Raw genomic sequence first — 72,089 nt, forward strand, 5'->3', positions numbered from 1 at the left:
ATGAATCTGCATTTACTCTTCTGACATCAAATGTAGCTGGATACAAACCAAACAATGTCCTAACTCAAGACAAGCCTACATATGATATACCTTCCTAAAACACCGTACTACCAATATTAATAAATGCTGTATCTACACTTAAACCTTGTGATTTAAGAATAGTAAGAGCATGTGCTAGATAAACTAGATACTGTTTCTGTCAAACATATACATCTTTCAGAAGTAAAAAACATGCAGTAGATTGTCTAATGTGCTTTGTATTTTCAATCTGATCAAATTTAATGACAAGATATTCTACTTTATTTCTAGTTGGAAAATGAACTAAATCAAAACTTTACCCATAGCACCATTAACCAAACGTTCGTCAACATTTACATTTTGGCACAAAATCACTATACTGTTTTTGCACACACTTAAACATTTTTCCAATCCTGCAGTTGTGAAACAGATTTCTCTAATGAATCCAGTTTTCCTTGTAACTTTTAATTTAGAAATACAGTGACACCCTGGTGTTCCATTTTATCTATTGCTTTCATTTGCACAATTTGTTCTTTCTCCAATTCCAGCAATTCATTATTGACAGATGCACACTCCTCCGGAGTAGGCATTAGACACACAGGGCCCGATTCACAGAACAAACTTAAGACTAAATCCTAAACTTAGTACCAATCTGGTATTCACAGAATGCACCTAGTACTTCTGGTATTCACAGAATGAACTTACTACTTTTGCTATTCACAAAATGAACTTAGGACTTTTGCTATTCACAGAATCCATTTACGACCACTAAACTTACGTCCACACTCGGGCCGGAATTTCCGCACCCGGAGCGGAATTTCCGGGCCCGGAGCGGAAAGCCCGTATACGGGTCGGAAAGTCCGCTTACGAGCCGGAAAGTCCGGCTACGGGCGGAAAGTCCGGCTCCGGGCCGGAAGTTCCGATTACGGGCCGGAAAATCCGGTTTGGTGGCCATTGATCATGTGAGCCAAGGGTGAACCTGTCCAAGTCCCTACCATCCCCCACCATGCATCAGCTGACACACTCCAGCCAATCCTAGCTCGGCAGCACATATAATTGCAGAGCAGACACACACAAACCCTTTCAACATGTCACTGAATGTGTTTGTTGCACTGCCCCTTGCCATGCAGCAAAACCACTTGAGGAGGAGGAGGAGGAGAGCCAGAGCAGAGAGGATCTTCAGACAGAGGATCAACTTATTTGGAATGTCCAGTCAAGATATAAGGGCCAGGTACCGTTTCCCTCCAGAAATCATCTTGGATATGGTATGTGAGTGGGAGCAGGAACTTGACTCCGTGACCTGCTGCTCACATGCAATACCAGCATACCTAAAGATCCTATCAGCGCTCCATTTCTTCGCCACTGGCTCATTCCAAAGGGTCTCCAGTGACCATGTGGGCATATCCCAGGCGAGCCAGTCGCGGTGCCTGCATCAGGTACTGCGATGCATCACTGCAAGATCCCACCACCACATACATATGCCACCGACACTGGCCCTGAGACAAAGGGCAGCACGAGATTTCTTTCGCATTGCACAATTTCCACGTGTGCTGGGTGCAATTGACTGTACCCATGTGGCCCTTCAGCCACCCCGCCACATTGCACACATCTTCTGCAACAGACACCGATGGCATTCCATCAACGTGCAAGCTGTCTGTGATGCCAGAGGGAGGTTCATTGATGTGCATGCGGTGTTCCCCGGCAGTACCCATGACAGCTTCATATTCCGCATGTCACCTCTTGCCCGGCGGATGGCTGCGGAAGAATTTGGCAACATGTGGCTACTGGGTAAGTACCAAGCGTTAGAAAGGAGGAATATGTGTTTTTGAAATGTCTGAATGCCCCCCAAAATTAACCATTGTACTATAAGAATCATAAAGCTAGATACAGGGCCCACCTGACAATGCATGTAATACAGTATAGATCATGTCCTGTGCAAGTCAAAGAGGGAAATCTAACCAACTGCCCTTTCCCCTCTACTCAGGTGACGCTGGGTATGCACTCACCCCACATCTCCTCACCCCTTACAGGCGTGCAGACACTGTACCACAGCGTAGGTACAATAGGGCACACATACGGACTCGAGCCATCATAGAGCGCACTTTTGGTCTGTTGAAGTCGCGATTCAGATGTCTCGACCGTACAGGGGGGGTGCTGCAGTACTCCCCAGAAGTAGTGTGCAAGATCATTTTAGCCTGTTGTGTCTTGCACAACATTCCCTTAACGCATGGCTTACAGATACCGCTGGAACCTCGGCTACCTATGAATCTGGGAAACCGGGCCATGGCACATAACCGAGGTCAGGGCATGCAAGTCCGTGAGCAGCTTGTTGCCACGTTTTTCACATGAGCAACCTGTAGTGGAATGGACTAAATGTGGATTGCTGTCTGTTGCCAATGATGAAACTTGGATATACACGACTGTGTCAATAAATTCCTTCCAAAAAGCGGAAGCTCCGATTACGGAGCGTACGGCCCGTGTGCGGACGCTCCGATTACGGAGCTTATGGCCCGTGTGCGGACCCCCCGCTCCGGAACCGGAAATTGCGCTCACGGGCCGTAAACTCCGAAAATGACCCGGAACACATAATTTCATTCAGGAAATGTTTTACAGGAAGTGGGAGGCAGGAAATACATCACAGGAAATAGTTGGCAGCCATTTTGTGTTCATTCTGAGTCATCCTCTATCACAGACAGATCCTCTGACATCCTGCTGCTCTCATCCTTCTTATTATCCCCATAATGGCTGAGGGTTACGAAGAGAAGGCACCCCCTTTCACTGAAAGTGAGTTGGACATCTTGGCTGAGGGGGTGCTGGCCAAATTTTCTCAGCTATATGGGGACCCTGAACACCAGCTGAGCAATGCAGCCCGGGCCAGGCTGTGGGCCAACATCGCCGAGCACTGCAGTGCAGTGGGAGTCCACACCAGGAGTGCGAGGGCATGCCGCAAGCGCTGGGAGGACCTAAAACGGTGGGCCCGGCACAAGGCTGAGGAGCTGGTGGGCCAGTCTTCCCAGCACCATGTGCATCGTCCTCGCCTATCCCCACTGTACAGGAGGGTCCTGCGATCAGCTTGGCCGACCCTCCATGCTCAGCTGGAGGAGCATGAGCAGCAGGGACATGGTAAGTGCATCATATGCTAAATGTGTCTGGGAGTATGATGTGAGTGAAACAGTGCTGTACCATTGTGTGTCCGATGCCTCCATTGACAGATTCCGTGTCCATGCAGCAGTAACCAAGCTTAAAAAGGCACACTGTGGCATATGGACTGTACAGGGCAGAGTGCATTTTGGGATTTGGAGTCTCGTCATGACAACTGGCTAAATGAGCCATAATTGTGCATTCGTACTGAAATCAGCTCTTCCCGCACCACTACAATTGGCACTAGGAAATCATGTGTGCATTGGATGAGCAATGGTACAGACATTGTCCAGTGTGCGCATGGCAGGCCAAAGGGTATTGGATGCTATGACTTGCATTGCATTTTTAGAGTTTGGGTTCCAATTGTGACAAAACATCATGTGCCATGGAGTCAAGACAGACTTTGACATCCTTGCATCTCTCTTAAGCGCTTCTAAATTTGCAAGGGGTGTCCACTGACAGACGTCTCAGCCTCAGTGGCCTGTTTCACATTTCACTTGTACAGGTAGCTGTCACTAAATTCCCCCAGTGTTCAGCGGTGTACTGCATTACCATATCAGTCACCAAAGCCAATATGTGCCACTGGATTGTCAGCACATGTGTGGGGACAGCCAAAGGCTAGACTCACAATTTAGCTACAGAAATAGGCCAGAGCCTCAGTGCATGTGTGACCCACATTCGCCACTTGTCATGTCCCATACAATGCTACAAAGCAGATGACACTTGTCCAGACCTTCAATAGCTGCGACTCCCTATGAATGGCCATAATCTGAGATTCGGGACTTCATGTTCTCCATTGGTGGACTGCTTTTGGAACCTGCACATGTAGCTGTGGCAGGACACACAGATCACTAGAATGCCAGGTTGAGGGTTGGCCAATACAGTTGTGTAAGCCACACACATCCACGTGAGATGGCCATGTCAGACTCTATCCAGTAAATGACGGTGAACATACACGTAATGTCAGCTCATAGACACTGACAACTATTGAGTGTGATCAGAGGAAAATAAGTCTGACCTTGGCTCCTATGAATGTGTCTCGTCCTGCATGACACAAACATAACATTCGGATTTTGCTTACATTTCAGCAGGCACAGCTGGCGAAACAGAAGGGCAGCAGGACCAGGTCCGGAGCAAGAGGCCACCAGTGGGGCGGTGGCTACACCCTCTTTCCACCAGCGAGGAAGAGGAGGATGAGGAGGGACCCTCAACATCAAGAGGCAAGGGGATTGCGCCCACCCGGACTGACAAGGGACACCCTGATGCTGGTGCCACATCCCGGGTGGAGGCTGCAGACATTGAATCGGGGGGGGGGGTGAACACGGCACCTCGGACCATGAAGTGTTGGAGAGCTACTCTCCTCAGGAATCTTCACCTGTGGTCCCTGAAAAGGTGTCCTCGGGGCAGGCCAACAAACAATCTGGGCCTGCCATCAGCCCCTCCCTACCTCTAGAGTTCCCCATTCCATCCGGGGACCCAGCTGCATCCCCTGCAACCAGTCCCCCTCATCGTAGCCACCAGCTCCCCAACATCATTGGCTCCGGACCTCAGGCACCACATCCCTCCTTTTCCCCCCAGGCCCCTCCCTGTGTTGTTCCTCCTGTGGCTGTGCCAGTGGACTTGATGTGGATGTGTGAGGATCAGCCAGACATGTCCACTTGCATCCAGCTACAAGTGTGTATGGAGGTACGCATGATGCGAGAGGACATGCTCCGAACAATGGCCACCCTCACCACCAGCATCAATTCACTGTCCGCAGCCATCTTGTCTGTTGTCTCCCCAATCCCTTCCCATACCACTGTCAATGTCTCCACCTGTCCGTTGGCCCACACTGTTTCCCCCGTACTCCTCGTGTGGCACGAACCCAAGTGGTGCCTGTTCCTGCACCCGCCAGACGTGTGCCTGCATCGGACTCTGAGGATCTGGACATTGTGGTCCTAGAGGATGACCAGAAGGACACTTAACTTTTGACGTGAACTATTATTTTATTTTCCCCTTGTAAATAGACTGTTTTCCCTGACGCTCCCTGACGTGTTATATTTTTTTTGCCCCACCCCAATTCAGGTTCCCATCTCCCTCTGCATTAAGATCATCATTTGTTTTCCTTTCTCCCTTCCAAACGGACGGTTGTTCTTTTGTACCTTCTTAAAATACAATTCGGAATACTAATAACTTCCACTTGTTTTACTTCATTCTGAATGTCTGGTTCTGAATATGGACACATATTTGGTGAGTCATCTGCTATGCACATAATGGCTGGTTGCAATGATGGGTTACACTTGTAACTGTGTCACACACACACATACCTTCTCACATCTCGAGGCCACCTGCAACGTTACACAGGACATGATACACAACAGATTTTTATTTTTGGTAGGTGTTTATTTGGTGCACACACAATCACGTGATCACATTGTCCTGGGTTCCTGTCACTGGTGAGTGCGACGCCGCAATTTGGGGGGGGATGACCGCTCCGAGTGCTCAGGTCTGGCTCGCCGCCTACGTGGAGGTGGGTACTGTCCAAGGGACTGTCCAGGGTCATCCACATGTGCTGGGGCAGATGGTGTATGCACACTTGATGGTTGTGCCTGGACAAGGGCAGGTTGTGCACGTGGTGGGAGTGCCTGTACAGGTGGTGGTGGTGGTTGTGCAGGTGGCGGGAGTGACTGTACAGGTGGTGGTGGTGGTTGTGCAGGTGGCGGGAGTGACTGTACAGGTGGTGGTGGTTGTGCAGGTGGCGGGAGTGACTGTACAGGTGGTGGTGGTTGTGCAGGTGGCGGGAGTGACTGTACAGGTGGTGGTGGTTGTGCAGGTGGTGGGAGTGACTGTACAGGTGGTGGTGGTTGTGCAGGTGGCGGGAGTGACTGTACAGGTGGTGGTGGTTGTGCAGGTGGTGGGAGTGCCTGTACAGGGGGTGGTGTTGGGAGTGCCAGTTCAGGCCGCTGGTGTGGATGTCTCCCTTTGCTATGTTGGTGTGCAGTTGGTACAGGTGTGGGGATGTGCTGTCCTGTGGGCAGATATGATGGCTCCCCTCCCTGCGTTGACCGTGAAGGGAAAGGTTGGCTCACTCTCAATATACCCTCCATCATCTTCATGGCCAAGGCATGGTGTCTTGCACTCTCTTCCCTCTGGATGGATAGCATGTCTCGCATATTTCTGGACATGTCCTGCCAAGTCCTATCCATCCTATCCAACACTTGGCTCAGCCTCTCCACCGCCTGAGGGAAGTGGACCATGTCCTGCAGGGAGTCCGACATGGCGGACAGGGTAGCCCCTATGGCACTAATGCCCTGCCTCACATCGCTCTGCTGTTGGAAGAAGTCCTGCTCCCACTGGTCATCACAGCCAGGTGCAGGCCCTCTCTGCAGCTGTCTGCCATGGATGGGATGTGCAGGTCCTACGGCAGGGGGTGGGGTGGGAGGTGGGAGCCTGTGGGCAGGTGAATGGTGCCCAGGGGATTCCAGCAGCACAACAGGGCTGGTACTACCCCCAGATGGTGGAGAGGATGGCAGGGATACACTGTCTAGGGAAGAGTGGGTAGGGGAACCACCATGTTGCTCCTGGACGTGAGGACTGTGAGGGAGTGATGTCTGTGTTGTGATGCGTGTGTGCTGTGGCTGGTTTGCTCGAGTCTGGGGACAGGCCATGGTATGCCTGGGAGGAGGCGGAGGGACGTTGTTTGGCAGAGGAGTTGATGCCCTGACCGATTTAGCCAATCTGGCACGATATCGCGCATTGGCATCTTCATCGTCAGACATGTAGTCCTCATCATCCACCAAGTAGAGGTCCTCAGGAAATTCTTCCTCCTCCTCCTGAGCAGTGCTTGCAGCTGACATCACAGCTTGGAGGATCAGGGGATTCTCCCCTCTGATTCCACGTCGGCCCGCACTGGTCATAGGCCTGTCATCCTCGTCATCAGCATCCCCTGGAACAGAGGTTGCAACCGTATTAGGGATTGACCTGGTATGACATGTGGTGCAACACAAGGGTTTGTATCAACTGTACTTTGCATCAACAGATGAGGATCATGTGACCTGTGTAGGGTACCACCACAAATGACAGCTCACACCATAGCACTGAGGTGTTACACAGATACAGGCAAACTCACCAGCTCCAGCCACAAATCTCTGTCCCTTGGTGTTCCCCCCTAGTGTCACCTGCTGGACCTGTCTCCTCACGGGCCTAGCTGTCCCTGAACCAGCAGCTGTAGAGGGAAGTGACAACATTCTCAATTATCTGCATCACCAATTGTCAGACAGGCACATGACACTCCTGATTAGTATTTCACTTTGTACACAACAACTGCTGATTACATGCAGAGGGGAATCAGGATCTCTGTCATGGCTTTGGAGTCGAAGCCAGTGACACACCTCATGCTAGAATTACCTGAAGGACGGCTGCGCGAGGGTTGGATGTCATTCAGTCCCCGGGATGGTGCATACTGCTGGGGTGCAATCCGGTCAGCAGCTGTGATAAGACATACAGGTCTATATTTTGCAACCACAGATGGTAGCTCTGAGCCAACATGTCATTCACAATGACTATTTGTGGGTAATCCAGAACTATGTGCAGCATATTTAGCTCCTGAACATTACATTTGGGCACCTGCTCACATGCAGCAGTTGCCAGCCGTTCCCTCCACACAGCAGTGACATCAATAAGATGACACATCAACAGACACCTCATGCTAGAATTACCTGAAGGACGGCTGCGCGAGGGTTGGATGTCATTCAGTCCCCGGGATGCTGCATGCTGCTGGGGTGTAATCCGGTCAGCAGCTGTGATAAGACATACAGGTCTATATTTTGCAACAACAGATGGTAGCTCTGAGCCAACATGTCATTCTCAATGACCATTTGTGGGTAATCCAGAACTATGTGCAGCATGTTTAGCTCCTGAACTTTACATTTGGGCACCTGCTCACATGCAGCAGTTGCCAGCCGTTCCCTCCACACAGCAGTGACATCAATCAGATGACACATCAACAGACACCTCATGCTAGAATTACCTGAAGGACGGCTGCGCGAGGGTTGAACAGCTGCAGCCAGGATGTCATTCAGTGCCCGGCATGGTGCACGCTGCTGGGGTGTAATCCGGTCAGCAGCTGTGATAAGACATACAGGTCTATATTTTGCAACAACAGATGGTAGCTCTGAGCCAACATGTCATTCTCAATGACCATTTGTGGGTAATCCAGAACTATGTGCAGCATGTTTAGCTCCTGAACTTTACATTTGGGCACCTGCTCACATGCAGCAGTTGCCAGCCGTTCCCTCCACACAGCAGTGACATCAATAAGATGACACATCAACAGACACCTCATGCTAGAATTACCTGAAGGATGGCTGCGCGAGGGTTGGATGTCATTCAGTCCCCGGGATGGTGCATGCTGCTGGGGTGTAATCCGGTCAGCAGCTGTGATAAGACATACAGGTCCATATTTTGCAACCACAGATGGTAGCTCTGAGCCAACATGTCATTCAAAATGACTATTTGTGGGTAACCCAGAACTATGTGCAGCATGTTTAGCTCCTGAACATTACATTTGGGCACCAGCTCACTTGCAGCAGTTGCCATCCGTTCCCTCCACACAGCAGTGACATCAATAAGATGACACATCAACAGACACCTCATGCAAGAATTACCTGAAGGACGGCTGCGCGAGGGTTGGATGTCATTCAGTCCCCGGGATGGTGCATGCTGCTGGGGTGTAATCCGGTCAGCAGCTGTGATAAGACATACAGGTCTATATTTTGCAACAACAGATGGTAGCTCTGAGCCAACATGTCATTCTCAATGACCATTTGTGGGTAATCCAGAACTATGTGCAGCATGTTTAGCTCCTGAACTTTACATTTGGGCACCTGCTCACATGCAGCAGTTGCCAGCCGTTCCCTCCACACAGCAGTGACATCAATCAGATGACACATCAACAGACACCTCATGCTAGAATTACCTGAAGGACGGCTGCGCGAGGGTTGGATGTCATTCAGTCCCCGGGATGGTGCATGCTGCTGGGGTGTAATCCGGTCAGCAGCTGTGATAAGACATACAGGTCTATATTTTGCAACAAGAGATGGTAGCTCTGAGCCAACATGTCATTCTCAATGACCATTTGTGGGTAATCCAGAACTATGTGCAGCATGTTTAGCTCCTGAACTTTACATTTGGGCACCTGCTCACATGCAGCAGTTGACAGCCGTTCCCTCCACACAGCAGTGACATCAATCAGATGACACATCAACAGACACACATGTATGAGGAGATTACTGATAGGAAGGGATAAATGACCCGGATTCCTCCCCATTACACTGCTATCACCTTTGCCATTCAGACCTACATATTTCCAGAGTCTCATGTTGTTTGTGGTCAAGTCAGAAAGGGTTTCATGTGTGAGATTTACAATAGTCAGGGACATGATGTTGCTCATTTGTGCTTCCCCACGCATGAAGTCACACATATTTGTATGAGAGAACACAGATGTCTTATGTCCATCCTTTGAGTGTCCTCTCTTTGCGTACTCTATTTCCCAGATCATGGTACTACTTAGCTGACGACGATTGGTGTCTTGTACAGCAGACATCCAAACCTCTTTTGTCAAACACTCACCTATACATGTGAATACAGTAGGAGAGGAGGCAAGCAGAATGTAACATTTGGTTTATTCTCACACATTGCGGATAGGCTGAGAGGCTTTGATGCCTTCTGCCTGCACTGGATTAGCGTGTTGCACTTCTGCCTAGTCATTTAGCAGGTGTAACTGCATGAAGATTCACCTTAGCAGCTCCTACATTAATCTCAAAGGTACACTACTGGCATCAGTGTTGGCCTCAGCCATGCTATTTTCATCATGGTGTTTCCTATCATTGAATTGCAAGCCGGTTGTGTTTCGGTCACTTCATATGACTCATGGTACTATTGAATGTCCATTCTGCACTCACTTGGCATACATTTTGTGTCATCCTTTCATTAGCCAACAGGGTCTGATCATGCATGGGTTCAAATGCCATATATGAGCATATTGTGATGCAGAACAACAGTGTTGTAATACACATGCAACATACGGCGGACGTGAAAGGCACATTTCATGAGCAGTCAGCCTGATATATTCTTGGGTTCCCCTCCCTTGGCCCAGCACGGGAACAGTGTGTGGGGCCTGAACAGATGTCACAGCCAACCTTGTAGCAGAAGTCAGTGTGTGTCTTTGATTCTGGGAGGACCTCGTTGTACCTACAATGATAAGTGTGTTTTGCTACTTAACATTCCGGCAGCCACATGTGATGCACTAGATTTCTGGCACAAAGGATGAGCACAAGCAGTTGTGGGCACCAGCGTTGCATTAGTGTGTTATACGTAATATCATGATTGCTCCCACATAACTTCGAATGGGCCCACTACCTGGATGCAACCTATATCACAATGACGTGTCTACGGATCCTGATGTGAGGTCCACTATCGTGTTTTGTTGATGGGCAACACAAAAGCCAGACAATGTAAGTGGTACATGACCAGCTGTGTGGACTGGGAATTTGATCTATATTGGAAACATTCAAAGTTGGACAGTGTATGCATTGTCAATACTAATGACCCTGGGATATCACTTGTTCATCATTGCCATATTTCAGTCAATTACTTTGATTGATTACGTCTACAGACACCATTACAACATAGTGGGGGCACCCTTTTGAGTAGTTGTGGCACTCAATAACAGGATTGGATTCCCAGGTCTGGGCCTGTTGCTGTAAAACATGTCATGTTCCGCAATTACGAAGGTTTGATGAGCCAAGACATGTAATATATTGTCTTCAGCTGTTCACAATTATAATTAGCTAAAGGTGGATGTCCATTGACTACTCCAATAGTAATGCAGCTATTTGTACATCTCTGGTTGACTTTCATATGTGGGCACTACATGTCCCTCGGTCACTCCTGGCAATGTATGCATTTTGACCATCTCCTGGCCACTTTGACTTACCAGTCGGTGAGGGTGTACGGTGGCGATGCCTCCCAGTCGATGCAGGGACCTCTGCTGCGGCAGTTGTCTGTGCTCTGGCTGAATGTGTCAATGGGTGAGAAGAGAGAAAACTAAACATCTGGAATATGTGCTTGTGGAACATTTCTGTGATTTCCCCATTTCTTCTGCATGCTAACAGTGTTATGCAGTACTGCTGCTGACTGGGCAGGTAGGAGCAGTGGTGCATCGGGGTCGTAGTGGCGTGGCAGGGTGGGAAATGTACAACAGAATAGGTGTCTGACTTTTGAACCAGATGGTTCTCTCACCTTCTGCTTTGTGCTTTAAGCTTGCACGGGGTGATTTACTTCTTAGAGATTTAGTGGCATGTTTCCACGCCCCTTGTAATACATTTACACCGCAGTTGCGTCACTTCTGTGACACAGCGGTGGGGTAATACAGGTGACACATTTAGACTTATTCACAATGTTATGCATCTATGGGGATGCCTCACGGTGTGCGGTCCTGCGCAACATTAAACATGCATCAGCTGTGATGTAGGCAGGGTGTGTGTTTATTTGGTTATGCCTCGTACAAGTGATGCATTGTAATTGACGGCATTTCACGTAGTCACTTTTCATAGGGTGTTGCCATGCAAACTTAAACCAGCTTGAGGCACCTGTAATGAGTTGCCCTGAACGTTAGGTGTAGGCGGTCCATGGACATAGTTGGAGTTGCGTCACACTTGCAACACTACTCCAGCAGAGCATCCCCCTAATGCCATCAGTTGCGACACCATCTGTCTATCCCAGCGCCACAGTGCACCGCATTGTAAATGTGACGCATCCGCGGTTGCACAAGAGTTGGATTGGGTGTGGCATTGTTACTGGCGCATCTCTGCTGTTATTTGTCAATTGCTACTTAGCAGGCTGGTGTATTAATGCAACTGGACAGTGGCCATGTTTTCAGAAGTGGGGGAGGGATTTGCCATTTCCATCGCTAAGGATTGTGGGACTTGTAGTGCTACATACAGAGGGTGACACAGGAGTCTCTGACTGACGGATTAATTTATACACTTTGGACTACTTCCTTATTCACACTGACAGTGCAACACAGACATTCTATTCATGCACGTTATCTTTTCATCCCACTTACCTGGTACCACGTAGCGGACATCACTGACAGGCAGCCCATGGGCCAAGTGGGGGTGTATGGTTGTCAGGATGTCCTCCTCCTGTGTGGTGAGGCGGATGCGTGGTCCAGAGTGTGCGGCTGGGAGGATCCGTTGTAATTCCATCCTGGAGAATTTCTCCTTTACCCTCAGCCGCTCATCCTGCCATTTTTTTTAAGGTCCTGGACAGTGCGCCTCTCCTCCCCCAATGCTGTGACAGCAGTGGCTAATTGCTGCCACAGGGCTGCCTTCTGGGTCCCACTGGTGCAGTAGGGTGGGAGTCCATAGAGGCGTTTGTGGTGCCTGACAATGAACTCCACAAGCATGGTGGTCTCCTCTGCTGTATAGTTCCTCTTTCTCTTCAGGAGCTCCATTTTTCTTAGCCGGTCTCTGCTTGCAAATACAAACTGTGTGTGGCCAAACCTGTTCCTTCACTGTGTGCTGCTTTTAAATGTTTTTTGCTGCTGGTGAATGAGTGTTAATTGGCTTCAGCTGGATCATGGTGGGGGGTGGTAGGCACTAGCAACATGATGGCTAACTGGAGCTGTTGGCTGGGATTGGCTGGAGTGCGTCAGCTGATGCATGGTGGGGGATGGTAGGGACTTGAACAGGTGTTTCCCCTTGGCTCAAATGATCAATGGCAACAGTTAATGTAGTCGGGTCCCAATTCTGATGTTCCGGCCCGGGAGCGGGATTTCCGGCCCGAGGCCGGAGTTTCCGGCCCGGGAGCGGATATTCCGCGTCCGGAGCGGACTTTCCGGCCCGCGTGCGGACTTTCCGCTCTGGGCCCGGAAATTCCGCTCCGGGTGCGGAAATTCCGGCCCGAGTGCGGACGTAAGTTTAGTGGTCGTAAATGGATTCTGTGAATAGCAAAAGTCCTAATTTCATTTTGTGAATAGCAAAAGTAGTAAGTTCATTCTGTGAATACCAGAAGTACTAGGTGCATTCTGTGAATACCAGATTGGTACTAAGTTTAGGATTTAGTCTTAAGTTTGTTCTGTGAATCGGGCCCACAATATGTTGCCTTCTTGTATAAAACTAAACATCATTTCTGCTACTGTATTTGTTGTTTGATAAAGTTTATTAAGAAGCAAATTTCTAGAACATGTCTTCCCTCTTTTGAAAGAACACCTACTCTAATATCCTTCATCATATTTCTGTATTTAATACAGATGCTTGATGCATATTCAAGTATTTCTTTACATTGGAAATTGAACCAAATATTCATATTTCCAATGCTTTCCAAAGAATTCCAAGTTTCATCACGAAGCCATGGCTTTGAAAACAGGCTGACCTGTTGCAGTAGATCTCCAAAAACAATTAAATGTTTTCCTTCAACTGGGACATCATAATCCATTCTCAAGACTTCTTGTATTCTAAAATGCAAAACGACAAGCATTAAATTTGAAATCATGCTCATCTCATTGATGATTAAAATGTTAAAATTTGTAACACTTTTGACAGTTCATGACAAGTTTAATTGGATAACCTTAGGCATTCCAGTGTGATGTCATGTTCCACAGGCAGCATCAGAAGTCTTTGTAAAATAATAGCTTTGCTATTGTGTGCAACTAATCCAGTAGGTGCTTTAACCACTCATGATAAATAATAGTTTGTAGTCTTCGGTAAAAAAAGCAGTAATAACTTTTATGAGAAACCATTGTTAGTACCAGCTTGACCACTGACAAACAGTATTGGCTTAAATGTTGAACATGCACACTCTTTTTTCTCATGAAGCAATCCATGCTCAACTGTACCTTTCACTTCCATAGTCCTTTTGGGCAACTAAATATGCCAAAACAATGGTTTTCTGCCTTGCTTGCTCCATTGCAGTCTCCACCTCATTCATTGCAATAGCTGCCTAATTTGAATGACTGGTTGAATGACTGGTTCTCCAAGTGGGGCTTGACTTCACTGAATTTCATTATTCAACATTTACAAGTAGTTTGGAAATACTGAGCACTCAAAGCTATCCTTTGCTGCATTGAGAGAATCTTCATAGCAGTCAAAAGCTCCTTATAATTTTGTTTCAGAATGCCAAGGTTTAAACAGCTGTAAAAGTGCCAAATAGAAAAATGCTCTTTTCCTAGCAGTCTGGCAACTCAGCTTCCTGTGGTTAATTAGACTGCCCTTGCTATGTTGCACAAAACACCCATTGCAACCAACTACTGCAAATTGTCCTTCTTCTGCATTTTCTGTGACATTGTTTTTATGTCTGTATAATACTGCAGTAATTCATAAAGACACTCATTAGCTAGATGTATGCTGCTTTTTTGATAATAAGTATCCAACATGTTTGTTTTTACTAGGGTCCTGATTATGAGTTTGGTAGAAAGGGTTACTCAGTCACAAATGTGACAGATATGCCATCAGCCAAATTGCAATTCCTTTTAATCCTAGAGAACTTGTAATATGGCAGGAGGGTTATCCATCACGTTTGTGATGGAGTATCCCATCCACCAAACTCTTAATCAGCCCCCATGTCTGTAGCATATTTCTTATACGATCTCTTCGTACTACTCTTTCTCTCTCTGCACCTGCTTGGAGTGACATATATTATTTAGTACTTATTTTCAAATACCTAGTGGTGATACTCGTGTTGGCTGGCACCACAGCTTAATGTTCACAAAGCAGATATGCTGGATTAATGCAGTGGCGATGGCACCTGGCATGAGGGGCCAAAATTAAATGGTCTTATAAACCCCTGCATGCCTCATTTTCCGGTTCTAATGCACCTTGGTATATTTTTTTTGTTACCTCCCTAAACTCTCTCCTACAAAAGAAATGAATGGTGCTTTTCTACCCCCAACCATCTAGTTATGTTGTAAGGTCGTTTCCTGTTTCCTGGCAAGGTATGTACCTGAAGGGAAAAAAGGGCTAATTACAGACAGAGTCTTAAATTGATGGGCACCTTACACCTCATTCATATGTGCAATTGTGCAATAACTCTACCCTCTATGTCCTCATAGGTGTAAATCTCTCATGACAACCTGTTCAAACAAAGTATATGGTGGTATGTTTTAAATTTTTTGTATTATTACGCCCACAGTGAAACTCACTCAGTTGCTAAAAATAGAATATATAAACAAGGTGTCCCACGTATCTGGCACTGAAATGAGATGGCTGAAAGAATGAACATTTGAAAACTGAGAGGGTGCAATTACATACAATAACACGCGCAAGGGGCCTGTCACATCTTCCTTTGAGTAGCGACAAATAATGAATGCACACCGGAAAAAGCACAAGACACAAATCTTTGTTTGTAGTATCCCACATAGTACACTGGTGCAGATCCCCGCATTGTCATTAGATAGATTCTCAGTTACCTTCCCACAGTTTATCCCTGGCAGCGCAGCTCAGGGGTCTCTCTTAGCCTCCTCTGTGCCACCTGACTCCTGCTGTACAGCGCTAGGCCTGGGCGAACATTTCGTTCCGTTCGCGGAAATTGCGATAATTTGACATTTTCGCATTCCGCGGAGAGTGCAAAAATGTCAAAATTTCCGCATTCCTTAGCTTGGCGATATTTTGATTCTTGCTCCCGCTGTAAAATAATACATTCTCGCGCGCGCGCGATCGCCTAACCTGAATCCTGAAGTTTTCTTGATCCGGTCGCGTTCTCCATGAGATGTTGTATTGTTTTTAGCCATTTGCGCTGTCTCACGACAGTTTGCGCCCGCAGTGACGTCATGCGTCACGCGATCACGACTTTCTTCTCGCGAACATGCACCGCGAGACAACTGAAAACAAGATGGCCGCGCTCGCGAGCAACCACATGGGTAAGTTGGTGAGCCGCAACCATGCAGAAAATCTCGCGATCATGCGGGAAAAAAACTTCCGCATCTTTGCGATATTTCCGCGTGTTTGCGATAATTTTTAACATTTTCGCGATAATTTGCGAAAGTGGATTTCGCAAATTCCGCCCACCCCTATACAGCGCACACTGCGCTGAGAGGAATCCTGCAATACGATCCTTCATCTTTGATTCACCGCTGGAACTTGGCGCAGCAGCATACCCCGATTCCAACAACAGAAAGAGACCTACAGTGCGCATGTTGCACTGCGTAAAGGCAAGCTTGTCCCAAGGAAACCCCATGAAAGGGTCAGGCAAAATCCAGTTGTGACCGGTAAACTCTGATCCACTGCGGTTGGTGGAGTTTTTGCCAAATTCACACTCCAAGAGGGGCGCAAAGTGCTAAAAACTCAACAAACTGCACTGGCGGAGCAGAGTGAACCGCCCACTCTTTTTAAAGGAGAGCATAGCTTGGAATCTGTGGTTAAAATACCTGCAAGCATTTGCAGGATTAAAAAAGCAAAGTTCTCCTGGTGTCTTCAGTTCAACACCTTTAATGTTACAATTTGCTTTTCTCAAAAAGTCATGTGAGTCATCCCATGCAAACTTTGCACAACTCAGGATTACGAACCAAGGAGCATATTTACAATGCCCCAGCTTCATCTTTACGCCATGTGATGCTCCGAAGTCACAGTGTGCTGGCCCATATTTACAGGCCCATGCAAAACCACCCTGCATGATTTTTCATGGCCTTCTAAATATAGAGTAAGGCAATGCCTTACTCTTTGTGGAAGGGGTGTTTCATGGGTGTTGCTCTGGGAGTTCCCTTGCAACATAGCATAAATCTGGAGTAGCGCCAAAAATAACACCTTCCCAAAGCATGGTTTTTTCCTCTTTTCTTATTCTGCAGCACATATAGAATGAGCAAAATACCACCTTTGATTGTTTTTGTGCGGGAAGGTGTCCCTTCCTGCAGGAAAACAATTTTTATTTGACGTAAGGCAGCACAGCTAGAAGGCTTGTGGTGCTACCCTTTGCCAAAATTTTGTAAATATGTCCCAAAGTTGGTGCATTTAGCAACTTACACTTCAGCTCAACATGAGGATGATGCCAATACTCCTTGGTTCCAACTTGCCAGCCATTACATTTATCAAATTGTATGCCAGCTTCTCATCTTTTCCATGGATTTTGTAAACAAAGACTCTTGCAGACATATTTTCTAGATTAATTCCTGTCTTAAGAATATGATTAAAAGCATATTACAGTCCAGACAAACCACTTTCAAATAACAGATGGAATATATATGGAATACTTTGGAGAAAACTAGGATCCTCTGACTATAATCTGCTTGACCTATACTCAGCTGCAGGTACTTGTACAGGGTGACGAAGACACTGAGCTTCTAAACCTTTCTCTCACACACTCCTTGGAACTCCTTTAGCTTGTCTCATCTGATATAGTTGAATGGCATCCCCATTAACTCTTTTGTTGACACTGGTTTGATACTGTAGTGCTCATATATTTCTTCAGGTCTACTCTTATCCACGTTTTCAACCTGTCCACTTGAAAGCAACATTTCTTCCTCCATACAACTTCCATCTACATCTTTATAGTACACATTATTATCTTTAAGATAGATAGTAATGAGCTTTCTTCAACTTATTAACATCCAATAGTTCTTGCCAGGTTTGTTTTGTGGGCACACCATTTACTAGAAAGACAAGCGGTTCTTCCACATCTCTTACTATACCCACAGTTTCAAGATTGCATTTAAAATCCAAAGGTAGATACACAACTAGGGGTGGGCGGAATTTGTGAAATTCACTTTCGCAAACTATCGCGAAAATGTTGAAAATCTCCGCAAACACGCCGGAAATATCGCGAAGACGCAGAAGTTTTTTTCCCGCCCGTTTGCGGTATTTTCTGCGTAATCGTGGCTCGCCAACTTACCCATCCGGTTGTTTTCACTTGTCCCGCCCGTGATGCTTACTTCCTGTTCTGGGTCGCGCAATGCATGCTCGCGCCTGTTCGCGGTACGTATTTTCTGTTTGGGAACGCTTTTACTTGTTCGCGTTGCTTTTTGCGTGCTCGGGGAGAAAATATCACGCAAACTTGCGCCCGTGGTCGCAATGGGCGCGGCCATCTTATTTTTCACTCTATTACATGGTTCTGGGGCCTGATTTTCAATCCACCCTGTATCTTTCCAATCCTTTGTTTGAAGCCACTTTTTTAAAATCTTTTTTATTTATTATTTCTCCAACTATTTTCCTGCTTCTATATTTTCGTTTTTTGTCTACTCTTTTTTAGTTTTTTAGTTTTTTAGCAACTTTTTCACTTTTTCTATTGCCTATTTATTTCCTTTTCTTACTTTTTAAATTTTATTACCTTTTCTTTCCCGCCCGTCTCTCATCCCCAGAACCATGTCAAATGGTAGGGCTTGCCGTAGCCAGAGCCACGACCGCCTTCCTCGTGGAAGGCGGCGCCCACATGGGGTGCAGGCACGGGCCTTATTTGGGGAGGTGGAGTTGGCTGCACTCATCTTCTTTGTGCAGCGCCACCTCCCCTCAACCCTGGCAGCAGGTGGCAGTCCTGGGTCTGGGTACGGGCTCCGGGAGCGTCGACAGCGGTGTGCGCCGGGCAGTGTTGCACTGCTCTGTGGTCCGGCGCACCCAGGTGCAGTTGATGCACCGGTGGTCCGACATCCTGGACCGTGAGCAGGACCTGCTGGACCTGCTCGGAGTGGAGGTCCCGGGTCTTGGTGAGTAACTATTTAATTATTACTACTTTGTGTCTGTTCTTCTGCTCTGTGTTATATATCTTTTTTTCTTCCAACCAGCTAGAATGTTGCTGCTTACATTCCAGGTTAATTACGTTTAAAAGTCTTCTGTGATTGTTATGACACAGGTGCTCCTCTGCGCTACTACTAATCTTACTTGTTTGCAACTTTGTGTTTGCACTCGCTTAGCGTGATTATGTAAGAGTTTGTTTTAGAGAAATTAAGTTACGTAATGCTATAGTGACTCTAGTCCTTACTTTGTCCTGTCACTAAGAGATAGGGGTGGATTGATACTTAGGTTTAGTTACTTTGTATGAGTTTGTAATTTTTTAGTGGTTTGTGTGATGCCCCCTCAGTTACGTCACGTGCTGCTAGTACGCCAGTCTTTATTAGAACCTTTTCTAGTTTGTTCAATGAGTGGTGGTAATAAGCTTAACACTAGCAGAACATCAGCATCAATCAATCAACCCAAAATTTTGTATATACAAAGAAATGTAGTCATGTGTCCTCCATTTGACCATATGCATTGTTGAGGACTAAAAGAAGTGGAAATGCCTACTTAATGTACAATTGGCACGCCTGGAATAGGCGGGCTAGGTCGGGTGGTACGTCGCACTAAGGCTTAGTTAGTATTCTGTAATCAGAATGGAAGACTGGATTACTGTTGATGAATAGTAAGTAGTCGATCCCGAATCCCCCGATACTACTTGTTGACCAGATGAGATCGGTCAATTTAGTTATTGCAATTGTTGTTTACATAAGTGTATTTTGACCGTTCTTTAAAAATATTTTATTTGTTTGACACCATCCATCAATGTTTGTCTCTTTCTTATATCTTTCCTGTTCAGCACCCAGGGGCAGGTAGACAGGGAGTGGGCAGTCGGAGGGAGAACAACACCACCAGGAGGACACCAACGAGGGCTCCTCTGCTGGCCCTAGTAAGTCTTCTTGTTTTTAATAATAATTCTTATTCTATAAATTTTACTGCACCATATTTTTCCCGAACTATTGTTTCCGTTTCCCAATGCTATTTTTTACCAACAATTATCCTTAGATCTGTACGGTTTCAAAAATCTTGTTATCCCTGCCTCTGCTATGATGAGTCTCTGTACTACTACTACTATCAGTCCGTCTGTACTGTAGTAGCTATGCTTGCCCAGTTGGCCACTCTTTATTTGAAAGGTTGTAAATAAAACTCAGATTCACCAGTAGCTCTAGCCATTGAGTCCAACCCTTTGGGTCATCCTCTTGTACGACTTCTAGTACCCAACCCAGAACATAACACACCCAACCTCTCAGTCGTGGAAGCAATGCATATGCACACCCTTCCATTAATTTGCTCACTCGTGTAAGTCCACACCAAATACCACCAAGTCTATGTAAGCTCAAAATGTTTATTTTGAATTGAGAAGCTCTGTACGTTGTTCTATTATAATGCAGCACCAACAGGAAAATCAATAACATTAAAACAATAAACATTGTTACGCTTACCTACAGTTGGGAAATAAATCATGATAACTGAACAGTGGTGGAAGCACCACCATCCCCTATGAGTTTATATAAATTTATAAACGAAGATCTCTGAGTGAAGGGACCCCTCACCTTAGAAGAACCTAGTACTGGTAGTTGTTGCATCATAAGCGCTGCAAACCTCTGGTTCGTAGAAGGGAATCTTCCGTCTGTAATGCGAAAAATGAAATGGTGCGCATTAGTATATTGCAACTTGCAAGCCTTTCTCAGCCGTGCCAAAAAGTGTAGCATTTATGGATAAGCAATATGGACTAACAGTACACCAGTACTTCATAAAAAAGTGGCTTGTTAATGTTTTGGTTGACCGCTTGTACGCAGCACATAGACAGTAGCAGTGTGAGGTCAGGTGGGCTCAAAGGTGTCTTATACAACAAGCTGCAAAGTAACGTCACATGTGCAAAAATAAAAGACACAAAGGTAAAATGGTTGCATGGCTCGGGCTAACTAAGCAAAGGCTAGAATGACCCTAGAGGGACCATATATAACTACTAGTGTCCACTCTACTAATACCTGATTTGTACTAGTGATGTATGTTATATACTAAAAACTAATTTTTCAATCTTGCTACTGACCAATAGGGGGAGGTGTATATGACGCCTAAAAAATGTGTAATGTTTTCTAGGCACACTACCGACCAAGACCACCTTTGCCGGGGCCAGTGAAGGCGACGCAGAGGGAGAGGATGCGGCAGTTGCCAATACCGACGATGGAGTGGTAGGGGGAGTGCCAGCGCCAGTGGCGGGCGGTGGTAAGTTAGATTAATAATCCTTAACTATTGTTGACACGACACTCACTGCAAGGGTGTACTGTATGTATACTGTACTGTTGAGACTTAGGGCCCCATTAGGATGTGGGTGGATTGCCCCCGCCGGGCCGGCGGTAGTCACCGCTGACCCCGCAGGGGCAAACCTCTGGCCATCCCTGTAGAAAAGACCGCCCGCCATAGATATTACAATGGCTGGGGGGTCCGCGGCGGATAGAAACCGTCCGCCGATTTTCCCCACAGTCGACATGTCGACCGGGCGGAAAAGGGTTCAATATGATGGCGGTGTCTGAACACACTGCCAACCATATAATCTGCCTTTCGGAATTCCTTTCCGTGGCAGCATTGCTGCCACGGAAAGGCATGCGGAGTATGCTTGGGGGCCCCCATGGAGGGTACCTATGCTATGGTACCCCCCTGCCTTTCAAAGCACAACATGGCAGGCTCCGCACGGGGCCTGTCACGTTGTGCTTGGAAAAGCACAGCATGTATTTTTAGCATTGCTTTCGGCACCGCCCACCACAATGTAAAAAAAACCGGGATCCGCCCGCCACTGTGGCGGGCGCATCCTAATTGTCCCCACAGGACCCCCGCCCTTTTTAGCGTGAGGATGGCGGGCCGACAAAGTCCACCCACCATCCGATGTCCTAAGTAAGTAAGAGTTGTTGTGAACGTTTGAAGAGTGAAGACACCCTTCAATTGGCATAGGGGCGGGAGTATTGAGTAACCAATGGCCTAATCTATCTGATTTCAATTCCGCTTTAAAAGTTTTATGGAGAAGACTAAAAGTCATATCAGATCACCTGGTGTTCAACTAAAAAGTGAAAGACGGGTGGAAGGAAGAAGGACGGGCGAGATTTAATAAATGTTATGTACTGTGCTTTATAGTGCTACCATGCCACTATGTGTATAATTAACTTGTCTTACTGTTTTTCTAAGAGTATATTTTTCAATTGTTTTGTTTTTTTCTTTTTGATACACAGCTACTCCTTCCAAAGTTAATCGGAAGGAGTTGGCCGCCAAGGCACGGCGCCAGAAGCTGGAGGCATTCCAGCAGGAATATCGGCGGCTGGTGGTCTTGGCAGAGGAGGAGACTGCAGAACTTCAAGCCTCCCCCAGTGCCCCGGGCCCCAGCCACCGCCCTCCAGCGGTACGGCGCCACCGTCTGGTCGGCTGTCCGCCGCTATGCCATCACTGGTGCCCCCCCACTGTGGCTGCAACTGCCGCGCTCTCAGGCACTGTGTCGCCCGTCTAGAGGAGCAGATGCGTGTCGTCCTGCAATTCCGCCCCACACCTTAGTCCCTGTCTTCTGCCCCTTTTTTAATTCTTTTTTGGGTGGGTGGGAATTGGGCGTTGGGATTTTGGACTATTTTCTGGACTTTCTTACGGATATTGGTTGAGGTTAGGGAGGGGGTGGGTCAGCTTTTGTGGGATTTTAGTTTATTTTTGTTAGGGTACATTAAATCTATATTTCTACGTTACATGCAATGTTGTTGATGTTTTGTAGGTGTGGTTACTGTTTTACATCACACTGTTTCCTTGCTGGTGCAGGTCCGCTCATAGCCAGTGTTTGATTTAAAGAATTGGTTGACTGTGTAAGACACAAACAGATAGATGTGACACCCCTCACTGATTGAGTTGTCCTACTAGTACTTTCAGTCTCTCTTCTAGTCTATGCATTCTTTATCGGGACTCAAAGGGGTGTGTGAAATTGAATTAATTGAAAACATGTCCATTATTAATTATGCCTCCCCAAACTTCTCTTACCTTTGCTTGATGTTTAACTTAGGCACAGTGATGGCTGCATGGTGAAGATGGTTTCATTTTTCTAACATGCCATGATTGGGGTGGTGGTGGTAGTATAGTAGTAGTAGTAGACACTGGCAGGGCAGCAGTATTTGCTAAAAAAGAAAATGAGACAGTCTTTGAGAGACTGTTCGAGGAGTAGTAGAATGAAGTACAGTACAGAACTTACCGAGCAACAATAATATTCTAAAATATTTTACAACAAAACATAAAGGTGGTGGGGATAGCCTACTAGACAGAGTTACAAACTATAGTTGTGTCGAGTAACTTGACTAGGTCTACAGATTAACAGTTAGTGCTGTGTATGAGGAATGACAACAAATCCAATCGATGCCGGCAATTAATGCTGAGGTATATGTTCCTTTGTTAAATAAAAATCACCTCTAAAATATACTGCTCATGGGTGGGCAAGCAGAAGAAGATCATCGCTCTGCCTTGAAATTGAAGTTCTGTTGCTTTTGCCACATCCGCCCCAGAAAGCATGTGATTAAGTATTGGTGTACATTTAATTTAGTCACACCTCGACAATAAGTCACACAGCCTGGGGGAAGAGGGTTAGGGTTTGTTGAATGGATGGGAAGGGGGTTTGGGGAAAGGTTTGACAGTGAAAAACAGTACGCATGGACAAACAAACGACAATCTTTGAAGACTACCATATCCATATCAATATGTTAAGGGAGAAAAAGGAAATGCATGCATGATGATGATTGATAAGGAGACCCGGATTACATACACTTCTTGTTCTGTTGTTCCGGCCTTAATACTTTTACAGATAGCAAATAGAAATGTTAAATATTGGTAGGGATGAATCATAAACAGAGAGCAAACCTAATGATGATAATAACAACAACAAGAAGAACACACCGTTGTAAAGATTGTAGACAAAAAAATGAATCAAACGATTTAAAAGAAGATGAAAGTTGATACTGTTACTGTGTTATCCTGGTCAAAAATGTGGACTGGATTTGCATCTCACCATTCCTCTTGGTCCTCTTGTCCATCAATCTTTGGTGTCGGCACTCGCCACTGCCCGGCTGGAAAAAAATGTAGATTTATTGGTAAGGTAAGTGTGCATTGTACTGTTTTCCCAAGTATAGGGCAAGGCCCGGCCTGTAATTGTAGATGGAAAAACAAAGGAGATATTGAGAAACAAAGTTGAAACAAATGCACAAGTTATGGTGTAGTGCAAAAAGAACACTTTTCGAGGCGGCATGTATGCATCATCTCTACTCTAGTCTGTTTCCAGCATTGAGCTTCAACAACAACAGGACAGAGCAGGCCCACAGTAACAGGCCTGATGGCACGTTGTTTAGCACATCCTCCGTTTAGAGTACTTTTTTTTTTTAAAGAGTTGGACAAAGGCAAAGCACATATCCATTCCAAAAATAGCATTTTACAATTTAAGTTAGTAAATCAATGCACCGCAGTCATCCCACCGCTACACTCGACTCCAATTCTACACAGACATTTGGGTTGGCTGTGGTTGTTTTTGACGTGTTTACCTTTAGGCTTTTATGCCACTCATGAAACGTCCTCCTGACTTGTTATTATTCCATCAATCATCTCCAATACTTGTACTGACTGACTGTGAAGATCGGCCTGCAGTAGAAGTAACATTTTGTTATTACACAACAAGAGTAGAAATATTATTGACTTGAGTCACTCTTTAGTGTGTACAGTAAGACTACTAGTACACTTTGACTTCACTTCCTGCACTTCGGTGTGATGTGTATTAGTCTTGTGGATGCATGAGTCTGTTGCCTGTCCTCTTTCGAAGCACGGTCCCAGCCAGCCATGGGCCATGGGCTGGACACCTGTGTCCGCAGTGTCCAGACCATTAGCCTATACCCAAGGGGGCGCACACCTTCGAAGGCCAGCGTCCCGGTGTTGTTGGCATGGCACTGGACATGCGCGGTCAGGCCTTAGAATGGTGTCCGATAGGAATGCACGTGATGCAACCGTTCAGCGCACACAAGTGTGGGTGCCCGTGGCAGGGTGGAGCAGCTGTGTGGCAACATGACACACAGTGATTCCACTCATGTGCATCGTGCTGGGCATATAATTCATGATTCCCAGGGTCACAGACATCCCACCACACCCACTACCAGCCTCTGTACGTCTCCTGTATGCATGCAGCTGGCTAATTTAACGTAGGGATGAAAGGTGCTTTGTCTGCACTATCAGGTGGTAGCACATCTGCTGCTCCGAGCAGGAACTTGCATGTGCCCAGCACCCCCTGACAGGTACGATGGCATTTGCTTGCGAATCCCACACTACGCAGTGCCCGGCGGGAGACCGACGTGTACACATCCCACATGCAGTGGTCCTTAGTTATAGTTGGCGTGCGTGATATGGCCTTCGCAAGTACTCCCACCCCACCCAAGGCCTGCATTTCACCCTCCGGACTGTCTCAGGGCAAGCCAGTGCTGCTTCAAGCAGAGCCACTGATGCAATGGCAGACCATCCCGGACACATGGTCTACTCCAGTCACGTGGTGCTGTACCATGCACGTCTTCTGCATGTACTGGGGGCACTGCCATTGCCAGTGCTGCGGATCAGTTACCAGCTGAGCTTCTGCCTTGCGCATGTCACCTGTGTGCAGCCTGTGTTGCATTGTCGCTCGTGAATATTTGAGTGGTCACTGGATGTCTGCCTCTCCAATGGGACATTAGCTGACCTGGATTTTGACGTGTGTGTGCGCCCCCTGTTAGACCATGACCAGAAGTGTCACCAGGATGACCGCTTATGGCATGCATGGAAGTTCGGCATGCAGGCTGGAAACTGGAACTGAGAGATTGCACAAATCTTCATGTGCAGTGAGCACATTGAGCCACTACCCGATTGGGCTTTGGTGCACATTGGGTCCACTGGTTAGAGTCAGCACATCTGTCATGGTCAGCTGATGGATTACGTCGACAACATGTCAGATGTGGTGCCTGATGAACGGTCATTGCAGATGTTGGCCTACGCAGCTGCACTCACATTCATGGACGAGTGACAAGGTACCTGCTGCCAAAAGTGGATGTGATCCATTGCACTTGTCACGACACATGGTTGTATGTTGTGGATATGGTCACCAGTCCAGAGACATCAGTGGACATGGCTACATTGGCCAGGACTCATGTTCCAGGCGAAGACAACCAATGCGGGTTGGCACTGACTTGTGTTGGTGAGGGACTTGGGCGCCTTCCTACGTTCCTCATTCGGACATGCTGCTGCATTGGTCTGCATGTCTTGACATTTCTCTTGTCTGTACTGACTCGCACTTGTGGATAATGTTTCCGCACTTTCACTTGTCTCCAACTATGTTGTGTCTTGATTTGCATGCCTGTGTGTCACAGACTCTCTGGCTCCCTGCCATCCATGCATTGCTACCCCATCAGGACTGTGTGTTTGTACATGTGCATTATCATGTCCCTGTTTCGTGCTTTGCCAGATGAGTATGGCTGTTTACCGACCACATGCAGATGCACTTATGCCCTGTGCTTGGTTGTGCTCATGTTGGTGTTTGTACCACATTGTGTTGGGTGTTGGCGTGCTCTGCTTCCTATGTGTGTGTGCTGCATTGTGTGTGTGATGTCCCATCAGCACTGATTTGGCTCACCCTTCTCCCTTTCAGGCAGTGTTGTGCTCACTTCTGTGCCTGTTCAGTGGTGTGACATTGCGGGTTGTGTGACTTGTGCACCTGGTTGGTGTTGTTGCTCGTGGGCTTGGTTTGTCTGCTGTTTTGCTGTGCTTAGTTGTGCATGTGTGCCCATCTCCCCCGTCCCCCAGTCCCTGCTGGTTCCTCTCCCTGTTGCTGTTGTGTCTGTTGTTTGGCGCAGTTTGCGGTCCCCGAGTCCTGCCACCATCTCCAGACTGATGTGGTGGACCCCATTTCCTGCATGTCATCCAGCTCCTGGTGTGGCGCTGAACTCCCACCTCCGGTGTGCATTGCTGCCTTCTTGTTGTTGGCGTGTTTCTGCTTGTTTGTGCCTTTTGCATCATTACCGGTGTTCTGATTTTGTGCCATTGTCATCCTCCGCTCCCAGGCTGCATTCATCTTGCCCAAGTTGGCCTGCCATGTCCGATGTTTTGTTGCCAATGGGTTTGGTGGGGTTGTCTGCTGGCTCGGGTTGCCTCCATTGTGGTTGGCTGGTGTTTTCTGTTTGGTCTGCCTTACTTTTTCAGGCTTTGGTTTTGCCTATTCCCACCTGCTGTGTGTTTCGCAGTCCTGGCGGTGCTGATCTCTGCTTCCCTCATTGCGGATGGGCTCATTGCGAGTTTTCTGGTGTTGTGGTTTGTGTTTTTGTCTCCGTCGGAGTGGTTGTATTGCGGACATTGGCCGCGGTGTCTGCCGACTATCGCATGCTACCTCCATGTTGTGAATTCCATGTTGCCACGGGGTTATTTTCCCGCGATGGGCTGCGATGTTGAGAGTTGCGTTAAGCTACTCTTGTGGTAGTTATCACACGTTCTTGTGAATATACCCCTAAGTTTGCTCCCAGTAGACATGAGCCTGAAAAATTCTATGGCCTGCAGGAAGCAGCAGTTTTAGCTTCTCCCTGTGGGCAGAAGCAATGCTGCCTTCTGCTGGAAGCGGGGAGTAAGCTGAGGCTCCAAGCGCCTTGGGATTTCCCTCACAGCCACCAACGATAGTCTGATGGGGCCCTTGGTGGGCAGTAGGGCACCCACCCTTTGTTGGCTGGGCCCTAGGTGAAGAGGTCCCCAGGGGGGAAATTGGCCTTAGGAGGGGTGCAGCAGGCCCCCTCCTAATTGTAAAGGTGCTGGGCCCCAGGGAATGGGGACTCCAAAGCCAAAATGTCCCTTCCCCTTTAGAATATGGCTGGCCCCAGGAGATAGGGTCTCTGGTGCTGAAATCTACCCAGGGAGGGGATTAACGCCCCCTCCCTTATAAATATAGTGTGGGCCCCGGGGGATGGTGTCTCCAGGACCAAAAATTGCCTGGGAGTGGGGTTCCTCCCACTTTAGATATTGACCAAGCCCTAGAGGATGGTGTCCTTGGGGCCCAATTAGACCCAGAGAGGGGGGCTGTGGGCAGTCCTCCCAATTAAAAAATGTGCTGGGCCTTCGGCATAGTTTACTCTAGGTCAGAAACATCCCATATGGCCGAGCCCCGGGAGATGAGTTTACTGGGTCTGAAATCAGCCAGGGGAGGGAGGTGCATGCCCCAGTCCCTCCTAAATATAGTGGTGGGCCCCAGGGGATACGGTTACTGAGACTCAAAATGGCCCAGGGAGGTAGCGCGTACACCCCTGCACTAAAAATATGTGCTGGGTCATGTGTGGATAGAGTCACCGAGGACACACAAGCCCAGAGAGGGGCACATGTTCTGACACAAAATATGCTAAATCCTAGGGGGTGGGGTTGGCTGCATGCGGGGGTTGGCCGCTGAACCTGGCTAAAAGCCCCAGAAGATGTGGTCCCTGGGGCATCAATCAGACTGGGGAGGTACACAGTATGTCCCCATCCCCCTCAATATATTGCCCCCTGAGGATGGGGTCCCCAGGGTCCAGAAAAGTATGGGGAGGCAGCCCTGGTACCCCCTCCCCACAGAAGATGCACTGGGCATCGGGGAGTGTGATTCCTGGGGCCAAAAGAGGCCCTGGAGGGGGCGAATGGGTAGGCTGTGATTAGATGGCTGGCCAACCCCTTGTTGCGCAAGGCTGAAGGCTGTTTATGGCATGGGGCTGGCTACATGTGTGGGGTCAGCACAACAGTGATTGGATTAATGTATGGTAATTAAATATAACTTAATGCTAAAAAATTATTATTCAGAAATAACATTAAAAAAAACCTACAAATTCACTGAAAAAAACAAAAGTTAGAGGGACATTTTAGTTAGGATATCGAATTTAAAAAAAACTTAGAAATTCATAAAAACCAAATGTTACATGGATGTTAAAGATTTTACTTACACAAAACCATAGAAATTCAGCATTTATAGTTATCTCAAGTGACTATAATTCTTGCCCTCTCCATGCACTGCTAATTACTCCACATATTACATCACTCATGACTTCTTCTATGGCATCATTGCTAATATCACTGAATATTTCCGGTAAAATTATTCATTGGAAAATTGTGCTGGGCAGGGGTAAAAATTATAGTTACCTGAGATAACTACTACAATATATATGCCCTGAAAAAAACCATAGGTTTCAGGGACGTTATAGTTAGTTGGACATTTCACTCGTACAAAACCAGAGAAATTTGGCTGTTATAGCACTGCTGATGACGTCACATATTACATCATTCATGATATGGTGAGTGACATTACTGATAACATCACAAATTACATAACTGATGACATCACTGATAACATCATCCACGTGATAATCTGATGCACCTCCTCATACCCTAATATAACCTTTGATACACCCACTCTAAAATACAGACTACCATTTTTGAAACCATAGACACACTAATATCAGTTACTACATACCCACTCACTGATTCCTAGATCTATACACACATCTACTCATTCACCCATAAAGTCACTCATACATGCAGACACTCGTCAATACAGCACTATCATATGCACTCATATACCTATATAGACACTCACATACCATCACTTACCCATATAGTTACTCATACACATAGTCAGTCATTCAAAGAATCAATCACAGTCCCATTTACTCACCTACACAGTTATACACACACCACCTCATTTATTGCCACTAACACATACTTACTCTCTTATACAATCACTGACACACGCACACGTAATCAATAAAGCCTATCTCACAATCGCTCACTCTCACATATAGTCATTCATATAGTCCAACATTCCCATATACTGCTTTTCACATGTGTAGTCACTCACACATGTACCACTGAGACATCTAAACACTCACCAACATACCCATATACACACTCACCCACCCATACAGCCATTCACAGACGCACTCTTGATCCCATACACCCAGTGAATCACCCACTCACACATCTATGCATGGAGTCACACAACCCACCTACCCGCACAGACACTCAGGCACCCATACACATACTCAGACAATGAATCAATAACCCATATAGACACTCATGTAGCTACTGACCACCCCATGCAGCTGCTTACACACCAACTGACAGACTGATACAGATATTCACACAGTTTAGTCACTAACCCATGCATTCAGTAAGACATGTTTAATTACTCACTTATACACTCAGTCAAGCACCTACTAAATCATCCATACAAACACTTATTACCCACTCATTCTTCAATACACTTTGGCATGTATATGTATAATAATATTTAAACTTTACAGAAACACACAGTCCCTGGATGATGTAATCAGTGATGTCATCAGTGATGTCATTTGAGATGTCATCAGAGATGCCATGAGTGATGTCACTGATCATGTCATGAGTGATGTAATAAGTGATGTCATCAGCAGTGCATTGCGGGGGTGCGAGTTGAAGTTAGCTCTACTAACTATAACAACCAAATTTCTCTGGTTTGGAATGAAATGTCCAACTAACTATAACCTCCCTGAAACCTGTGGTTTTTCCAGTGAATTTCAAAGGTTTTTCAAATGCTAATTTCTAACTATAACTTCCCTGAAACCTGCAGTTTTTTCAGTGAATTTCAAAGGTTTTTTAAATGCTAATTTCTAACTATAACGTCCCTAAAACCTATGTTTTTTCAGTGAATTTCAAAGGAATTTTTAAATGAAAACTTCTAACTATAACCTCCCTGAAACCTGTGGTTTTTTCGGTAAATTTGTAAGGTTTCTTAAATGCTAATCCCTAACTATAACTTCCTTGAAAACTCTTGTTTTTTCAGTGAATTTCTAAGGTTTTTTAAAAACTAGTTTCTAACTATGCCTACATAGGTAGGACATGTGCAGAAAGAGGAAGAAAGGCGCAGAAAGAAGCAAGAGAAATGCAGAAAGAGGCAACAGAAGTCCAGAAAGAGGAAGAAAGGTGCAGAAAGAAGCAAGAGATGGGCAGAAAGAACCAACAGGAGTGCAGAAAGGACCTACTTTGACTATATTTTGCAACTGGCTCATAGAAAGTAGCCTAATCACCAATCCAACTCCCAAGATGTCTTAAACCTCACTTTTCTCTTGAACCTCCAAAATTCATCGACTGCTCAGAATGTTAGGCCTACCAAATATAAAACAGCAATCCTAAGCAAATCTCTGTTGTAAGTCTGACTAAGTTTGTGAAGGTATGCATGTGTGTGTCTCTACTTTTACTAAGTGACACGTTACATAAAAATAAACATACAAATACTTGATTACCTGAGTTTCAAATAGCATACTTAGCAAATTTGTGTACAAAAAGGTAGAAGCAAGAGAAGTGCACAAAGAACCAACGGACGAGCAGAAAGAGGCAAAAGGGGTGCAGAAAGAGGACAGAGAAGTGCAGAAAGAGGCAAGAGAGATGCATAATGAAGCAACAGGGATGCAAAAAGAGGCAATAGGGGTGCAGAAAGAGTCATGAGGGGTACAGAAAGAGGCAACAGAGGTGCAGAAGGAGGCAAGAGAACTGCAAAAAGAGGCAAGGGAGTTGCAGAAACAGACAAAAGAGGTGCAGAAAGAGGGAACATGGCTGCAGACAGAGGCAAGAGAATTGCAGAAAGAGAGAAGAAGGGTGCAGAAAGAGGCAAGAGGGATACAGAAATTTGGAAGAGAGTGGAGGAAAGAAGCAAGAACAATGCAGAAAGATCCAAAAGAGGGGTGCAGAAAGAGGCAAGAGGGGTGTAGAAAGAGGCAAGAGAAGTGCAGAAAGAAGCAAAAGAGGTACAGAAAGAGGGAAGATGGAACAGAAAGAGACAAAAGAACTGCAGAAAGAGGCAGCAAAGGTGCAGAAAGAGGCAAGACAGGTGCAGGAAAAGGGAAAAAGGGTGCAGAAAGAAGCAATAGAGGTGCAGAAAGAGGCATGAGGGGAGCAGAAAGAGGCAAGAGAGATGCACAAAGATGGAAGAAGGGTGCAGAACGAGGTAAAAGGGGTGCAGAAAGAAGCAAGAGATGTGCAGAAAGAAGCAATAGAAGTGTACAATTAAGCAACAGGGGTACAGAAAGAGGCAGGAGGGGTGCAGAATTAGGCAAGAGGGGTGAAGAAAGAAAAAACAGAGGAGCAGAAGGAACTATAGAAAGAGGCAAGTGTTGCAAAAACAGGCAAAAGAGGTGCAGAAAGAAGACACATGGGTGGAGACAGATGCAAAAGAAGTACAGAAAGAGGAAAGAGGGGTACAGAAATGTGTAAGAGAGGTGCAGAAAAAGCAAGAACAGTGCAGAAAGAACCAAAAGTGGTTCAGAAGAGGCCAGAGGGGTGCAGAAAGAAGAGAAAGAAGTGCAGAAAGAAGCAAAAGAGGTGCAGAAAGAGGCAAGAGGGGTGCAAAAAGATGCAATAGGGGTGCAGAAAGAACAAAGAGATGTGCCGAAAGAGACAAGAAAGGTGCATAAAAAGGCAAGAGATGTGCAGAAAAAGGGAAGAAGGGCACAGAAGAAGTATAGAAAGAGGCAAGTGAGGTGTAAAAGGAGGCAAGAGAACTGCAGAAAGAAGCAATAGAGTTGCAGCAACAGGTACAAAGGGTGTAGAAAGAGGGAGCAGGTGTGCAGACAGAGGCAAGAGAGGTACAGAAAGAGGGAAGAGGGGTACAGAAAAGGCAAGAGGGATGCAGACATTTGCAAAAGAGGTACAGAAAGAGGCAAGAGATGTGCAGAAAATGGGAAGAAGGGTGCAGAAAGAAGCAAGAGAAGTGCAGAAAGAGGCAAGTTAGGTACATAAGGAGGCAAGAGAACTGCAGAAACAGGCAAAGGGGTGCAGAAAGAGGGAACAGGTGTGCAGAGGCAAGAGAGGTGCCAAAAGAGGAAAGAAGGGTACAGAAAAATGCAAGAGAGATACAGAAACTTGCAACGGAGGTGCAGAAAGAAGCAAGAGCAGTGCAGAAAGAACCTACAGAGGTGCAGAAATAGGTAAGAGGGGAACATAAAGAATCAAGAAAAGTACAGAAAGTAGCAAAAGAGGTGCAGAAAAAGACAAGAGAACTGCAGAAAAAGGCAAGAGAGGTGCAGAAAGAGGCAGGAGAGGTGCACAAAGAGGCAAAAGGGGTACAGAAAGAGGCAATATGGTTGCAGAAAGTAGCAAAAGAAGTGCAGAAAGAAGCAACAGAGGTACTGAAAGAGGCAAAAGGGGTGCAGAAAGAGGCAAGAAAAGTACACAAAGAAGCAACAGAGGTGGCAAAAGAGACAAGAGAGGTGCAGAAACAGGCACGAAAGGTGCAGAAAGAGGCAACAGGGGTGTAGAAAGAGGTAAGAGAATACAGCAATTTACAAGAGAGGTGCAGGAAGAAACAAGAGCAATGCAGAAAGAAGTAAAAGAAGTGCAGAAAGAAGCAAGAGAGGTGGAGAAATAGGGACGAGGGGTGCAGAAACAGGCAGGAAAGGTGCAGAAAGAGGCAAGAGAGGTACAGAAAGAGGGAACAGAGGTACAGAGAAGGCAAGAGGGGTACAGAAAGAAGCAAGTGAAGTACAGAAAGAAGCAACAGAGGTGAAGAAAGACTCAAGAGAGGTGCAGAAACAAGCAAGAGAAGTACAGAAAGAGGCAAGAGAATTGCTGAAAGAAGCCACAAAGGTGTAGACAGAAGCACGAGAAGTGCAGAAAGAGGCAAGTGAGGTGCAGAAAGAGGTGAGAGGTGCAGAAAATGGTAAGAGAACTTCAGAAAGAGGCAAGAACAATACAAAAAAGGAAATGAGAGCGCACAAAGAAGCAGAAGAGGTGTAGAAAGAAGCAACCGAAGTGCAGAAAGAAGCAAGAGAGGTGCAGAAAGAGGGAAGATGAGTGCATAAAGAGACAACAGGGGTGCAGTAACAAGCAAGAGAGGTACAGAAAGAAGCAAAAGCAGTGCAGAAAGAAGCAACAGATTTGCAGAAGGAGGCAAGAGAACTACAGAAGGAGGCAAGAAAGTTGCAGAAGCAGCAACAGAGGAACAGAAAGAGGGAACAGGGGTGCAGACTGAGGCAAGAGAAATGTAGAAAGTGGTAAGAGAGGTTCAGAAAGAGGCAAGAGGGGTGCAACAATTTGCAAGAGAGGTGCAGAAAGTAGCAAGAGCAGTGCAAATGAACCAACAGAAGTGCAGAAAGAGGCAAGAGGGGTGCAGAAAGAGTCAAGAGAAGTACAGAAAGAAGGAACAGAGGTGAAGAAAGAGGGAAGGGGTGAAGAAAGAGGGACGAGAGGGGTTGAAAAGGGCAAGAGAGTTGTACAAAGAGGGAAGAAGGGTGCAGAAAGAAGCACAAAGGGGTACAGAAAGAAACAACAGAGGTGCAGAAACAAGCAAGAGAAGTGCAGAAAGAAGCAACAGAGCTACAGAAAGAGGCATGCGGGCTTCAGAACGAGGCAAGAGAAGTGCAGAAAGAGGCAAGTGTGGTGCAGAAACAGGAATGTGATGTGCAGAAAGGGGAAACAGGGGTGAAGAAAGAAAAAAGTGAAGTGCAGAAAGAGGCAATAGAGGTGCAGAAAGTAGAATAGATGAGCAGAAAGAGGCAAAAGAAGTACAGAAAAAGAAAGAAAGGTGCATAAAGAAGCACCAGAAATACTGAAAGAGTCAAGAGAGGTGCAGGAAGAAGCAAGAGTGGTTTGCACACCATTAGTACCAATTTAATACCCACATTTAGCAATAAGTAACAGATGACCATTCTAGGTTTGCAAAGGGCCTTCCAACACGCTGTAACACTTGTCGCTGCATTTTTTGGCAATGTTTAAGCTTGAAACTAGTTATTTTTTTCAAATCCACAGATTATGCAGCACTTGGGTTATGTGGCAAATGTGGAAAATGTATAACTGTGCAAAATAGTCGGTGCAGCCAAACAGTTGAATAATTCCAGTGGCCCTGCTCATACATCTGACTAGGTCCAGAAGTGCTCCTCAGTGGTTCCTTCTTTTTTTGTCTCATTGAGTTTATAGTTCAGCTTCTATGGAAATGAGGAAGACTAAACCCGAGGACACCACTCCACAACACAGACTATCATACCACACAATTACCCTCCATAATACATAATCCCACTCTACATAATTCCTATACACTAAATACCACATACTTCTATCCATATAATTCCACTGCACAAAATACCTCATAATTCCACTGCACAAAACCTACATCCACTCCACTCCAAGTAACATTAATAAAACACTTTTACATTTACAATGCAAATAGTTCTAACTCTTCTTTAACACGTTTGGAGAAAGGGGGCTGGGCCTCCGACCACTGCTCAGGAATTCCGCTGCATAGGACTTACAGGAGGTACTAGGAGGGGTTCTTGGCCTCCAAAGTCCCTCAGGAGAAAAGTGGGCTTCATCCCCCAACCCGTAGTGTGCCAGGAGGTGCATTTGCAGAGTGGTGGAGAAAGGGGGGCATGGCATCCGAAGACCTCTTAGCAAACCCACTGAGTGGAACTTATTGGAGGTAACAGGAGAGGTAGTTGGCCCCCAAGGACAACCTTGGGGGCGAACTACCAGTCCTATTACCTTCAGTGAGTCCCACAGAGTAGAATTAGCAGGCCACGCCCCCTTTGCCCACCAGTCTGCAAGCACTGTCCCTGGTATGCTCTTCAATGGGGATTAAACTCCCTTTCATTGCTGGTGGCGGTTAGGGGCTAACTGGCCCACCCGTTACCTCCAGTAAGCCCCACAGAGTGGGATTGCTGAGAGGTGAATACAGGCCACACCCCCTTTGTGCACCACTCTGCAAACACGCCTCCTCGTGCGCTCTTGGGTGGGAGATGAAGTCCCCTTGCCTCATGAGGGTCCCTGGGGCCAACTAGCCCTCCTGTGACCTCTAGTAAGCTCCACACACAGCCCCTTTTTACACCACTCTGAAAATGCACCACCTGGCGCACTGCTGCTTAGGGAGGAAGTCCACTTCAGTCCTGAGGTCCTCAGGACACAAGAGGACCTCATTGCCCCACCAGCACTGCGCCAAGATGTGCGTTTGCAGAGCGGTGTAAAAAGGGGCGTGGTCTCCTACCACCTCTCAGCAATCCCACTGTGTGGGGCTGACTTGAGGTTCTTGTTGGCCTAGTTGGCTCCCAGGGACCCTCAAGAGGCAAGGGGACTTAATCCCCCAATGCAGAGCGGTACCAGCAGTCGCTTTTGCAGAGTGGTGTAGGGAGGGGACGGGGCCTCTGGCGAGATTCCGGCTTCTCCTTTTTTTTTTTTTTTTAGACGGGGGGCTGTATGGCTTCCCTTCTCTTAATGTTTTTTGTGCCCTTGGGACCCCATCCCCCAGGGCCTGAGCCATCTGGGCCACGCGGCACTCCCCCCAAGGCCGTTTTTGGCCCCGGGGACCCAAACCCCTGGGGCATGGCCTCCTTTCCTTTTTTTTTAAATTTCCATGGGACGGGGGCCACCTGCCCCCTTCCCTGGGCAACTATTGGCCCCGGGGATCCCGTCCCCAGGGGCCTGGCCAGCCTTTCCTTTTTTTTTATTTTGTAGGGGGCCACGTGGCCCCCCTCCTGAGGCCAATTATGGCCCGAGGGACCCCATCCCCTGGGGTCTGGCCTCACGTTGGGGACCATATGGGTACATTAATGCCCCTGTGGTCCCTTCCAGCTCCCCGCCTCTTGCTGTAGCCGGCATTGTTTTTGGACAAAGCAAGCCGCTGACATGCTTCTAAAGCAATTCTGCTTTGCTTCCGTGAAGCAAAGCAAAAGTTTACTATGACAGGGCAGAAGCAGTGCTTCTGCACAGTCATAGCAAACTGCAATGTCCCTGGGGTTGGCACCCCAGGACATTGCAGGAGGTGGCCCTGGGGGGTGGAGGTCCCCAGTGCCATGGAGGGCTCCAGGAGGGGCTCCAGCCCCCCTCCAATAAGTTTAAAGACCCAGTGAGGTGGTGGTCTTCGGGGCCGAGGGTCTGCAATGGACCCCCATATTAACCTAATTAGTGCCCCGGGGAGGTGGTGGTCCCCAGGGTAGTAGCCCCCACACCTCTATAATTTGATTAGTGCCCTGGGCAGGTGGTGGTCCCTGTGGCTTGAGGAGCTCAAAAGGCCCCCGCCCCTATCAAAGTAATGCCCCAGGGAGGTGGAGGTACCCAGGGCAGTGTGGGGGGAAGCAGCCCTCCCACACAATTCTTCGATATTAAGCTCCGGGAAGGTGGTGGTCCCCAGGGCTGGGGGGCCCATGGGTCCCCACACCTTAATAAAACATTGCCCCCAGGACCTGGTCACCCAGAGGCTTAATGAAACTCACATACACCCACTGATTCTTCAATACACCTTGGCATATATATAAAACATATTTAAACTTTATAGAAACACACAGTAACTGGATGATGTCATCAGTGATGTCATCAGTGATATCATTTGAGATGTCATCAGTGATGTCACTGACTATGTCATGAATGATTTAATATGTGACGTCATCAGCAGTGCATCGCGGGGACGCGCGTTGTAGTTAGCTGAACTAACTATAACTGCAGAATTCCTCAGGTTTTGTACGAGTGAAATGTCCGACTAACTATAACTTTCCTGAAACCTATGGCTTTTTCAGTGAATTTCAAAGGTTTTTTAAATGCTAATTTCTAACTATAACGTCCCTGAAACCTAAGGTTTTTTCAGTAAATTTCAAAGGTTTCTTAAATGCTAATTTCTAACTATTACATAGCAGTTGAGTTCGCAGATTGTTGGAGAATGATGAGCGTGGCCTCCAAACACATTTTAGCAATCCCTCTGTGTGGGATTTAGCGGAGGTAACAAGAGGGATAGTTAGCCCCCAACGTCAACCTTGGGGCCAACTTCCCCTTTTATTACCTTCAGTAAGTCCCACACAGCAGGATTGCTATCTTGTTATATCAGGCCCTATCCCCTCCCTCCTCCACTGCGCAAAGGCACTCCCTGGCATGTTGTTAGTTGAGGAATTAAGTCCGCTTGAATCTTGGGGTTTCCATAGGGGCCAAGTAGCCCACCAGGTACCTCCAGTAAGCGCCACAGAGCTGTGTTGCAGAGAGGTGTCCGAGGCCACGTCCCTTTTTACACCACACTATACATGCAGCTTCTGGCGCACTGCTACTCGGAGGATGAAGTCCACTTGTGTCCTGAGGTCCTTAGGGCATAAGATGACCTCATCGCCCCATCAGCAGTGCACCAAAAGCCGTGTTTGCAGAGTGGTGTAAAAAGGGGCATGGCCTTGGACCACCTCTCTGCAACTCAGCTCTGTGGTGCCTACCAGAGGTACCTTGTGGGCTAGTTGTCCCCCAGGGACACTCAGGATTGAAGGTAACTTAATACCCCAATTTAATACCTGCCAGGGGGCGTGTTTGCACACTTGTTATATCAGGCCTCTCCCGGCACACCTGAGCAAATCCACCCCCTGGTACGTTGTAAGTTGGGGGATTAAGTCCCCTTGAATCCTGAGGGTCCCTGGGGGCCAACTAGCCCACCAGGTACCTCCAGTAAGCACCACAGAGCTGTGTTGCTGAAAGGTGTAAAAAGGGGCGTGGCCTCGAACCACCTCTCTGCAATGCAGCTCTGTGGTGCTTACTGGAGGTACCTGGTGGGCAACTTGGCCACCAGGGACCCTCAGTATTGAAAGGAACTTAATCCCCATATCTACAACGCGCCAGGGGGCGCATTTGCAGAGTGCTGCAGGGAGCGGGCGGTGCATCCAGAGTGTTGCTGGTTTCTTTTTTATTTCTTTTGTATTCTTATTTTCAGGGAGGGGGGCTGTGTGGCCCCCCTTCCCTGGGCCACTTTTGGCCCTGGGGACCCCATTCCCTGACGCCTGAGCATTTTCTTTTTCTTTTTTTTAGTAAAAAGAAACAGGAAGGGGGCCACGTGGACCCCCTTCCCTGGGCCACTATTGGCCCCGGGGACCCCATCCATGGGGCCTGGCCCATGTTTTTTATTTTTTATTTACGCAGAGGGGGCCACGTGACCCCCCTCCCCTGGGCCATTTCTGGCCCCCCCTCTAGGGCCACTCCTGGCCCCGGGGACCCCAACCCCCAGGGCCGGCCCTTTGGGTTGGAGAGTGTGAGGGAGCCGTGCTCCTGCCCTGCCATAGCAAACAGCAATGTCCCAGGGCCAGGCACCCCGGGACATTGCAGAAGCCGGCCCCGGGGGTTGGTAGTCCCCAGGGCCATGAAGGGCGCGTCCCCCTCCAAAGTCTTTAAAGCCCTGGGGAGGTGGTGGTCCCCGGGGCCAGGGGGTCCACTACAGACCCCCGCAATTCAAATCAGTTTGTGCCCCAGGAAGGTGGTGGTCCCCGGGGAATGTAGGGGGGCTCTTCCCCACCACACATCATTTAAAATTAAAAACAGAGCCCTGGGGATTGGGAACCGACCACGTATTTTTTTTCAATCCCCGGGGAGGTGGCGGTCACCGGGGCTGCGGGGGGCTGCAGTGCCCCCACATACATTCATATTAGCCCCAGGGAGGTGCCCCCGCAAATTATTTGATGAGTGCCCCCAGGGCCTGGCCCGCCCAGGGGCTTAACAATAACGAACGCAAGAGCCGTTGCTTCATTTCTTTTTATTTTCACGGCCGGATTCGTGACCCCAGCTCGAATTTGGCCAATTATGTTATTTAAATGCTTTATTTTTCCTGGGGGTCCTTGTGGGACCCATTGAGCAGGCCTAGGGGGTCAGGATGTTTCTACCCTGCCCCCTTTTCTTCATTTTTCACTTTGTTTCATCCTTTTTCTTGTGACTCGGTTACCGAGAGAAAGAGTGAGGAAGATGAAGAGAGAGAGAGAAACAGTGAGAGAGAGAGAAAGAGAGTGAGAAAGAGGAACAGGGAAACAGAGGAAGAGTGAGAGAGAGACAAACAGAGAGAGAGGAAGAGAGAGCGAGATAAAGAGAAAGAGACAAACAGTGTAAGAGGAAGAGGGAGATAGAAAGAGTGTGAGGGAGAGAAAGGAAGAGATGAGGAGGGACACTGAGTGCCCACACTGTGTACAAAACCGTCACAGCTTATCTTTGCGCCACCGCTCCATCTCCAACCACGTGCCGCGACCTAGTGGAACTCTCAAGACAGTACAGAATTAGTAATGGCAGAGCAGCGTTGGGTTAGGATTCAAAATCGGCCCGGGCCCACTAACAAACAAAAGTGGCCCACATTTGCATATTGCCTTTCCTAAAAACACTGCTTCGGCGAAATTTTATTTAAAAAGAGGGAGGTGGGGGAGATACAAAAAAATGCACAGATTCGTTTACACTGGTGACTTAAAAACAAGTGAGGCCACTTCTGATCAGGCCCCCTGCCCTGCTAGGTCTGCATACATTAATTGGCGGGCCTGCAAGAGAAAGAAAGTGATACCTCTGCCTGTTGCTAAACATGAGGTAATGACGCCCACCTGCCTCCAGAAAGGCCATTCAGACACCCACTGGGCCACTGGCTGTGTCCAAACAACAGCGACACCGCCCAAATCTGCCCCCCAGACTGCTCTAAAAAGCAGCCCACATTTGGAACTCGGCACCGGCTCCTCGGGCATTGCGCCAGTGCCCGCGTTAGCAATCCGACGCTGTGGCAGAGTATATACGAGTGCGTACGCCTAAACCGCTCTGCCGTCTTTCTACATTCAGGCTGCTGTACCCCATCCACTCCCGCCACCCAGAGGTATCTGCCCGACGCTGCACACCAGGTCCTCACTGCTCACCTTTTCATGGTCACAGCACCCTCCACATCATGCAGCTCCGCTCTGCAAGCTAATAAGTCTCACATTTCGTACTGAGTCTTGATATCGCCATGGCAGAGGACATACTAGTGCACCTATCATAATCGCAGGTTGTACACCTTCTCAGTGCTTGCAGTGCTACTAACTCAGTGAAGAGTGAGGCCACGCATGTGGTGGTAGGCCCTCGCTGTTGGGCTCAGGCCTACACTGCAGTGCAGCAGAGCACACAAAACAGCAAGTGTCCGGACCACCGGGACGGGCCATCACCATGGCGGTGTGACTGTGCCGGCCGCAGTGCATGTGTTGAGAGCAACTCTAAAATGGCGTAGAGCATGTGCATCTGGTCTTTTTTATTAGTAGGGTAACGTGAGTGTATACCAGCCATGAGGGAGTGGCTGTGGCATCAGTGTTGCCAGATTGGGCTAGATCACGCACAATTGGGCTATATTGTGACGGTTGTGTGGTAACATTTTGGTTTGAGCTAGTTGCCAGATTATAAATATATATACAGCGCTCCAGCAAAGTAGTATGTTAAAGCGCTTCATTCAAAAAATATTTACTTGGCATCCTGCTGCAACATCAATTCCAATGCATTCACCACCTGCTTGACGCTGTCCCAGCCCCTCCTTCCCTAAAGTAGCAATATTGGGCTACTTCGGGCTACTTTTTGGTTGGGTTTGGGCTAAAGAAAGCTTAAAAAGTCTGACAACATTGGATGCGGGTGTCCGTGTTGGAGTGCTACCATCACCCGGGTTGCAAAAGCCAAAGTGTCACTCTGTGAGCCAAGTCCAACAATATGACCAACATGGAAGGTACGGGGAATTACTGAACTCATATTCGTCCATAGTTCCAAACAAGAAAGATGGTGGACATGAGACATCTGTGTGGATATGAATGTTTATTGCACATTCAGTGGAGTGTTGCAGCTGTAGCAATACAGAGCCATGGAAAGTTGAAGTTTCATTTTTTGGCACATGGAGGGCAGCCAATTAGAGACAAGCTTGTTGTCAGAGTTAGGCTCCGCCAACATATGTACTTATACAATCACTGTGACCATCCTCACGCACTTATAAATTCACTATACACTCTGCTTGCAGTACTCTAATGATGCAGTCTCTACGCACGTACTTGTACAATGACCAGGACAAAGTTACATAACTAAAGTTTTCCCCAACTGTCAAAGGTAAGATGGTTGCATCAGCTGTCCAGAGCACTATGTAATGTGGTAGGGCCTAGGGGCTGCACGTTGCATACATAATGAACACACGGACACAGATAGATAGTGGAACTGGGTACGGGCACGTGCGCTCGACTCCTTTTTATTACCAGGTCACATGTCCGGTGACGTCTGTGGTGGATGCGTGTGGGGTGATTGTAAGCCAACCCTCCAGGAATTGTTGGTGCTGGCAATAAATACAGCAGTAATCATTAGATCGGACACAGAGATTCAATCATAAAGGGTCAATGATTTGTGCTGCACTAAGGTACCGGTACCAGATATGAAATCATACAGAAAAGATTCTATCGTAAAGGGTTCATGACTTGTGATACACTGAGGTAGGACAGCAGATTTGAAATTATACACAAAATATTGTATCAGAAAGGGTGCATGAGTTGTGCTACACTGAGATAGGGGCATCAGAAGCATTTAGTGTCTGCGCAGCCAGCAATGATGCGTGTTCCGGGCGGGCCGCACTGGGAGCAATGTCTGTTGCCTACTGGACTGCGTCATCTGCAATTGCGACTCGATTTGAATTGTGAGCCCTGCTATCTGCATTGCAGATGGAAGGCAGTAGTCAGCACAGACATCGAGGAATGCTTTTTGTCACTTCTTCTTGACAAAATCCGAGGACATAGAGTACAATTCTGTCTGCAATTAATAAATCATGTCTCAATGTAAATTGTGAGCTCTGCTGACCGCAGTGTAGGTAACAAAAGATGAAATATGTATAGAATACATTGTCGAAATGTGTAGGTTTCGGGGACGTTATAGTTAGTTGCCTACTGGACTCTGAAATTCATGAATCCAGACTGAGTTTGAACTCTGAGCTCTGGTGGCCACAGTGTAGACTGCCATTCAGTGTTCCTTTGGACTTGCAAGATGAATTTCATGATTGTACTATAGCTATAATTGATATCAAAAAAGTTACTAAAAGGATAATATTTAGGTTTCAAAGACGTTGTAGTTAGTTGCCCACTGGACTCTGTAATTAATGAATAAACACTCAATTTTATTTGTGAGCCGTGCTGACTGCAGTATAGGCCAGAGGCAGCGGTCAGCAAGGGCCCACAGCCAGGTGGCGTTCAATAATAATAATAATAAAACCACTTATAGAGCGCCTGGTTACACTCAAAACGGTGTGTCCCCGCGCTAAAGAAATGCTAATGTCCACCCAGAAAGGCCGAAGTCCGAGGCCAACTCAATCCAAGGGAAAAGAAGACCATTATTCACTAGGGAAAAGGTACGTTTTCAGCTTAAGTCTAAATCTGGCTTCGGAAGGTTCCATTCGCAAGTCGAGAGGGAGATGGTTCCAGTGCCTACTAGCTAGAAGGCGAAAGGAGCTACCTCCCATCCCGGTCCAACGTACGCGGGGGAGCTGGAATAACATCGCTCCAGCCGATCTCAGATTGCGAGTAGGTCGATGGATGGTAAGGAGATTGCATAAGTAACCAGGTCCTTTCCCCTGGGCAATGCGATGGGCAAAGCATAGTGCTTTGAACTTGATGCGCTCCTCGATAGGGAGCCAGTGGAGTTTCCGTAATGCAGTTTTACCTGAGGCCCTGCGGGGAAGATTGAGAACCAGGCGGGCGGCTGCATTTTGGACGCACTGCAATTGATGTATGCCCTTTCTACTTAGACCAAGGAGGAGGGCATTGCCGTAGTCAAGATGAGGAGTGACTAGGGCATGAATCAATGTTTTCCTGGCACTAATGGGGAGCAAGGTGAGAACTTTCCGAAGAGTTTTTAATATTCCAAAGCATTTTCCCGTAGTTTTGTTAATCTGTTGTTTAAAAGAGAGCTCCCCATCCAGCAATACTCCCAGATTTCTAACGGAATCTGCCGGGATGGGAAGAGCACCTAATTCCGGTGGCCACCAAGCTTGGGACCAGGCCGAGGGGGATTTGCCAACCACCAGCACTTCTGTTTTATCGCCATTAAGGCGAAGGCAGTTGTTGTTCATCCAGTCTGCCACAGCTCTCATGCAGTTGGAATTTTTTTTAGCATCCTCTGCCTGATTGTTGGTGAGTTTAATTATTAGTTGGGTATCGTCTGCATATGAGACGATATCCACACCAAAAGTATCCACAATATGTGCTAAGGGCTCCATGTATAAATTAAATAGCGTAGGACTCAGACTTGAGCCCTGTGGGACCCCATATCTTAGTTTGCGAAGAGTAGATTTATAGGGAGGATAGAAAATCTGAAAGCTCCTATTATCTAGAAAAGATTCTACCCACTTCAGAGCAGGTCCTTCAACTCCCAAGTCTGAGAGGCGAGACAGCAGCGTCGAGTGCAGCACGGTGTCAAATGCTGCACTGAGATCTAGTAGAACCAACGCTGCCGTCTGCCCCTCGTCTGCAGCTAGTCTCAGACATTCGGTGGAGAAGAGCAACGCTGACTCTGTAGAGTGGCCCGCTCTAAAACCTGACTGAGTGGGGTGGAGAAGCGAATTTTCTTCAATGAACTTCATAAGTTGAGTATTGACTACCTTCTCCACAACTTTCCCACAAAATGGGAGGAGAGAGATGGGGCGCAGATTTTTTAACTGGGAGATGTGGATATTAGGTTTCTTTTTCAGGGGTATGACCTGTGCTGTTTTCCAAGTGTCAGGCACGTGGCACTCCTGGAAGGATAGGGAAATCAAATGTGAAATCTGTTCAATCATGCAGTCAAATATTCCCTTGCAACGATTGGGAGATATCACATCCAAAGGAGAGCCGGACTGAATGCTATTAACAATAGTGAGTAGATCTGACCTATCTGGGACTCTGAAACGTGTCAAACAGGGTATGGTGGAGGTGACATTTGTCACTACCGGAAGTTTAGTTGGCAAGTTATCAGTAAAGGAAGCGTGTATTAAGTCCACTTTGCTTGTAAAAAAGTCAGCAATCTCTTCACATAATTCATTGGAGAAGATGTCTTGGGCCTCTAACCTAGTAGGAACCGTAAGCTCTTTGTAGATTGAAAAAAGTTCCTTAGTAGGATTTTTTGCCGATTCTATACGTTCTTTGAAATGAACGCCTTTGGCTGCTCTTATAAGTTTGTGATAGGCTTTAAGTTCTTTTTTGTAAATCAGTTTATCCTCGGATTTGTAGTTTTTCCTCCAGTTACGTTCAGTGATTTTACATTTGGCTTTAGCTTCTTTAAGTTCTTTAGAGAACCAGGGGGCAGTCTTAATTTTCCTGGCGGGGGGCTTTAGTGTCCATGGTGCTACCTCATCCAAAGCCCTAGACATCCATATTTCATAGTCGGCCCAGGCTTTGAGCAGAGTGTTACCTGGAGACGGGGGTTCTTTAAGTAAAGCAATTTTATAGTTTTCCTTCGTGAACTTCTTCCAGTCTCTACGCTTCTGAGGTTTAGGTTTGATCATGCTATCCTCCTGTGGGCCAATTTCAATCTCAAAAGGAATAGCGAAATGGTCTGACCATGTAATTTGTAATGGCGTGGCACCCTTAACCCCTTCCCAGTTTGAAAAGATGGGGTCAAGAAGATGTCCCAGTTGATGAGATGGGAGAGTAGATTGCAGTATGAGCGACTGTGATTTCAAGGCCTCTATCACAGCATGAGCCTCCCTACAATTGGGGTCCTCAAAGTGAAAATTAATGTCACCCAAAATGAGAAATTTTTTATAGCGAAGAGCATGCTGAGATATTAGCTCTGTTAGATTATTACAGAACTCGGAGGTCTTACCTGGGGGCCGGTATATAAAAAATCCATTGATGACATTTTTAGGGTTGGCTTTGATCGAGAAGAAGCCTCCCTCACTGTTAGGTAGAGTGGCTTTCTCCAAAGTACAGTGTAGGTCGTTTTTATAAATCATTGCCAATCCTCCACCTTTCTGCCTTTCCCTGTCAATTCTAAGCAGGTTATATCCTACGGGGACAGCTTCCAAGGTATCGGGTGTTGAGGCTTCATCTAGCCATGTCTCTGTTAAGAAGAGAACGTCAAGATTACCTTCAAGCACCAAATCATGTATTTCTAATTGGTGTTTTTTAAGGGATCTGCAATTTAATAGAGTCAGCTTCATGTTTAGTATCCCCAACTCCTCTTTTCGATCATTCGACACGGAGAAGCCGCAAGTCGCGCATTGAAGCAAAGGAGAAACCACAGAAAGAATGTGGCGGCAGCTGTCTTGTATACTGGGGCTAAGGGCAAGTAGGTCATCAATAGTGTACCTAATGTGTGTTGAGTTGTTTCTGTCATTATAAACAGAAGAAGCAGGGGTACTGGCCCCGAGCCCCGGTCGGCCGCGGACGGGCGCAGACGGGCTTGCCTTTGGCGTGCCTTCGGCGCGCCGTCGGCGCGCCCGCTGTGCCCGCCCGCTGCGCGGACGGGGAAGTGACATCCTTAAATACTGTAAAGTGCATGACGAAAGCGTCCAACTACTGGACCGCTCTTCGAATCGTTCCCCCAAGATGTCTACCGTCCTAGCCTGCCGTCGCCAGCAGCCAACTCAGCTGCGCCGGTCAGGAAACAGCAGCGAGGGGTCTCGGAGCAGCGAGAGCATGCACAGCAACACCAACAGGTAAAAATGAGCAGATTAAAATATTATACAAGTTTTAAAAACGCTTCTTTAAATAAAGTATTGATGCCAAAAAGTTTAGAAAATACACAGGGAAAGAGCCCCCGGCTTCCGCCTCAGGGGTGAGCAATAGCAAGACTGAGCCCAACTTGTGCGAGGTACATATACCTAACCTGCCGTGACGAAAGCGTCCAACTACTGGACCGCTCTCGAATCGTTCCCCCAAGATGTCTACCGTCCTAGCCTGCCGGCGCCAGCAGCCAACTCAGCTGCGCCGGTCAGGAAACAGCAGCGAGGGGTCTCGGAGCAGCGAGAGCATGCACAGCAACACCAACAGGTAAAAATGAGCAGATTAAAATATTATACAAGTTTTAAAAACGCTTCTTTAAATAAAGTATTGATGCCAAAAAGTTTAGAAAATACACAGGGAAAGAGCCCCCGGCTTCCGCCTCAGGGGTGAGCAATAGCTCACCCCTGAGTAGAGTTGCACAGTTATTGGCAATTTTAGGATTTGAAGAATACTTTATTGTATGATTACCTAAAATCATTTACAATTACAATGCATGTTACTTTCATAATAAAAACAATAGGTTAGTAAAAAGACATCTAAAATGAGGTTATTTTAAAAGAAAAAACAGCTACTGACTTATACAACTGTTGTTCAGTCGATGCCCTGATATTGGTTTATCTTAACTGTTGGGCTTAATGCAAGGTCACTAATGGCCATATCGTGCAGTGATATTAATGCTCAGCGACAATAGCATTGATCTTAACCTGTGGACTTAATGCAAGATCACTAATGGCCATAGCGTGCGGTGATATTAATGCTCAGTCGGCATTAAGATTGTTATTATGCTGTTATTTTTTGTTCATAAAGTCTTTCCAGCAACGGCAAAGAATTTTCCGGCACGTGCAAGCTCCATTGGTACTGTCATAGTATATATGTACGTTAAAACCTCCTTGCATGTTCTCACTTTGTTTAGGTTGATCTTTGTCCATAAGTATTTATGCCTCGGGCTTACCAAGGCTGGACAACAACAGATGACATGCTCTGCAGATTCTGTGTGATATTGGGATAAGCGAAATCCTCTGTTTCCAGCTGGTGTGGTTTTCCAATGTGCCCTATAGCCCTTTATTGGTAGAGTTAGCAGCCTGGTCTTCAGAACGTTTTGAAGAGCTTGTCTGCCCAGACAGGCTTTCAGGTATGGTTGGCATAGAGTGGCTTCATGTGATTTGGCAAGGCCCTCTGCACCATGGATAGCTCTGATCCTTTCTATGTCCTGGTTCCTTGAAACGATCTTTTCCTGCTTTTTTAACAGGTTTTTTAAGCTAGTCGTTGGCAGTTGAAATACCGTTGTGTGATCAGCTGGCAGGCACAGTGTGTTATTAGCTGAAACAAGGTACCTAGCCCATCGACTAGTTTTGTCCGTGAAGAGTATTTGAAGTGCTTCCCACAAGGTGCCAGGGCTTGCCTTGATCACATGATGGTACAGCTTCTCTATATCATTTTTACATTCTATATTAGTTGATGATAGATTAAACTCAAGTCGGATCAGTGTGCGCCTTGTCGAGAATGGCAGCCTAAAGACCTTTCTGAAAGCCATGATATACAAATGCTCCAATTTATCGGACAATAAGCCCAGGAAAGCCAGATAGCCATGGCTAAATATTGGAAATAGCTTGGCTTGTATTACTCTTCGGATACCCTCCTTTGAATGGCTCACAAGCTTCTGGTGTATTTTGCATAGGGCGTTTGTAACCTTGACCGCTTTTGCCTCCAGTGTTTTGGCCTGAAGTGTTGTTCTACTAGTATCTGAGAATTGTACTCCCAGGTAGGTATACTTGTTTGTAGTGGCAATTCTTAATGGTCCGATGTATCTGCCCAGCAGGGATTTTTTGGGTTAATGTCCAAAAACCAATACTTTGGTTTTATTTACATTGGTATGAAGTTTGTTTTCCTGGTTATAAAGATGAAGAGTCTCCAAAGCCCTTTTCATGCCTATTCCGATTTGGTCCACGATGACGAGGTCGTCCGTGTATTGCATGATAGGTATTCTAAGGTGACCCAATTTCGGTGGGGAGATGTTGGTTTTTAGGAGTGCAACCCTGTTTTAACCCTTTGTTTGTGTAGATCCTGGCAGTTGTATGTGTCTGTGTGAGATTACTGCAGACCCATGTACCGGTGTAGAGAGACATAATAACTGCCAGAAGTTTCTTCAGTATGCCCCACTTCGAAAGCTTTGCCCACAATATTTTGCGATCGATGCCATCACATGCAGCACTATAGTCTACGAAGCAGGCGTATAGAGGTGGGGTTATGCCCTCCATAGCCTTAGTTGCCAAGTATGATAGTGCAATGGCATTGTCCATTGTTGATGAGTTCGGCCGAAATCCTGTCTGGTATTGTGGTATTTAGTTGTCTATTATCCATGCCTCTAGCGCTTTCAGAAGCACTTTTGCATATGCCTTCCCGTCAACGTCCAGTAGAGCATTTAATCTGTAATTCTCTGGCTGTGACGCGTTGCCTTTCTTATAGATCGGTTGCAGAATTGAGCCTTTCCACAAGTCTGGTTCTCCTGAATTTTTGCAGCAGTAGTTGAATAGCCAATGCATATGGGGTGCCCAAAAGGCCCGATCCTCATTAAAACACTTCCTGGTAGGCCATTGGGACCTGGAGCCCTGTCCTTCCTTATGCCTTTCAATGTGTTCAGAATTTCTTTTTCGCTGAGGATGAGAACCTCATTCTCATGTCCTTCTAGACCATAGTTTTTGGGTACCGCAGTTTTTATCCAGGATTTATCCTGATCGACATATAGCCATGTTGCGGGGGCCGCCCATTCTTTGGTGGGTACGGCATTGTGTATGTGGCTTCCACCATTGAGGTTGTTGACATAACTTCAAAGTTCCCTGCTCTTACTGGGAGCAAGCAATGCGTAGATGCGTTTCCATTTGTCATCTATGATGATTTGTTTCAACTGACAGACAGTATTTTTATGCAATCATCTGGCCATTTTCAGAAGTGATTCTGACCTTAAGCATTTGTTTCCCCTATGCTGTTGCTGCGCCAAGCGACACTGCTTTTTGCTCTCTTTGAATTCTTTAAAGTCAGCGAGGTTGGCTGGACCATTGCTGCGATGTTTTCCTTTGTGTGCCAATTGTCTTCCTGAGGTCATAGCATTGGATAATGATAAAATGATTTCCGACCAATTCATCTGTGGGCTGGTTATGCATGTGGCCTGTTTCCAGGTGTTATATTTCACTTGGCTTATAGCTCCCCATTTTATGCGTTTATATCTGTGCGGTATAAATGTTTGTATGAAGCTTTTTTCCTGCAGTTAAGTGTTCAAAGTGAATAGTTGGACTTATATTGACAAGGATAGATAATGGGTGGTGGTCACTCGCAGTAGTGTTAGTCACCTTGTATTCTTCACATATGTTTTTCTTACAGGCTAAGGTGTGTATTGCCTGGAAGCCTTTGATTGGGGTTGGTGATGTCGTCCATGTTTCCTGTAAGCATAAGATGTCTCCTGTTTTGAGTAGATTTATGGCCTCCTTGTCCAATAAGGTTAATTTAAGGCCTGCCACATTCCAGCTTATTAATCTGAGGTTTGTTCTTGTTTTTGCTTCTTGTGTGCTACGGATTTGTCCTCCCTTTGCTGTGCAGAGCGGTTGAGATCCAGGCCCAGTCTTCTGAGATGGTGTCCTGAGTTGCTCCTGTCTCCATGCATTGTCTGGTGGCTTCCCCCTTCATAAGTTTGATTTTGATGCTATTATCCCAGTGTGGACTCGGGATCGATCTTATGCCCTTTAGAATGCAATTTCGTGATGCTGTTGCAGTTGGTTTTTGCAGCCTCTGCAATAGTATGTGCGGATACTTTTCAGTTGGACAAATATCGACGCGGATCCCCCAGTCACTGAGTTGGTCTTTTTCTGACAAGATGTTTTGAATATCTTGCTTGTTGGTCCATTTTGTTGGAGTAGACTCCCTATGACTTATACTAGGATGGTTCTTAAAATGCACCGATTCAAGATGTGCTGATTTTAGGTAGGCCAATGAGGATATGCAAGACATGATGTATAGTATGTTTGAGGGATTTAAGATGTCACCCTGGCCTCTTGTTTCAAATTCAGGCATGAGAATCACGGTATACTCTGTGTCCGACAAATGTGCTTTTCCCGGGTTATTTCCCTTTTGCACATTACTTTCTCCCTCATACTCAGTTGTTTGAACAGGAAGCCCTATATGGCCATTGTTCCGGCAAGGTGTGGCTTGCATTTTCCCAAATGGGACATTGTTTAGGAATTGTTCACAGGTCTGTTGTTGATTGCCCAATGGCATCGTCCATGCTGGTGTGGGTTTCGAAATTATTTTATTTTGGTCATTACTAGGCCTGGGCTAAATTTCCGTTCCGCTCGCTGAAATTGCGATAATTTGACATTTTCGCGTTCCGCGGAGAGCGCGAAAATGTCAAAATTTCCGCATTCCGCAGCTTAGCGATAATTTGTTTCTGGCTCGCGCTGTAAAATAATACATTCTCGCGCGCACGTGATCGCCTTACCTGAATCCCTGCGTTCGCCGACAAGTTTGCCCGATCCGGTCGCGTTCTCCACGAGATGTTGGATTGTTGGTAGCCATTTGCGCTGTCTCGCGACAGTTCGCGCCCGCAGTAATGTCATTGGTCGCGCGATCACATCTTTATTCTCGCAATCATGCACCACGAGAAGAGTGAAAACAAGATGGCCGCGCCCGCGAGGAACTGCATGGGTAAGTTGGTGAGCCGCGACCGCACAGAAAATACCGCGAACAGGCGGGAAAAAAACTTCCGCATCTTCGCGATAGTTCCACGTGTTTGCGGAGATTTTTAACATTTTCGCGATAATTTGCAAAAGTCACTTTCGCAAATTCCGCCTACCCCTAGTCATTACATTGTGGTTCCGTTCCGGATGGGCATACTTTCATTGAGCTGGTTTCCTGCATGGATGCACTTGTTTTCCTTTCTGCCTTTTCGCATGGTTGTGTTTCTGCGATATTGTGTCCTGACGTTAGGCTTTCCATTTTTCGTTGGTCTTTGATGGTACCTTTGCCTCCGAGCCTTCTACTATTTTCATGACGTTTGTGAAGTTGGCGTTCATGACCTCAGCGTAGGATTGTGTTTGGGGGTTGACAGCAGTAGGAGTTTTATGCTGCGTGGTGGTCACCTTGACGGGACCCTCTGTTAGGTTCTCATTTAGGGGGTTTGGTGATGAGGTTTCCTGGCTAATGTTTGCTGATGAGGCCTCAACTGTGGTAATATTTGTCAGTTTAAAGATGGGATATTTCATTGGGCACTTGTCAGGGCTAGTTGCGCCGTTGTCTCCCTGTGTGTTGTTTTGTCTAAGTGCAGTTGGCCTTTCATTCGTTTTTTGTAGGAGTGCCATTGCACTTTTCCTTTTGTTTTTTTCAGAGATTTCCGTAGTTTTATCTTTTGCCGTCTGGATAGCTGTCCTTCAATTGATCTTTGATCTGGTATCCCACCATCAGGTCTGGCCTCTGACTTGGATGTTGGGCTCCAGCATTTGTCCAATAGTGTTTTATTGGTTGGAATTGATACTTCTGATTTACTGGGTGTTATTTCTTGTCCAGAGAGTAAATTCCATTTTTCATGCTTTAATTTGCTTTGTGTATTGCTTGGTCGTACTTGACTACATTCATTTATTAAGGTTTTTAGTAGATCAGGCAGTGAGGCTAATTTTTCCACTATTGCCTCATTAAGATTTTTTATTGGGCTTGTGGGCCTCCCTTGGCCTAATTCTCTGGTAGACCACTGGTCCATTTTTGAATTTATCATATCCACCTTTTTGTTAATTGTCAAGACACTTTGAGCAAGCATGTGTATTAAGTCCACCTGTATCTCTAATGTGTGCGATTGCCATGTGAAGGCCTTTACTGCTGCTAGAAGTGATGTATTTATTGTATTTAGGATGAATTCTGAGCCGTTTTTATTTATTGAGTCTTGCAGGTCGTACTGTATTCCAGGGTGTTGGCCCGAGTCAAATCCCATGAGTTCCTCTGTTATTATTTGGGAATTACTTGGTGGGTTTAGTTTTGTTTTTAATGGCTCAGTTAAAGGTGCATCTGGAGTACAGTGGTCGACTGATTTTTGTGTTATGTTTGCTCGTTCAATGTTTTTAGCCAGTGTGGAACAGTTCTGTTTGGTCCCCTGGCCACGTAGATTTGTAGCACCATCCAATGTTTCCCGGTGCTGTTCATTTGTGTGGTGGATAAGGGCCTCTATTTCAATCGCGTTATTGTTACGGGTGTCTGCAAGTGTTGTTGGGCCCTGTAAATTGGTTGATGCTTCGCCATTGTTTAGATTCGATAAAATCTCGATGATCTCAGTTTGCTCAAACCAATGTTCTACTTTGTTGTGATTTTTGTTATAATCTTTGTATTGGTAGTTGGTATTTGAGGAGTCGGTCCTGACCATGGCAGATTCTACTGACTCTGTGAGTCCCTCCATCTCTATAAATATTGATTCACCTAGGCTATCCTCAGCTGTTTGATTTGAGACAAGGTGGGGGTCTTCCCCAGATTTGCTGCTTCCTGGCTGAGGCCTGAGCCAATGGTGATCTCCACTTTATCCCTATGCCTTGTGCAATCGATTTTAGATTCTGACTTTAGCCTTGTGAAGTATTTATGTACCGGTGTGCTCCAGATTGGGGGATTACCTGAGTCTAGCGTGTTCTTCAGACCTTTTGTAGTTCCCTGTTGCTGCCTTGCTCTTGTTTCCTTATTGGCATATCCAGTACTCCTAATTTTTCACAAGGAGATCTCGATGGTTGTTTAATTCCTGCGTGCCGTAAATACTTTATGTGAGAGCTTCCAATTAGTGTGGAATGCTAATGCCTGTAGCCTTACCCTACGTTCCCAGTCTTCGACCCGCTCTCGTGATTTATTTTGCCTCGTTCAACTATGACTGTGGCTATGACGGGTTCCTATTTGGGCAGGTGCGAGCTGCTCACGCTGTCCAGTCTGCCCTAATTGACAAGTTGATCTCATTGATTCTGGTTTGGGTCTGTTTGGGCCTGTTTGGCTGGTGAGTTTAAATGTGTTATGTATGTTCAGGTATGATTGGGTGTATTATTGATGAGCACCAGTAATAGATGAGATTTTATTGTTTTGTTGTTTTTGCCAATGATGACAATAAACTTGACCATGCACTCAAAGTCTGGACTTGGATTTATACTGATAATTGATGTACATGCACTTTGCTCTTCTCTTTTTTTTATTTTAGATGTTTAGGGGGTTACAAACGTTTTGGAGGTTCTAGGTGTGGAGGCAGTTGCTGGGTCTGGTTTGTTTATTTCTCTGTGGCGTTGGTATGATGTTGGTGTGACCCCCTCACCTGGCCTCCTTGCCTCCACTGACTGAATCCTCATCCGACTCCTCCTGCTCAGCTCCCATGTCGCTGCCCCTGTCGCTGCTCTATCGCTGCTGCAGCGGGCTGTAAGCTGTGTGGACTATGGACCAAATTGAAGGGTAGCTGCGGGAGACCTCTGCAGGTTTTTCGAAGAGACTTCACTCAATCCCCACCAAATGAGTATGTTGTGACCAGGAGGTGCAGCGAGAAGGCGTCTTCATTGCATCCTCCTCGCTCGTGCACTCTGTGCGCCGCACTAAAAGACAAGCAAGCGCGAAGCCCGAGGCCCGAGATTGGCTCAGAGGACACCGGAGCTCTCAACAGGGCAATCAAGAGAAACCGCTGTCCGCAGTAGTTGGCACATCCAGCTAGGGGCTAGGGGGTAGGGGTGGGGCAATGGCGGGGTTGGCGTGGGGGCGCAAGGAAAGACTACCAAGCCTGAGTTACTCTTGCGCACCACACTGCTTCCTGCTTCACTGCTTTCCCACACCCCCACCCCTCACCTTGCTCGAGGTGTCCGGTTCCAGTTCCGCTCTGCTCATCCTGCCGGTTTGCTGCCAATTTTTGTGTCAGGCACCTCAGGGATCGAGATACTCCCAAGGTACCCCCAATAGATCAACGCCGTGGTCCCAGATCCCGATGGGAGGCTCAAAGGTAGGCTCAAGGGTGTGGGCGCGGACACAGATGTGGCTCACAGCTTGCACAACTTGCAGCAGTGTCTCTTCCACCACAGGAAACTAGAGCTCAGAAACTAGTGAGGGCTGCGGCACACCGCTATCACTGCTATCACCGTGATCCAGTCTGCAGTCTGTGCCCCCTCGCCGAGATTGAAGCGGGCTGAGGCTGGAACGATGCTGCTAGCGGGTGCAAGGGCCAAGGGCCAGAGGCCCGGGAGCGGCGAGCGGCGAGACATCTTCCGCGTCTTGCTCGTCTTGCTGCTGTCACCGGTCGCTGCGAAAACACAGGCTGGAGGCAAAATCAGGGAGTCAGTGAATTGCCACGATTTGGCAATTCAGCATGTGTGCAGCCAGCGATGATAAGTGGAGCACTGAGTTAGTGGCACCTGAAGCAACCAGCGTGTGCGCACCCTGTGATGATGCGTCATCCGATTGGGCTGCACTGGGAGAAATGTATTTTGCCTACTGAATTCTGCCTTAATAAGGCCATGTGGCGATGACTTATGGTGCGCTGAGTTAGTAGTATATTTGGCACTCAGCGTGTACGTACCCTGCGATGATGCGTGGTCCGGGAGGGCCGCACTTCGACCAATGTCTTATGCCTTTTGAATTCTGCCTCAATAAGGCCAATTGTCGATGGCTTATGGTGCACTGAGTTAGTAGTACCTTTGGAGTTCAGCGTGTACATACCCTGCGATGATGCGTGGTCCAGTGGGCCGCACTCGGAGCAATGTCTTTTGTCTATTGAATTCTGCCTCAATAAGGCCCTTGGCGATGACTTATGGTGCACTGAGTTAGTAGTACCTTTGGTGCTCAGCGTGTACGTACCCTGCTATGATGCGTGGTCCGGGGGGCCACACTCGGAGCAATGTCTTTTGTCTATTGAATTCTGCCTCAATAAGGCCACGTGCGATGACTTGTGGTGCACTGAGTTAGTGGCACCTGAAGTACTCAGCATGTGCACACCCTGCGATGATGCGTGGTCCGAGAGGGCCGCACTGGGAGCAATGTATCTTGCGTACTGGACTGCAACATCTGCAATCGCTACTCCACCTGAATTTTGATGCCTGCTGTCCGCAGTGTTGATAGAAGGCAGTAGTCTGTACAGACATAAGTCTGCGGTGCTGTGCCGCTGGGTTCACAGGGGGCCTGTGTCAAAGAGACCCGCGGTCATGGCGGCAGTCACGTGGCAGGTTGAGGTCCACAGCTCTGGCAGACTCGTTGGTCTTCACAGTTCACAAGTGAACCACGTCTAGAGCCCCTGCTTATTTATTCATACATTGGACCAGCCCACTGCCCTTCCGCTTCCAGGGGAGGACAACACAGCTACATGTCCGAGATCTTCCCCACTGCCTGAGGTAACATGGTTGCGTCTCTTGTGCACAACACTACAAGCACCAGCAGTATATGTTCAGATGGAGAGGTTTATGATCTGTATAGTGAGGTCTTTCCAGTACATCACCCCTACACTTGATATTGTGTGCATTATTATTATTGATGGATGAGTTGCGTCCTTCACACATATTTGCTTGCCATATCTGCCAACATTCAAGTATTGTGTGGCTGTGGGACCATGCCGTTTTTGGAAGGTCCACTGTCCTGTTTTGCGCTGCCTCGGTGGTAGTAGGGAGGGGGTGGTCCGGGGGGACTTCCTGAGGCTGGTGGCAGCGAGTGTTGTGGCCTTCATGGGTGTTTGAGCTGCGTGATCAGTAATTCTATGACTTATGTTGCGCTTCAGATGTGATTCAGGGCTGTGATCCCTTTCACATTGTAGGTAGTAGTTCTGGTTTACACCAGTAAAATGCAGATGTTAGATACCTACTGCAAACGTGGCTTGTTCCCTGTTTTTGGATCACACCCCAGATTTGGCTGCTCATTGAAAATATCGGGAACTGGCGCTTTTGTGTTAATATTTTCATGGGGACGTCTACTCTGTATATTATTACCGTTAGTTGTTGTTCTCATTTGTGACAAATTTGTTTTTGTGGAAGCTATTGCTGGAAAACTGGGGATATTGGCTGTTTTCACTAGGTTGACAATGAAGTGATAATTTAAAATCACTGAAAAAACTATGGGTTTAGAAAATGATTAGAAATTAGCATTTAAAAAACCTTTGAAATTCACTGAAAAAACCATAGGTTTCAGGTACGTTATAGTTACAAATTAGCATTTAAAAATCCTTTGAAATTCACTGAAAAAAACATAGGTTTCAGGGACGTTATAGTTACAAATTAGCATTTAAAAACCTTTGAAATTTACTGAAAAAACCATAGGTTTCAGGGACGTTATAGTTAGTTGGACATTTCACTCATACAAAACCATAGAAATTCTGCTGTTATAGCTAGTTGAGCTAACTATAACTCGCGCCCCTGCAATGCACTGATGATGACGTCACATATTACATCATTCATGACATGGTCAGTGACATCACTGATGACATCACTGATGGCACCTCAAATTACATCACTGATGTCATCACTGATGACATCATCCACGTGAAAATCTGATGCACCTCCTCACACCCTAATATAACCTTTGATACACTCCCTGTAAAATACAGACTACCATTTTCAAAACCATCGACACATCAATACCAGCTACTACAAATGCACTCACTGATTCCTAGCTCTACACACACATGCACTCATTCAACCATAGAACCATGTATACATGTAGTCACTGATCAACACAACATGATCATATTCACTCATACATCTATACAGACACTCACACACCACCACTCATCCTAGTCACTCATGCACTTATCCTAGTCAGTCATGCAAAGAATCAATCACAGTTCCATTTTCTCACCTACACAGTTATACACACACCTCCTCATTTATTCATACAGATACTAATGCATACTTACTCTCTTATATAATCACTAATACAAGTATACACTCATCCATACAGCCTCTCCCACAATCAGTGACTCCCACTTATAGTCATTTATATACTCCAACTCTCACATACACTGCCTTTTACTTTTTTACTTAATTGGACATCTACCACTGAGACATCCATTCACTCACCAACACATCCATACACACACTCACTCACCCATAGAACTGTTTCCACATGTACTCTTAAAGTTATATACCCAGTCAGTCAACCACTCATCTATGCACAGAGTCACCCCCCACCCAACCACACACACACTCAGTATCCCATACAATTACTCTGGGATGTGTAGTCACATCGAGCTTTCATTTAACACCTATAGTAGATTCCAATGCGTACAGATTTCAGAAAGTCAGTTAGAATCCTTGATAGGATCTGGATGTGATGAGAGCAGGTACTTTTTATCAAGACACACTGTGCTGGAAATCGGAGCAGGAAGGTTCCTCCCCCTCAGCCTCTCATTCCATCGAGATGGTGCATCTTGCACGGGACGGCACCCGTGTCATCATTTTATCCAACAAAAGCCGAAGCTTCTTAAGATGCACTCGACAGTGCGTCTGCCATTCGGCATCACGGTTCAGCCCACCCCAGCCATCCAAGTTTGTTGTATTGCCTGGCGCGTTTCTGTGGCCAACGCACCACTTCATCAGAGGCATTTCTCCTGTACGCATTGGAGCGCTCTTTATACTGAATGCTGATTGGTTGAAAAACCCCTCATGGGTTCAACTGCGTATTTGATTTCTTTAGATAGCATGCTGGGATGTGTAGTCACATCGAACTTTCATTGAACACCTATAGTAGGTTCCAATGCATACAGATTTCATAGAGGGGTTTTTCAACCAATCAGAAAAAGAGAAAGAGGGGGTCCTGTTTGTGTGGGTGGTGTGGGTGGGTGTGACTCTGTGCATAGATGTGTGAGTGGGTGATTCAATGGGTGCATGGTTTCAAGAGTGCATCTGTGATGGACTGTATGGGTGGGTGAGTGTGTGTATGGGTGTGTTAGTGAGTGAATGTATATATCAGTGGTACATGTGTGTGTAACTACATATGTGAAAGGCAGTATATATGTGTGTTGGAGTATATAAATGGCTATAAGTGAAAGTGTGTGATTGTGAGAGTGGCTGTATGGATGAGTGTGTGCTTGTATCAGTGATTGTATAAGAGCGTAAGAATGTGCTTTTATTTGTATGAGTAAGTGAGCTGGTGTGTGTATCACTGTATAGGTGAGTAAATGGCAGTGTGTTTAATTATTTGCATGACTAGGTGTGTGAGTACCTCTATGGATGAGTGGCGGTGTGTGAGTGTCTATATAGGTGTATGAGTACATATGATAGTCCTGTACTGAGTGACCATGAGTATGAGTGCCTGTACAGGTGAGTGAGTGAATGTGTGTGTAAACCTAAGAATCAGTGAGTGGGTATGTAGTTATTGATGTTGGAGTGTCTATGGTTTTGAGAATGGCAGTCTGTAATTTAGAGTGGGTGTATCAAAGGTTATATTAGGGTGTGAGAAGATGCATCAAATTATCACATGGATGATGTCATCAGTAATGTCATCAGTGATGTCATTTGAGATGTCATCAGTGATGTCACTGACCATGTCATGAGTGATGTAATATATGACATCATCAGCAGTGCATTGCCTGGGCGCAAGTTATAGTTAGCTGAACTAACTATAACAGGTGAATTTCTCTGCTTTTGTACGAGTGAAATGTCCAACTAACTATAACTTTCCCTAAAACCTATGGTTTTTTCAGTGAATTTCTAAGGTTGTTTAAATGCTAATTTCTAACTATAACGTGCCTGAAACCTATGTTTTTTTCAGTGAATTTATATATATAGATATATATACACAGACGCACTTATATCGAGTGGCGGAGAAGGGGGCAGACCTGTGCCAGCTCTCAGGAATACCACCATGTGGGAATTACTGAAGGTTACAGGAGTGCTTCTTGCCCCCAAGCACCCTCAGCATCCAAGAGGACTTCATCCCCCAACCAACGGTACACCAGTAGGTGTTTTTGTAGAGTGGTAGAAAAAGGAGACATGACCTTTGAAGACCCCTCAGCAATCCTGCTATTGGGACTTATTGGAGGTAACAGGAGAGCTTGTTGACCCCCAAGGAGATTCTGGACCCAAGGGGACTTCATCCCTCAACCAGCAGTGCACCAGGAGGCACATTTGCAGAGTCGTGGAGAAAGAGGGTGTGGCCTCTAAAGTCCTCTCTGTCATCGTGTTGTGTGTGACTTACTGGAGGTAACAGGGGAGCTTTTGCCACCAAGTACCCTCTGCATCCAAGGGCACTTCATCAGCACCGGGAGGCTCCAGGAGGCGTGTTTGCTGAGTGGTGGATAAAGAAACGGGGTCTCTGGAGACTTGCTAGGCAGGCCTTTTTATTTTTTTAAATTTATACTGGAAGTGTGGCTAGATGGACCCCATTCCCTGGGGTAATTTTGTCCCCGGGGCCAGGCCTTTCTTGAATGGGGGAGGGGGATGGTTGGCCCCCATCCGGGGCTGATATTGGACCCAGGCACCCCATCCCCTGGGGCCGGCCTTTAAAAAAACATTTTTGAAAATCTAAATGGAGGGGAACTGAGGATAGTATTAATTGTTTTCTGTGGTGGCAGTCCCCAGGACATCTGGGGGGGTCCGTGTACCCCTGCACTTTTTTCTATTAAATCCTCATGGACTGCCACCTCCATAGGGCTGCAAGGGGGCTGGGCCAGCCCCCCACATAGTTATCATTGTTTGCCCTGGGGAGGTAGTGGTCCCCGGGGCTGCAGTGGGGCTGGCCAGGCCCCCCACACAGTTAATATTGTTTGTTCCGGGAAGGTAGCAGTCCCTGGGGCTGCTGGGGGTTCTGTGCAGACCCCACACTCATTTCTATTAAAGTCCCAGGGAGGTGGTGGTCCCTGGGGCTAATATAAGCTCAAGAAGTGGGACCCTGTGTGCCCGCCTCCCTTTCCAGCCCCCAAAGCTCCTGGGACCTGGCCCACCCAGGGCCCAAATTAAGTAAAAGCACTACAGAATGCTTTTTTTAAAAACAAAATCTTGTTTTGTGGATCTTGGCTTCAAGCCGAGTCCCAAGATGGCCAATCAAATTTCAGTAGGATCTGCGAGTCCACTGCAAAGACTCGTGCTCCCAGATATCTATATTTTTTAAATGTTAATATCTCTTAAACTTCTTAACTGATTTACATCAAATACAGCGATTCGTGTTCTAAGAATGAAAAATCCCCATCGATGTAACATGGGGAAAATGCGTTTTGGGACCACCCTTATTTTTCAGTCCCCGCTCGACGGATCACAACAAAACTTTCAATGCAGTAGCTGAACAAAAAAGAGGACTTTTTTGAAAAAGTATTGGCATAATAAAAATTGCATTACGTATGGAAAATTTGGTCCTACACCCACAAAGACTCTCAACCAGTAAAAAATGCCTTTATTTGGTAGTTCACAACCATTAAGCACACAATAAATAATTAAAAAAAACAATCAAGTTTTAAAAGAATGATGTTTCCCAAAGTGTAATGCATTGTTACATTTTTTACAGTTTTTATAAAGTTTTCAGTCCTGTATCGACCTCGTTTATTTATTTTGTGTCCGCTTGTAGGAGAAGATTGTCGATCAGTGTGAAGAACTTTACCCCGCAGCAAATTAAAATGTTTGATGAGCCCCCCATCCAGCAAATTACAGCCTGCCTGCAGGAGCGGATGTTTAATTAATTTAAGATCACTTTTAAGAACAACCTTCTTTCGTCTTTTACTGTTGGGCAGACGCACATCAGATGGCATATCGATTCCGTGTGGTATCCACATAAGCGACCGTTTTCTTCTTGATGTTTACCTTTCCAGGTTGGTAATAAGTCCTTTGAGTTATGATCTCGTAGTCGGTACAGCATAAACCTCTTTTTTAGTGTAAGTCAAAAATGTGCAGCTAAATAAGCTTGCGGTTTAAGCTTTGTATATTAATTTATTACCTAACCAGGCATGTCGACGTTTAATCAATCTTGTTTTATCTTCCGAAAAAGATCATCTCTTTGCTGTGGCGTTGCACACTTTATTGAATGCTGTTCTTTCCATCTTACTGTCCCAAACCTCTTGAATGTCTAATGCTTTTAGGGCTGTGCTCAGGTAGTGATTTCTGATCAAACTGGGCCTTTATTTCTGCCCAGCATAAGTTGTTCAGAGATCCGAATTCTGACGATCAAAATTTCCAACACATTTTCACAAAGGTAGATTTTCTTTGGTATTCCTGGTTCTGAAGGCCGAATTCCAAACGTATCTGTGCTGGTGAGGCAGCTTTGGGAAGGTTAAAACCTGCTTTGTATACTTTTATCTGCAGCTCATTTAGAATATCAGTTTCAACTTTGCACATTGGAGTCTTATGTTCACATCATACCATCGTTCTTATGTCATTTATTACCAGTCATGTCTACAAATAGACTTTTTGGGCACTTGCCCACTATTTTGCATATTTTAGAGTAATTTAATGTCAATCTTACAAATGACAACATCTCTGTTCAAGCTTACGTTTGCATTTTAATGACATCTAATCAGGACTTTTAGAGTTTGCCTCTGGGCATCCTCAATTGCAAGTTAGTTTAATGATTTTGAGTACTATATATATAATACTCTTGGTTTCACTGGGTTTGTTATTTGCACATTGTATTGCACTTTGGAGACATGACAGGTTCAACAATAAGACTTCCAGAGTCCATCTTTTTATAATGAGGTCAAATTAGTTGATGTTGGAGGTTTTACAATATGTCTTAACCAAGTCACATCTTTTAAGAAATGTATGGCTTTGTGTCTTTCTAATATTGTAAGTTTATGAATGATATGCAATAGCACATTATTTTGGAGATAAACAAGCTTAACATGCATTGTTCCCATTATTTTATTAAGTACATTGATTGTATTCCATTGGATAATGATTTTTCGTGGGATTCTGAGGTGGCTTTAATATGGTTGACGAATATAGTCATTTACATTCATTTATTTATTTTTCTAAATTTGACCTTTTTATTCTATATGATATTGTACTAGGCATATGAATCAATATAAACTTTATTGATGTTACAATCAATGGACATAGTCTGTTGTCTATTGTTATGCACCTGCCGCTTTGTATCTGCAACCGATTGGGCAAATAGACACTACTCATAAGGAGTATCCCTCTGGGTGAGCTTCTCAGAGCCAAGCGAAACTGCAGCACAAAGGAAGACTATGAGAAAGAAAGACTGACCATGATTGAATGGTTTCAAGCCAGAGGATACACTCTAAAATGTATCAAGAATGCTTGTTTTGAAGTAGATAAAAGAGATAGAACTGATCTATTAAAGGCAAAAAATACGTTTGAACCTGAAACTAATGTCAGCTTCATTACCACGTTTAACAAACAAGCTAGAGATGTTAGAAGGGCTTTGAAGAAGTACTGGAACTTCTTAAAAACTGATAATGATTTGGCAAAACATTTGGAGGATTATCCACAGATAACCTTTAGAAAAGCAAAGTCTTTGAAAGATACCATTTGCACAGCATTGACTACACCATATACAGGACACAGTACTATACAGGGCTTTTTTACCTGTGGCAGGTGTAAGGTCTGTAAGTATAGTACTAATTGCATGGTAGTACAGCTGTGCTCTGAGTGTAGACCTTTCAAAATCATGAGACACTTTTCTTGCAATACAGAGTTCATTGTATATTCCCTCAGATGCCCTTGCAATAAGTACCACATAGGGAGTACGATATACAAGACCAAGAAATGCATTTTAGAGCATCTGAGAGCAATAAAACACAATGAGAAACAATATCCGATAGCAAGGCATTTCACAACCCACCACAATCAGAACAGTTCATTGCTGTCCTTCTGTGTCTTGGACAATGTCCCTGTAAGAGAAAGAAGGGTGATCAAGTGCAGGAGCTGAGACAACTCAAATTTAAAATGATAATTAAGTACCACACAATGTACTGAGGTGGACACAATAGTGAAGAACCACTCTCAGTGCATTTAGGATGAATTCTCTTTTGTCCTGTGGCTCTCCTTTTTTGATGATTAACTGCTGTGCCGCAAGAAAGCAATTGTTTTTAACAAATGTTTTTAGTTCTCACAAATCGTTAGCATAGTAACTTTAGTAAATGTAAATTTGCACTGTTTAAGGTATCTCACCTATTGTTATTTTTTATCCTTTACAGGGCTCTGGTGTGTTAAAAACAGCAAGTGTGAGACAAAACGTGTGATTATATCTTTTTATGCAAAATGATGATGCAATTGTCAAATTTTAGGTTGTGGATAGAGAAATGTTGGGTTCATGTGTTAATTCACCCACTGAGCTAAGACTGGATCTGATGATGTTGGGCCACTGTGGCAGGACTGGGTTATCGAGGGACTCTAGAATCAGCAATTTTTCCTTTTGTTTTAAATTTTTCGTTATGTGAGACCACTTTTAATTTCAATGCCCACTGGTGAGGTACGCATTGTTACCCTTGCTTAACTAGCCATTTTTGTACATGGATGACTAGGACATGTGGGGCCATTTATTTGTTTTGGAAGCCCACATGGGCTAAAATAATTACAAGGCTTCATTATGCACTGGCGCCGTGATTAACTTGGAGCATGTACAGGGACACAATGCGAAAATGACTTTCAAAGTGGTCTCACTAGCACACTGTGGCTTCATTTATTTACTTGTTTCGAGTATTATATTCTCTTGATGAAGGGTTATTTACATTGATATAAGTTTCTCTAGATGTCAGCAGCACGCACTTGCAATTGATTTTATTTTAATTTTTGATGTAACAGAACCTAAACAATCGGTGATAATGTATCTTGAAAAAAGAAAGAATGCATTTTTGATATTGTAGTAAATACCCATATCGTGTTACTTTGTATCCACTATGAATGTTAAACACCATGGAGTCTGTTTTCACTGTCATTTGTTTTGAGGTGGGTCACATGATGATTTATAAAAACACTACAATTTGCATTTCACTTCTACTTGTGAACAAGGAGCAGGACGCTCCGAAATGCGTAGAGTGACTTGGCAGAGAACATAAAATCACGCTAAAAGGATTAATTTGTGGCCGTGACCTATTGTTAAATGGACTTGTAAACACGATACTGTTTGGCTTGATTGGGGCCCGCGACCCCATCACGGTCCACCATTGAAAGCGGCTTGGGTTTTGGCGCTGTATGTTGGAGATATATATATATGTATATATATATATATATATCCACTGCTTTCCGTAATTCCTTCGAGTCCGCCCGCTTTTATTTAAAAATCTTGCGTGCTAGTCGCCATAACGTTTCGGCTCCACCTGAGCCTTGTTCACATGACAACGTGAATCACAAAGACACACCCTTTTGTAGACGGAACACACTCTGCATGTGATACCAATAAAATCGCATAGGCATAGTGGAAAGACTGTGCATGGCAAACCTATTCCATTACAATGTTTTAACATTTTGCCCTTTGTATGTGGTAGGTCTGAAAATTACAAACAAATGTCATGCTCGATTCACAATGCTGACACAAGCAATCAGTGTATAGTTAAATCTAAAACACCAATATATAAACATATTTTCCTTGTATAAAATGACAGATTTTAAATTTTATCAGTACATTGCGATCAATATAAAAATAACATATGTGTTTATACTTCCAAGCATCCTACATCTTACCACTTGCTCACTTTAGCTGTAACGGGTTAAATCCCTATATATTCCATCACATTTTCTTAGTATCACATTTTTATATCTTGTCTACTGCAGCAGTGCAGAAGAAAGGGTAGTGTAACAAAGTGCAATGTGCAAAAAAGTGTAAAAATATAATACTTCAATATTTATTTAAAACACGATAGCAGCAGTTCCTGGTAGGCAAACACATAAAGTGGGTAGACTGAGCCCAGTCATACTCACTGATTGATCTTAGGAGCTAATAGTTGTGAGTTACCAATCATAATACGTTTTGCAAATTATTCACCATTATTTTCAAGAGATTGATAATCGCTATACAGGTAAACAGGTACAATATAAATCATGAGGTCCAATTAAATAAAGTGCAAATCGATTTTAAAGTGCAATCATGCCAGGGTATAAGAAATATCACGCATTGCTGAGTTATATCTCAATATGTAGATTCATATATAGATCATAAGAGTCCACAACAATAAAGCTTAATATTGGTGGTCATTCCTCTCTATAAAATAATAAATAATACATGAGATGATAAAATATCAACCTTAACACGCTAAAAACCCCTAAAATTCTTTTTGCTAAAACCAATTTCATGTATGCACAGGTAATTTGCAATAATGTTACGATAGACAATTGACCCCTTCAATGTGCAAAATGCAAATAAATATCTAATTCAAACTAAGACCGGTGTGCAGATCCTCAGTAACATTAAGACCAGCCGGGGATTTAGAGTCAAGGCGGAGTATATACTCAGTCTCTAATCTGCGAAGCAACGCTTCTCTGTTGCCTCCCCGCCTGCTCGCTGGTACAGTATCAATAACATAGAATGATAATTCTCTGTTGTTGCTGTGGTGTACCTCCTTAAAATGACGAGCCACCGGGTATGTGTTGTCCTGATTCGTTATTGCCCTGAGGTGTTGCAGGATGCGCTTATGAACTTCTAGCTTAGTGCTGCCCACATATCTAAGTGCACACGGGCATTGGAGCACATAAACAGCAAATTCTGTTTTGCACGTTAAGATTTTCTCAATTTTGTGCTCCCTATCACTTAACCCATCCTTGTAGGTTTTAGTATTAATTCCGTGTGTGCATGCTTTGCATACTTTACATCTGAAGAAACCACCATTGATTTGCAACCACGTGGTCTTTTCTATGGTTTCTGGATTTGTGTTGACGAGTCTATCCCTCATTGAGGGGGCTTGACTGAAAGTAAGAGTAGCTCTACGAGGAAGTGTTGGACCTAAGATGGGATCACTCTTCAATATAGGCCAGTTGCGATTCAGAATACGGTATAATTCACGATGTTGTTTATTGTACCCTGTTATAATTCTGAATTCACTAGTTGGATCAGCAATCTTATCAGAGACCAAATTGGTGATGGAATGACCATATTTATCCAACAGATCCTGTCTATTCCTTGATCGAGATTTGGTGATTGCTTTATTTATCATTGATTCTGAATAGCCACGTTGTAAGAATCTACCCTTACTTAATGCCTGAGCTTCATCCAATTCCACCTCATTACTGCATACTCTACGTAGGCGCAGCATCTCCCCAAATGGTATGCTAGCAATCAGATGTTGTGGGTGTGCACTTGCGGCATGAAGGATAGTATTGCCGGCTGTTGCTTTTCTAAATAGCCTGGTTTCTATCGTACCATTAGCAACATACACCTCAGTATCTAGAAAAGTGACACTCGTTTGGCTCATGGTGACCGTAAACTTGAGATTCAGCGTGTTAATATTAATAGCTCTGACAAATGCTTCAGCTGATTCCCTATCACCCTGTCAGATTACAAACAGATCATCTATAAACCGATACCAAACAATAATATTAGTTTTCATCACCTCTTCAAATTCCATCTTAAGGACCAGTTCCTCCCAAGCCCCCATGTGCAAACATGCGTAGCTTGGAGAGAAACTGGCCCCCATAGCAACTCCCTGTAACTGACGGTATATTTCTCCAACAGTCCTGTGTTTCAATTGCTGAACAGGTACAGACCACAAAGTGCGCCAAAAGTATAACGTGCTTAATTTATTGTCTCCACGGTCAGCATGACGCGTTTCGGCTGTGAACACACAGCCTTGATCACATGACCCCCCGGTAAAACACATGATATTTATACAGTGCGTGATTGGATGTTGTCGGTTACAATTATGTTGCATTTGAAAATAGAGCTAAACAAAATACTTCAATTCCAGAAATACCTGTTAAAATCCATAAATATATAAATAACTTATATATCATTCTCATAGTTAAATATGTAAACACAATTTTTTTGTAAAAGTGCATAATGCATGAAACAATTACTTTGATGAATAAGCTGTTATTTAAAGCCTACATCACGGGTATAATTATTGCCATAGTGACACGATAAGTACCCTATTATATGAATTTTGCTCAATTTAAACAATGCCAAACACTTCGCAACCTACCATCATAAAGTGCAAGTGCTAAAATTTCTTACTGTGCAAACATAGTGCAAATGTAATATCCATCACATAAATGATAATATCGTCATATTACATCCAATATCCCAATAATAATGAAAAATAGTGCTTAAAAAAATCTATATAATTGACAAAATCAAATATATATTCGATGCTGAAGAATGACAGTTCCTAACTCAAAGTACAAGATCTATTCATTGGATTTGAGATGATAAAACATAATCCACTTAAAAAACTTTCATGATCACATACTTAATCATCAAATTAAATAAAATTAGATTCCCCCAGATCTGAAGTTCCTATCTACAATGGATATAGTAATTCAATAGGCCTAAATGCAGTTACCCTTGAGTGATATACCTATATGTCAATACATAAAAAGAATTAAAATCCTATAAAGTACTTTATAAAAAGACCCTATAAAAAATTGTGTAAATCCTCTCCTGTATTAAGTCCCTTCGGGATTCTGGTATCTAAAAGAAGGATGTATTTAGATTCCAATTGTCTTAATTGTTTCTCTCTATTACCGCCTCTGATGTTCTTTTTTACAGAGTCAATGACGTAGTAACACACGTCATTCAAGTTTTTATTATGAACTAATTTGAAATGACGTGCTACCGGATAAGTATCGTCAGAATTGACTATTGCTCTTAGTTGTTGCAGGATGCGATTGAACACCTGTAATTTAGTACTTCCCACATACTTCATTTTACAAGTATATTACAACACGTATACTGCATAGTCAGTGCGGCAAGTAAATAGATTTTGAATTTTAATAGGGTTTTTCTCAAATACGCTCATATATTCTGTAGTATTAATGCCGAACTTGCAAGCCCTGCATGAAATACATTTGTGAAAACCCGATTTGTTAGATAGCCAATTAATAGAATTTATCACCTCAGGATTAGATCTAACAAGCGCATCTCTCATTGAGGGAGCTCTTCTAAAGGTGATAACAGGTTTTACAGGAAGAAGAGGGGCTAAAGTTATATCGGTTTTTAATAGAGGCCAGTGTTTAACTATAATTCCCCTAATTTTCTTTTCTTCTACATTGTATGTGGTTATAAGTCTAATTCCTCCTTGGCTATTATGTGGATCCTCACCTTTGTTTTTTAAACTTTTAGTTTTAGATGTAGCAGAAGTGTTTAAGCATTCCTCTCTAGTATGACTAATTGCCTTAATTTTGGCCTGTCTTAACTCTTTTAGGCAATAGCCACGAGCAAGGAATCTTTTTAGGGCCTCTTCTTGGCATTTTTCTAAATCTGTATCAGAGCTACAGATTCTGCGCATACGTAAAAATTCTCCGTAAGGTATTGTCTTAATAAGGTGACCAGGGTGGGCACTACTTGCGTGTAGGATGGAGTTCCCTGCCGTTAACTTCCTATGTAGCCTAGTCTGAATTTCATTCTCACTAATGTACACTTCTACGTCTAAAAATTGGACTGAAGACTTGCTGATATCAAGAGTAAATTGTAGGTTCAGATCATTATGGTTGATCACATTAGTAAAATATTTCGCTGCTTCCTGGGTACCTTTCCAAATCAAGCAGATGTCATCAATAAATCGCCAAAATCTGTTTGTTGGAGATATATATATATATATATCAACAAACAAAGACTCTCGTTACCGGGACCCCCGACCCTGCAGGGCGGCCTCTGGAACAATGGGCACGGAGCAGCCCATCCTTTAAACACAAAAAACATTTGAGGCCCAATACTGGCAGCAAACCACATTTATTTCAAGTCTGTGCACTGCAGTTTCCTCCTGATTTCCTAACGTTTCAGCCTCATCCGGCCTTGCTCACAGGCAGAAGGAAACTGAATAAAGGCTTAATGCGCACCTGCATGCATTTAAGTTCTTTTCGTCTCACGTGACTTCAGTGCAAAATACAAGTCCCAGAGTGCACCGTTGATGTATTAATATGTGAAATAGGAAGTCCTCGTTAATACTCACAATGATTGTAGCTGATCTTTATACAAAGGTGCTACTTGTACTGTTCGTTCTGTTGGAAGGCAGGTGAGTAAGTTATGACGAGAAATACAGCAACCTCCAGCCAGCACGATCGCTGATGAATCTCTTCATCACGAATCCCTTCCATCACGCAAACCTTTTTGCCACAGTGGCATTCCTCAGTAGGTTGGAAGCGTGTGTGGGTCATGCCCCTCAGTGAAAACCAACAAACAAAGTCTCTCGTTACCGGGACCCCCGACCCTGCAGGGCGGCCTCTGGAAAAATGGGCACGGAGCAGCCCATCCTTTAAACACAAAAAACATTAGAGGCCCAATACTGGCAGCAAACCGCATTTATTTCAAGTCTGTGCACTGCAGTTTCCTCCTGATTTCCTAACGTTTCAGCCTCATCCGGCCTTGCTCACAGGCAGAAGGAAAGTGAATAAAGGCTTAATGCGCACCTGCGGGAATTTAAGTTCTTTTCGTCTCACGTGACTTCAGTGCAAAATACAAGTCCCAGAGTGCCCCGTTGATGTATTAATATGTGAAATAGGAAGTCCTCGTTAATACTCACAATGATTGTAGCTGATCTTTATACAACGGTGCTACTCGTACTGTTCGTTCTGTTGGAAGGCAGGTGAGTAAGTTATGACGAGAAATACAGCAACCTCCAGCCAGCACGATCGCTAATGAAACTCTTCATCACGAATCCCTTCAATCACGCAAACCTTTTTGCCACAGTGGCATTCCTCAGTAGGTTGGACGCGTGTGTGGGTCATGCCCCTCAGTGAATACCAACAAACAAAGTCTCTCGTTACCGGGACCCCCGACCCTGCAGGGCGGCCTCTGGAACAATGGGCACGGAGCAGCCCATCCTTTAAACACAAAAAACATTAGAGGCCCAATACTGGCAACAAACCGCATTTATTTCAAGTCTGTGCACTGCAGTTTCCTCCTGATTTCCTAACGTTTCAGCCTCATCCGGCCTTGCTCACAGGCAGAAGGAAAGTGAATAAAGGCTTAATGCGCACTTGCGTGCATTTAAGTTCTTTTCGTCTCACGTGACTTCAGTGCAAAATACAAGTCCCAGAGTGCACCGTTGATGTATTAATATGTGAAATAGGAAGTCCTCGTTAATACTCACAATGATTGTAGCTGATCTTTATACAACGGTGCTACTCGTACTGTTCGTTCTGTTGGAAGGCAGGTGAGTGAGTTATGACGAGAAATACAGCAACCTCCAGCCAGCACGATCGCTGATGAAACTCTTCATCACAAATCCCTTCCATCACGCAAACCTTTTTGCCACAGTGGCATTCCTCAGTAGGTTGGAAGCGTGTGTGGGTCATGCCCCTCAGTGAATACCAACAAACAAAGTCTCTCGTTACCGGGACCCCCAACCCTGCAGGGCGGCCTCTGGAACAATGGGCACGGAGCAGCCCATCCTTTAAACACAAAAAACATTAGAGGCCCAATACTGGCAGCAAACCGCATTTATTTCAAGTCTGTGCACTGCAGTTTCCTCCTGATTTCCTAATGTTTCCTATTTCACATATTAATACATCAACAGTGCACTCTGGGACTTGTATTTTGCACTGAAGTCACGTGAGACGAAAAGAACTTAAATGCACGCAGGTGCGCATTAAGCCTTTATTCAGTTTCCTTCTGCCTGTGAGCAAGGCCGGATGAGGCTGAAACGTTAGGAAATCAGGAGGAAACTGCAGTGCACAGACTTGAAATAAATGCGGTTTGCTGCCAGTATTGGGCCTCTAATGTTTTTTATATATATATATATATATATATATATATATATATATATAAAATTCACTGAAAAAACCATAGGTTTCACACATGTTATAGTTAGCTGTAGATTTTACTGATAAAAAACCAATGAAATTCCCCCGTTATAGTTACTGTAGGCAACTATAACTCACGCGACCGTAATCCTCTGCTGATGCTAATACTGTATTTAGACACTTATTTGCCCATGTCTTCTTCCATTAAATTTTAGCTATACATATATTACAAATATTTTTTTTTCATAAAGACACATATGTCATCAGCAGAGGATTACGCAGTTAGTGCCAACTAACTATAACGGGGGAATTTCAGTGGTTTTGTACAAGTGAAAAGTCCAGCTAACTATAACACCCCTGAAACCTATGGTTTTTTCAGTGAATTTCTGAGGTTTTTTAAATGCTAATTCCTAACTATAACGTGCCTGAAACCTATGGTTTTTTCTGTGAATATATATATATATATATATATTCCCCCGTTATAGTTAGTTCAGCTAACTATAACTCGCGCGCCCGCAATGCACTGCTGATGACGTCACATATTACATCACTCATGACATGGTCAGTGACATCACTCATGACATCACTGATGACATCTCAAATGACATCACTGATGACATCATCTTTGTGATAGAGTGGCAGACCTCCTCTCCCCCTAATATAACCTTTGATACACACATTCAAAATAGAAACTAAAATTTTCAAAACAATGGACATACCAATATCAGTTACAACAACCTATTCAGTAATTCTAAGATCCACATACACATCCACTCATTCACCAACAGTCCTGTACAGTCACTCATACATGTACTCACTCATCATATATACTCATACACCTATACATCCTGTTACACAACGCCACTCATCCATAGAGTTACTCACACACATAGTCACTCTTG

Source organism: Triturus cristatus, chromosome 2_2, assembly GCF_964204655.1.
Source record: "Triturus cristatus chromosome 2_2, aTriCri1.1, whole genome shotgun sequence".
In the NCBI taxonomy this organism is placed as follows: Eukaryota; Metazoa; Chordata; class Amphibia; order Caudata; family Salamandridae; genus Triturus; species Triturus cristatus.